The sequence below is a fragment of the Magallana gigas genome, chromosome 4 (assembly GCF_963853765.1).
Source record: "Magallana gigas chromosome 4, xbMagGiga1.1, whole genome shotgun sequence".
NCBI lineage: Eukaryota > Metazoa > Mollusca > Bivalvia > Ostreida > Ostreidae > Magallana > Magallana gigas.
The window spans coordinates 41,674,071-41,746,159 of NC_088856.1; the positions used below are offsets into that span (position 1 = coordinate 41,674,071).

Genomic DNA, 72,089 nt, shown 5'->3' on the forward strand with positions numbered 1-72,089 from the left:
TTTTATTTACCCCCTACAGAGCATTTCAACGTAACAATCCAGTTCTAACCAGATTAATGATCGGTTGAAATCATCACCAACTAAACACAAAGCAGAAACTGCACGAAATGAAAATGATCATGTACGACTCAAGTTTCCATTCATGTATTAGACAAGCTTGCTTTTTTTAACCTTGTGCCCGGATGTTTATTTACTTAAAAAATAAATTAATTTTTATGCTTTACGATGAGTGCATCAGTTTGTTCAAAAACAGATGTAAATATAATCAAAGTACTGAAGAACTGACGGGAGTTGATTTTACCGATTATTATTTATTTTAAGATCAACGATATATAATTTTTCATGGCAAGTTGTTTCCAATATGTATTTGAATTATGCATTTTTTTAAAAATATGAATTATTCTCCGACAAGAATTTCGCAAAAACCCCATATGAATGATGTTGTGTAAAATTCAAAGAATTAATTCCATCAAACTACGTATCAGTAATCGATATTTCAAAGTTGTATCATTGTTTGCGAGCTTTCCCGTTGATGTCAGCTATTCATTTGTTCTTGATACAGTACAGTTTTATGTGGTGTATCTGTGATAGATCACACTCAATAATTTCTGATAGATAACACTCCATAATTTTTGATCACACTTTATTCTTAAAATAAAATCAAGAAAAAATAACAAATTTGTATTTATTATTTACAAACTCATGTGCTACATGAAGTTTAACAGAACAGTTACTAAATGTTTAAAACGAGATGTAAACATTATTTCAATTGATCATTGTTTTCCCTGCTCACACAGCCACTCAAGGCCTAAAATTATAACACAATTATCAAAAATGGATTTTGGAACGGCGCCTCTTGTTACCATACTGTCGGACTGCGGATTCAAATTTTCCTTCCTGTTATTTTCAGACTCACTCATTTCAACCATAGTTGTTTCACATTTCATTTTCTTCACGTTGGGGGGATTCAAACCTTCGGATACACGCTCTTGTAGTGCCGAATTAGACCGCTTGTATTTTCTAACTGCTACTTCTGACCTGTGACCTGTTCGAGACATAATTTCCTGCTCATCGATTCCAGCTTGGTATAATTGGGTGGCACAGGTCCTCTTGCCTGAGTGGTTGGTGAAGTTTCCCTCCAGTTCCGCGTTACCTGCGATTTTCTTCATTAGTCCCTTGAGTTTGTTGACCCCCAGTACTTGTTCGCCATAGCGCACACAGACATTACCGGAAAGGGCTAAGGGCCGGCGGTAGAGAGGTCCCTCATTACTGAGAGCGTCAAGATAGGTACGATAGAAATCGGCAAGGCATCGTTCACCTGAAAATTAAATAAAAACGTTGAATGTTTCTATTCATAATTGTCTCTACACCAATAGAAAAAAATATATGACCAGAACCTTTGTAAAGTGAGATAATTATTGTAAAAACTACTAAAATAACGACAATTTGCCTTCTTGGCAGTAATGTTTCAAGTCTTTGTTGGATAGCTGCAGATGTTTTAGTCCTCCTTTGTATGTTTTACATGATCTTCCTGTACATCGAATAAATTTCCCTTGCTTATCTTGTCCAATTTCAAACTGGGAGCACTCTAAATTCCGGTGTTCGTCAAACGCCCTCAGACCGAATATCTTGCAGTTATAAAAGAAAACTGTAGAGCTTGAGAAGAGTGTAACCCGAATACTCCACTAGTCCAGATTATCTCCTCATCTTCCGGCAATATCGGATCAGCTTGTCGTACTTTGGTACCTAAGCCTTTTGATAATACATGTAACTCCTTTATGCGCGCATCTAAAACGTTTCCGGAAAACGGCAAACCGGTGGTCATGTTCATCTAGAACATTTATATTATGGATATTTTCCTCTCGCGTATGTCGTAGTAATTCGCATACAATGAAATATAGAGCACGCTCGACCGAGTCCGTAGCCTACATCAAAGTTAGATAAGGAACGATTCAGCCGAGGTCTGCCGAATGAAAATGTTGATAGATCACGGGTAACTCAGTGCAATGAGAATATACAAGAATCACGCGCTATTATTTTACGTGAAATTTGATAGATCATAGGTAACTCAGTACTCGAGAACAATGATACAAAACATATAGAGTAACTTGTTTAACTCGTGCATCTTCAGATATCAGACTCGGGGGACAAGCCCCCCTCGTCTGTTATCTGAAGATACACTCGTTAAAAAGTACTCTATATATTACATATAGTACGGGTCCAATCAATGTTGAACTATAGTCTCCTTCAACCAGACGCTCGGCTGTCTCCGTTAATCTACGATAAGCAAGAGATACTCTCTGCTTGTCGGAGATGTACAGATATATATTGAACTCTGGCGTATGAATACATACAATGTACGACTACAAAAAATATCTAAATTGTTCGTACCATTTAAAATGTCACTATTTACAAGGCATCTATAAATAAGTTTTCCTGAAAAAGAATGTTTTAGAATACATTACATCGAATTTATCGTTAATTTTCAAGGACTAAATGTTATCAGCGGTGTTAGTTTGTGCTTAGGTCCAAACACTGTTTCACTTTCGGTTTGCCTTAGTAACTGCATAGGAGAGTTGATTTAAAATCAACTCCCAAAAATTAAATGCCTCTAAATGAGTGAAGCCGCTAGGAAGGTAGCGATTGTTGAAGAAGAAAAAGTTGAATTGCAGCTTCTGTGCGTGTGCTTTTGCGACCATGAGACTGTTGCATAACTTTTATTTATAGAATCTTGCAACGTTTCATTTTCATTGTATGTTTTACCATGTTTGTATCGGGCCTCCTCCTTCTACAAATATTTCCTTTATTACGTCGCTAAAAACATAAATAATCACAATCTATTTATTTCTTATTTTATTCAATGTTTGTAAACAATATATATTTTTATATTAAGTACTAGTCTAAGAGAGAAATTATACTGATTTATTTTCTAATTTGACTTTTTATTAATGACAGGTAATCTATGGAGGCCAAACGGTGAGTCTTTTAGAATGATAATTTAGAATATTATTACTTTTCATTTTATTGAAATTGAACATCTCCTCACTTTTTCCTTAGAGATAAAGTATTTGAATCAGTATTGTAAATACGGTACTATGTTTGACATACCGGATGTATTTATTTTGATTGGGACTATGTAATACCACGCCGTATGTATTCAATTAAATTAACTTTTTGCACTTAAAACATTTTAAAGAGTCTTCTGCCCTTTAAGAAAATTAAATAAAATCATTTACTGAAATTATTTATTATAAATTATGCATTATTTTAGCATATTCGAAGAAAGGGAAAGCTTTTGCAACTGTTTACAAAGAGAAATTACTTGTTCTAAAAAGATATATCTAAAAACGCATTTTTCCCATAGACTTCAATGGTAACTTCAGTATATGATAAATTTGTTAATATTATTATTTTTTTCAATTTCTGTAATTAATTTTTATTATTTTATAAACCCTTTAAAATCACACTAAAAGTTTAGTGATTACACTTGCAATCTATTAGATATGAAATATGATAGTTATGGATGGACTACCTTAATCTCTACAATAATCCAACCTTCTAGTGATAAGCGCTGGCGATTATCATTCTGACGTCATGAAAAAGTTCACACAGAACTGACCGTTTTCGCTACTCTTTAGGTTAATATAAGGAAGTATAGTTTCAGATGTAAAAATACAAAATTAAACGTTCTTGCTATTCTTGCTATTCTGTAAGTTCATATACGAACACATATTAAAGTTGAAATATTGCGGAATGGATTCTTAACCATCATCTATAAAACTATTAAAGCGATCAGTAACTGACATGATCGGCCTTAACAACTGGCCGTCTCATGTTTCTCAAGACTTAAAACATTTTGTTACAATTGTAACCGGGTCTTGATGCAGGATGGCTTATGAATACCACGTCGATTTGAGGTTTCGATTCTTTTTTATTACAATTGTTTGGATATTATAGAACAATAAAAACATCAGGATATCACCCTAGAACAACACATACATGAACATATAAGCACACAGCAGAGACAATACAAACACAAATTTTGCAAAGACATTCACACATGTAACATATTTTTACTATTATATATATATATTTATATACATTGTAATTACATGTTTCAGCAAAAAGCAACGACTTGATAATTTATTTTAAACAATATTTCTGATTGGTTGAATATATTTACCGTTATTGATATAATTTAAACTATTCATAACAATGAAAGAACCATATAGTTACCAATTTATGGAACTGAGTGCAGGTCCTTCTTGACCAGTCTACTGCATTACATATCATGAATGGATGATCACCATATATGACCTGTATATCGTATATTTACTTAAAATTTGCATTCTGAACAATTTAATGAATAAAACGTATTCTTGTTGCTTTTGATAATAATCCATTACACAGTTACACACATAAAGTTTATTAAAAAAAATTCATTCTCAAACTCATACCATTTTAAACAGATTTAATCTTTTTTTACTTATATCCTTAACATATACTTTCGCAATTACCTATTACAGTGAAAAAGATAATTACTTACAAATCTAAGATTGAAACTTATCGTAAGCCTTGAAGTTGACAATTTCACACCCGTATTCAATCCTCATCAAGTCTTGTAGAATTAATTACAAAACCAGATCACAAAAGAAATGCTCCCGCCACCTTCAGCAGTGACCAATACTGACCAATCAATGCATAAAATAATATAAATGGAATCTTCCAAAACCATTTCTTAGCAGTATATATTGAGACTAAGCCATAATTTTAAAAGGGGTGATTAAGCTTATTCAACACATATTTTTTATAGTGCAGCGCAAAGAATAAGATATTGCATATTTAGTGAATGAATGAAATGTGAATCAAAATACCTTGATACTATATAAACTAAAAGTAAAAGACACACTACTACAAACTCTCACCAGTGAGAAACGTCTACTGGTATTTAAAAATAATTGACAATTTGTTTATTAAATTTGAATGCAATTGAGTACTGTATATACAAGGAAATATTCGCCCCCGTTTAATTATCGCCCTTTTCGCCCTCCTTGTCAGAGGGCGAATTTAAGACTGCAAATTCTACGTTGCAAATAATATCTGTGTGAACACAACTGCATCTGGACGAATGCAAGACGGGGCGAAATCGCTTGCATGTGTAAATGGGCGAAAATTACATAGAGCGAAACAACCGGTATTCAGTTAAATGAACTTTTCTTCTACACGACTTGTCACTTCTAACATCTGTCTCAAAATGTGTAAATCATCAGTTCGCCTGATATCAATTTGGTATAACTGATAATCGGCTAATCTCCTCGGCGGGCGTTTTACTCAAACATATTTTCTCACTGTATTTTCAGTATTCTTTTCCAACTCACCCGATCTAGCTAGGCTCAAAGCCATCTCCCTCCTCAATTTTGTATTGCGCGGTAATCGTTTCTGGCTGAGTTGCCTCTTTTTTACAGTTGTTTTTCTCGAACCCTCTATGGGAGTTCTTTTCTGTACCGGTAAAGCCAACGAAATTTCATTCGCTGACTAAGTTGACTCATTTTGATCTGCAGCCTCATTTTATTGATCTATTTATGGGTTTTTTCTTGTTATAATATATGTGTCGTTGATCTTGGCTTTAGAATGGGTCTCTTTTCCTCATAATCTGGGTCAATACATTGGATTACGGTGTACGGTTCCTTTCTTCCCTGTTGCATTTTGTCTTTGCACCACATAGACTGGTACATGTAGGTCTTTTTTATCATAGTGCCTTGTTTTGACCTTGAGCTATTTGTTACTTCTCTGGCCAGGTTGTAAGCTGTTTTAATTCTTGTCGCAAGTCTTCAATATACTTTGCAAAGGATTTCCTTTTTGTTGATTCCGAATGCAACGTGAATTGACAAGGTTCTTTCCAGTACTCTCGTGCCTTGTGCTGTTTCAGACCTGAACCATTCTTGGAAGAGTTCCAAACATATGAAGTAAAGTTCTATAGAATGTTACACACATATCATTACCCATGGGATGGTAAGGGGTGGTTCTCGATTTCTTTATCGCTGTAAAGTTACTTAGTTCTCTGGTGATATTGCCGTCAAAATTCGCACCCTGATCACTAAGTACCCGCCTTGAATACCATAATTGGTTATGACACTGTTGTAAAAGGCATCTGCTGTTGTTTTATCTGGTCACAGCAACAGCAAACCCAGAAAAATGATCTGTAATAATCAGTATTTGCTGGTAGCTTCCTTTTGATGGCTCAAATATCAGGAAGTTCATGCACACCACATCATGGGGGTATGCTGTCTGGATGAGCATAAGATGTGCTCGCTGGTTAGTTGGAACCTTCCTCAGCAGACATATATGGCAGTTCGTGGTCTATCTATCAAAGTAACAATTCATACCATTTCAGCAGAATATATCACGAACCAGGGATTGTGAATCTTCAGATAAAATCTCTACAAAAAAATCTCTTACTGAATAGATTAAAATATTACTTTCATACATTTGTCTGAAATGTAATACATGACATTAGTTTGTTAAGTCAATCTGCATGAGAGTTCTTAAATCCAGGTTTGTATTGATTTTCTAAATCAAAATTAGCAAATGAAACCAGCCACCTGTGGCATGCGGAATCTTATTTGGCTGATTGCCTTGGGTGCAGTTTTATATCAGTTGTTAGGTGATGTGAAGCAAGTCATCAGTTAAGCAATTTGAATCCACAAACTTAATCAGAGCGAAATTACCCGGTCTCAACCTTGAGTTATTAGCGCTCAAATAGCCTGTTTGTTACAATTCAAGGATTATATGTGTGAACATCAAATGGAAGACAAAAGGCATAAATGTATTGCAAAATAAACAATTAATAAATAAATAAACAAAATTTGAGGGCATCATACATGTACCGACCTCTATGAGTGTTATGGTGCAGAAATATTCTTAGTTAAACAAGTCAGATCATACGACTTTCGTCATATGTCTTGTAAATTTGTCGATTAAAATAAAAACAACAAACGTTTGATGCATGCATAGTACAGAGAATCAGAAGTGCATGCATATGCATGTTTGTTTAATAAGAGTATTATGCTGGTGTGCTGTTTTCTCAGATTTAAGGTCTAGAAAATGTTTAAGTTAACCTAGCATTTCCAAATCGCTCAAGATAACACATTCATAAAAGAAAAACTAGAGCAAAGAAAATCGGATGTGTTTAAGTACGACTTAACAATTATTTTTTTTTCGGTACGGGTTAATTTCACTTTGAACTTTACGCTATTTTTAAAACCAAGAGCACGACATTAAAATTTCTGGAATTTTCAGTTTTTAAACCCCGATATCTCTGTATTGCATCGTCGGATTTTCAAACAATTTTCAGCGTTAGATTCAGCTTAATAAGCATTACAAATATGGCATACGTTTTTTATTTGATCGAACAATTCAAATTTTTGAGGTAAATTGACAAATGTATAAGCACAAAAAATAAAGCCTCTGTCTGGAAACCTTTTTGAGTAACACCGCGGACAAAATGACTTTTCGAAAATTTTAAAAATGACGTAACGTTAAAAAACGGACGTGATGTTGCTGTGGAAACTTCAACATCTTTGAGGTAATGTAAATTTACATGATCCCTAAAAGTTTCATGGAAATCAGTTCAAAACTGTTTTGGGTAACGAAGCTAAAAGGGAGTCAAAAAAGAAAGAAAAACAGTCGGGATCAAGAATCTGCGTTTTCATTTAATAAACTTCGTCCGACTTTCATGCACGCTTGTGTACACCGTAAGTATTGCTGTTGTGCGCCTTTAGCTTTTGAAAATTAGTAAGGAAAGACATGTGAGGCAATATATTTTACATCGTTGTTTTACAATAATTTGTAGGATTTGTTAGGATGTTAGCTTTGTATATTGTTAACATAAGAATAGATATCATTCAAAACGTACACGGGTTGAAGCTGACATGAATACGTAAAAGTCATTTGGTCGCCATATTAGTTTTAATCGCCCCTAATATGCCACTTGGGGATATATACCGGTCGAGTAGGTTACCTTCGGTTTTTTTTCGATCAAAGCATTCAGGTTGCACGGACTTCTAAATTCATAAACTACACATTGTAGTAAAATTTGTGTAAGAACGAGCTATTAAAGAAACTCTAAATCAATGAAACATAAAATAGATATATTCTTTGAAAGAATGAAAGAATTTTCAATGTAACCGTATCATTTTGAGTGCATAACGTCTGCATATTTTAACTCCGGCGGCAATTCCTCCAACACAGTATTCGTAAATGATAGTGAAATCCAAGAAAGTAACAACGTAACGTCGTAACCATCGGTTTCTAAAAAAGCGATTTCGTATATTAAATCCATGCTGTCATTGCACGATCTGCCACAGTGTGTGGTTTGCGCATGTGCGATGTTATAACAGACACAGGAAAACGGTCAACAGCTATTGAAGATTTTTGAAATATGTTTACATGTATCAGTCTTGTTTTTTTCGTTCATTGGATATCCATAACTAGTGCAGTAGTTGTCGGTGAAGCATGAATATTGCTATTGGCCTTATATAGGGGTGTGTTACGACTACATAACAATAGAACTCGACAACTAATATGGCGGTATTCGGATATATAAGAGAAATAATCCGTATATATGAACTAGAGACGAGCTCGTTGCAAGCAACGATTAGGTTTTCCGTCGTAGCTGCGTCATACTTGTGACGTATTACAAAAAATTGATAGCTGACCATAGTACAATATTAGATGTGTAAACACTGAGAAACAAAGTATTATATATCTGTGACCGCGTAGATTGGTAATAGAGAATTCGTCTGGATCTGCATCGGTCGTGTGCAGTACGAACCGGGTGAGGGAATGTTGGCGTAAAGTGTATAAGGTATAATGTTGTGGCGCGCTGTGGGCCGTAAGCTAAAACGAAGGGTAGGTTTGCCGTATTCCCAAAGGTACACCAGACCAGTATACAGTTCCAGAGAAATAAACAGGCAATTGATGCAAGATTCCACATTATTGGACGAGACTCAACGATGGCAACATTATAACAATTTAACAGACAGACATGTTACAAACAATTCGGATATGGCCAGTAGTGGCCTCCGGACTCAAGACTCTGGGAGAGTCGGACGTGGCCGGGGCTGGCCGCCGTATTCCAGACTGCGCATTGACAATTGTACATAACTATTTATAAGAATCTTAACAATGAGTATAAATTGACAGGTAATGAAATTAAGTAAGCTGAGTGAAAGGTTCACAGATATAAAATAATTTAATAAACTCAGTGAGTCTTTCATGTCCAAGAAATGAAAATCTGATAATTGCACAATGATGTTTTAAGAGATTAACAGTCCTTGAGACATGACACTCTGTCTCTTTGAAATCACATATAAAGTCTGAAAAGTGTCGATCACTAAATAAAAAAGTAACTTTGTAAGATATAAACTGTGAGAAAAAATTACGAATTTTACAACTAAAATCAAAAAAAAAAATTATAATTGAACAGTGCATTTTGCACGATGATACTACATGTACATGTTTATAAGCAAATACAGATCTTAACACGTTGTCTCTAGTTTGATTCGTCGCATTTTATTCACAGAGTGGGACTGTGGTTATGCCCGGTACGAAGGTAAAAAGACCATTGGCAAACGTTTTACACGCATTTTTATCGAACGCAAGCGCCAATGAATCTCTAAGTATATATGCGGAGATCCTGGAAATTTTACAAGGGGTTTTGAAGAATAATTTTGTATTTCGATGAGGGGGAACATGCGCGGATCAGACAATTTTTCCGAAGTGGGGGTTGAAAGGTCAGACGGTTATTTGAGTTTATCAAGGGATGTCCGAGGCATATTTGGTAAGTTTATAATGTACACGTAATTGAAAGAAATTTCGCGGGGGGGGGGGGGGGGGGGTCTGGAACCCTTCCCCTTCTAGATCCGCGCACGGAGAAGACCGATGCCGGTAATTTTACTATAATTTTCACCATTTTTATTTAAATATTCATGTTCATAATTATCAGAAAACCAATATAACCTTTCAAAGCAGTTAAAACTTAAGATACGAACCATTTAGTCTCGGTGAGTATTGCGTCCGCGTACGAAAATAATGGCAATTTTCAAGAAATTCCGATGGACGATCTGTGTCCTAGGTCGTCCATCCGATTCTTTTTCTGACTAAAAGCTACAGACCTGCAGTTAGAGATTGTCAAACTCTTATTGATTATGTCAATTTGTTTGTCTCAAAGAATCATTTTTTAAATCAATAAGGTTTTACCTTAAAAAAAAGAAAGAAATCGGGCACAATTTTCAATGTTAGCATTTTACAATTTTATGGTCAAATAAAATATCAAGAAACAACTCTTCATTGCTTTATCCGAAATATTGCATGAAAAAATTTCCATTGCACTTTTTAAATTACAATAGGATATTCAAAATGAACTTGGATTAACCGCTAACAAACAGGCATAAAGAGAGACTGAGAACCAATTTCTTCTCTTTTTTTTTTACATCAAAAGAAATTCAAAAATAAATCAAAATATATTTTTTCTTTGTATGCGTTAATGAAAATGTAGATCAGCAAGGGGTTCTTTGTCGTGCAAACACCTACTTACATATATAATGTAACAGATTGTTAAACGGGTCTACAACGATGACAAATATCGAAAAGGCAATATTGTGGGTGAAGGATGAATGTGTAGTTTGTTTTTTAAGTTTATTTTTGATACATGTAATTATATTTATCTGGATCGGTTATGTTTGTTCGTTTGTTTTGTTTATTAAAGAGGGGAATAAAGAAATGAGTAATTTCCAAGCACGTAGCATCGTTTTTGAAAGTGGGGGGGGGGGGATGGGGCAAACTCATCCAACAAATCTTGACAAGCAAAAAAAGATTTTTTTTTTAAAAGAATTTTCCAAAATTTTTAAAATTTCACTCATAATATCATGATTTTCATACCATTTTTTTTACATGCTACAAAAAAAGGGGGGGCAACTCCATGATAATTCAATTTTTTATGTAAATTTTAAAAAAAATAGTTGCTGCGAGAAAAAGTGGGGAGAGGACATCTTTATGTCATATAACATGTGAAACTGATTTCATTCCACCCACAAGCTTGAAATAATGAAATAATTTTAATGAAAACAATATAAATAGACGTCATAAATCCCATATCAAACGACATATTACCACTTGATTCTGCGCGTCTTTTTAATGAATTTATAAACAGCGGCAAATTCTAAAATGTATTTTTAAAGTTAATGTTAGCTGCAAGTCTGTAGACCTTGTATGGAAAATTTCGGATGGTAGTCAATTTTTCCGGGATACAGACCGAGCGGTACATATGCAGTTAAGGTAACTAAGAATGATTCCAATAAAATACTTTGATGAGTAATGCAAGCTTTTAAGAAAGCAATACTTATATTTGTTTAAAATATAACACCCAAATACTTCGTCTTACATTCGCTATTTGTAGAACAAGCAGAACCAGTATCAGTCTGACCGGCCTCACCATATACATTGTTGGAATTTAATTGTCCTAGCATTGCATTGCTCTACATGTACACAATTTCTTATAAAAATTAAACACTTAAAGTGTTCATCTATATGGCTACACATAACGTACACGCGTGATTCAAAATAACCAACACGGAATACGGTAAAGAATTCAGTCATTGATTCTACATTTTATAGAACTTGTAAAAAAACACATTGCGGGTCTGATTGTTTTTTGATATGTCAATCTATCAATATACAGTTTGTTAATTATTTTCGATTGCTAAGACTACAGCGTATTTGATGAACATTGAACAACATTTTTTCCATGCCACTTTTTTCCATGGAAGATAGCGAATGTATACAAGTATAAAGCATTTACAAAATTTATTTAATTACCTCTTTAGAATTGTGTATGGAATAAATAATTTATACGTTGCTGCTGAAGGTTGTTTGGTATTTTCGTTTGTAGATGTTTTGCAAGTAAAAAACCTGAAACGCGGGGCAAGTCATAATTAATATCCCTGATAACCGTAACTTAAAACTAGCGGCTTTGGATTCAAATATTATCGTATACGAATATTAAGTTCACTTTTAAAAACCATCTCCACGATGATAATTATATTATATCCATCGCAAATCAGTATTTCTTTTTTTGCTTTAAAAGAATTGTTCTATCGGGAGCAATCCCGCGTTCGTTTAAATTACCAGCGTACATTTGTCATGTCAGTAATACACATCGTGCTTTATAAGACGGCCGTGTATACGTATTGTAGAAAAGTTGAGTTTAATTATCATGCATTGGAACCATTTTATTAACACATCTCCCAGTACTGAAACAATTCAAAATGTCTCTGTTACAGTAACACAGTGGGGCGACGCGTTAAACGTGTACGTCCAGCTCTACAAGCACATGCACTATCGTCTAGGCGACGGCCTGAATACAGCTAGCGACTCTCCTATCGATCGGTTACCTGAGTCTCGTAATGCATCTAAATGTAGACAGGGGCACAGTTATGAAACAAACAACAAAAATAAGGTCAAAGAGGTTCATCTATATGAAATGAAAATGTACATATGACTAAAAACATCTGGGAATTTTATGTGGAATTATTTTTGCGCACTACATGTATCAGTTAGTGCATTACAAGAAGCCCTTTCATAACCTCATAAACGTGCGCACCCCCACAAAAATGGACCGAACTGACAACAATTGTTTCTGCAAATACTGACTATAAATTACGAAAACATTAAATTGAATACTATAAAAGGATTCAAAATTAATTTCTTTACAACTTTGCTTCAATAATGCATTAGAAATGTTTATTCCTTTTTAAGTTATTGACAAGAAACTTTGGACGCCTCTAACTCCCTAATTATAAGGGCAAGCCCTTTTTTCGGCATACCGAATGAAAGGTCTGAGTAAGACCAAGAACTTTTAAAATACATGTTATAACAAATTTTTATCAGGTAGAAAACTAACACGGATAATACGCAAATTTTTTTGATTTTTTTTTCTTACCTTTGTTTCAACATCTATACCACCCCTTTTATTTGCATTTATATAATAAATAAAATATATCTCGCACAAATTCAATGTATTAGCTTCCAAACCAGCCCATCTTTGAGACTCTGCTAGTCATCGTTAAAGCTAAACCTCCTGGACAAAAGAAGTCGTTAAATTTTACTAAAAGGGGAATAACTCAAAACCGGATAGGGATTTTTCTCAACTCAAATAAGCAATGACAACATCACGCAGCATGTTAACAGTCCTGAAAATTTCAAAACAATCGGTGAACAAACGAGCGAGATATTAAGGATCAAAGTTGGCGTCTAGAAGAAAAAAAAATAATAAGAAATTTGAAAATTTTTCAGAATAATAGTTAGGTTTTCCGCTCCCAGCGGAAAACCTTAATTAAAGTCAGCCTTAAATATACGCCCAGTTTTTTTTATTTGATAATACGATCTCTTCTATGATCAAAGTATAAAATATAAAAAATGGTGTACTCCTTCTATATGAAACAGCATTTTGCTTTGAATGTCCCAAGGTCCTGTGATATTTCAGAAACAAATGCACGCTAGACCATGATGTAGTTGAAATTTTTCAGAATGAATGTAAAGAATTCGTGAAGTTCTGTAGAAAATGTCTATTTCACACACTAGTCTGTTTTATCAAAAATTAATACATGTTTCATATTATTGCAGAGTAAAAATGATCAACCAGGGGGCAGTAGATTAAAGTGGCTAAAAGTTTGGACCAAAGATCAAATACACAAGAAAGCCGTCGGTTCTGCATGTTATAATGAATTAGTGGAGAAAGGTTTGTAATGAACATTTCACGAAACTTTAAATATAAATTTAATAACTTTTGTGACGATTAGTTTTTATTTGTATTATTTATACGTTCATAAGCATACTCTGTTATTTTTATTTTTTTTGAAATTACAAATTACATCGAGTGCATAGAAATAAAATCAGAAAATATCAAGGTACAAGGTAAAATAATGTTTATCGTTTAAACTTTCAATCACAAAAATCACAACTTACATTTTACAAACTGATCATATATCTCCAAATATTAAGAATGGTTTTAGGGGGAAGCGAGAATTTGTATTTTGTAAAATTTAATTAACATATTAATGTCTCTCTCTCTCTCTCTCTCTCTCTCTCTCTCTCTCTCTCTGAAAATTCTTTGTTCTGTGATGTTACTTGATAATTGTCAAATGGTACTTAGTTGACTATTGTTCAAGGTAAAACAAATTAATGTTCATTAAATCTGATTGTTAATTTAAAAAAAAAGCATTTACGATATGACAAACAATTAAAAATGTGTACATACCTATTCTACTCTGACATACTGTTTGGATTAGAAAAAAAACAACATTAGTCATTGACAGCATTTCAAATTTCAAAACAGAAACAGTAATCTATAAACAGCACATGGAGGTCGCACCTAACATATCTTTATCATATTTTTTCATAGCATACAAACACTTAAGGTCAGTAAGGGTCTTGCTGTAACTTTCTATGGAAATATACCCTATATTAGTGTACATGTAACTGTTTGCAGAAATACGTCGCGTCGTTCAAGTCCATGAAAGGCAGGACAAAGTTATCAAGCCTACTGTAACTACCATATAGAGTAAGCTTGATAACTGTTTGGAATAAACCTAATGGCCATATATGCTTCTTTACAGCCAAGACAAAGTTCAACATCGGGAAGGATATTAAATTAGTGTTGATGGACGATGGGACTGAGGTAGATGAGGAGTACTTTGAGGAAGTCCCTTGCAACACAATATTAATGATCCTTAAAACAGGCGAGGTGTGGGGAAAAGGCAAGTAATTAATATATCTATGATTGCATTTTATTGCAGTATATTTATATAGTGTTGCATATTACAAATGATAAAAAATAACAAAGTAAAAATCACAGGTTAATAATTTATCATTATTATACTCTACTAAACACATCATAATTGTATACATTTGTATTTGTAAGCAAAGTTACCATATTATATTTGATTTGCTCTTGGTAATGGACATTAGAATTTTAAGACTTTAAAAATTACAATGTATATGTTTGCACTAAGGTTTTTTTTTTATTTCTGATACTTTTGATGGTTGCATGTATCATGTAAAAGCTTATATAATTACAGTTGATCAACATAAGTCGTTTATGTGTTAGACATTTTTGTAATTTGATTTGATTTGTATGATTGCATATATATATATATATATATATATATATATATATATATATATATATATATATATATATATATATATATATATATATATATATATAATCCAAAAAGAGTGAAAGGTGATATCACAAAGTATAAAAAATCAAAAAAGAAATAGAAAATGAACAGTTCCAACATTTCTATTCACTAGCGCTTTCTGGATTAACATCCTTCTTCAGGTGACGATTATAGATTTATATATATATATATATATATATATATATATATATATATATAAAGCACGGATAAATTCACTTTTGTTGGAGCTCCATCTTCCGCCCTTACCGAGGCTTGAACTCATAACCTCTGGAACCCATTCTCCTAGCAGTGAGCGGCCACCGCACTCCAAGACAAAAATCTTGCTTTCGATGATGAACGAAACCTAGCGCGCTGGCCGTTATATATATATATATATATATATATATATATATATATATATATATATATATATATATATATATATATATATATGGATACGATTTTCTTGAGAACTGCATTACACAATATTATATGACTATGAATTAATCCTGTTATATACGGGCCTTTATTATATAATGTTTGGCATAGGAAATTCTCGCAAAATTTTTGACATATTTATAAACAGGATCTATTCGATTGCAATGTCCAGATATTTTGTATACGACTCCATAAATCTGATTTTCATCATGGCAAGTGTTGCAATGTGGGCGATGAGCCTCTTGTGGCTCCTTGGACATTGCACGTTTTCCAATCAAATTCGCATTACAATGAGTAGTTTTTATTCACGTTTATTTTATCATTACTACATTCAAATAGAATTTTATTATCAACGTCAATAATAAGTCAGAAAACAAGATGTTGAGAGTTCAGGAAATCATGTGTTCATTATAATGTTGATTTTATCCTATCTAGAGACGATTAATTGACTTCTATTACTTTTAAGACAATTAATTGCTGTTTCTTTTTATAGCACAACCTTCTTAGTCTGCTTTTAGTTCAAATATATTTGGACATCCTCCTCCCTTAAAGGGTTATGTTTTATGGAAACAGCAGTATTTACATAAGAAATAACAAGTGTTGACTTTTTTTTTCTTTTGATTTATCAGTTTCAAAAACAGAAGTGTTTGGACTTCCTGATAAAACCAGGAAAACCAGGAAAAGAAAGGGCACAGAGACAGAGGTATATATATATATACAGAACACGAATAATAGAAATTGTCAATTTTTCGGGACAATCAGACCCTTCTTCAGGACCAAAAAAAAATTACATGAGTAAAAAACAAAGAAAACAAAATCTAAAGCTACTACTAAACTACTATAGAAACTTTATAAAAGAACAGCTACATTATAAACATCTTTGTTCACACTCTTAAAGAAGGTGTTGATACTGCCACCGATCGCTCTATAGTAATCAATCGACTACCAACTTCACGCCTGATTAAGTTAATTAGCTAATTAAAATGATGTCCGAATTAATAAATGAAAATTTGAACCATCAAATATGTTAACTGGGCCTCTTTCAGTTATTAGTTTCCTTTCCTATCTTTTATTTGTAAATCACTTTCTTATAATTTCTTAATTTAAATCTCTTTTTAATCAAAAATTTGAGTCAAAATGATAAGTGCCGTACGAGTTAACTACAGGGGTTCATATTTTCATATATATCTATTTATTCGGAATTTTGACATAATAGAGCTAATTATTTACACACTTACAATGTAATTGATAAATATAATAAATTAGAGTAATACCATATGACGGCTCAGAGTGTATGTTTTAAGCAGTTTTGTTAACTGACTTCAGTGTGCGCTTAAAAAAACCGAGTGCATTTTTTTTTCGCTCATGTATAAGGAGTAGTTCATTAGTTATAGCATACCACCTCATCCGATTCTCTTACAGTTTATCAGTAATACAGCTTTCAGTAAGCTGAAGGCTATGATCCCGGATGCTAACTTTTGTATAAGATTTTTCTGTAAATCTAAATTATAAAAATTAGAATTAAAAGTTATCTATTGATGTACGAAAAATCCAATTTAAATGAATTGTTCTCAATGATTTGTAATTAAATGAATTGTTCTCAATGATTTGTAATTATAAGTCAATATAAATGCAAAACCCTGACATTAAAAACAGAAACATTTTGCTTTCACTGAACGCAAATAAATATGAAACATTGAAGAAAGTAGTTGCTGATTATTTCTTCCCAGAGTAAAAAAAGGAAAGGAAGCGTTCTTTTTGTTCGAGTAACACTTCTAGAGATATCATGTAACTTGTATTATTTATTTATATTCAGATATGTTACTGGTTATAGGTAATGGATTCCAAAATCAAATTTTCGGAGAATGAATCAGATTTTGAGTTATCTGATGCTTCAGACCTCACCACTGATATACTTCCACAACCAGTGTCTACCGGTGATGCAAATGTTGGTTCCAGTGTAGTGGTAAGCACAAAAATGAATGATATACTGTGAATTTCTACTCATGTTAAATACATGGCACATTATTAATATTTCTGTATATTAAGAACACATTTACGTCAATATAATGAAGGAGTAAATATGAATTATGTAATCTGTTGATTCTTTAATCATTGACGTTTGGGAAATGATTCTAGATCTCCTATCTTAGTTAATTTCAAACTTGCTTAAAATATGTGTTCCTGCATAGGACTATACATGTAAATGATATAATAATTCGCCACTCAGTTGACCTATTACTATCTGTGTTTGTCTGTCGGCGTTCATACATTGTCGGTCGTAAACTTTGGTACAGCTTTATCTTCTTCTCTGGATCCACTGAACCAATTTCAACCAAGGGTAAAGCAGAGTTAAAAGTGTGAAATTTTGAGCCTTTATCCCTATGAGGTTTGAGAAATGGGACTTAAACAGTCAAAATAATGCAATCTTTTAATAAATCTTCATCTTTATTCCTGGATTAACAGCCAAGCTGCTGGCACGATTCTAATAAACATTGCGCTCCTTACCAAAATTGTCAAAAATCACCCCAGGCCTCTTCAAAAATTGTTAACTCATGGTATCTGGGTTAAGGTTTCTGGTGGTAGGGCGGGGCTTTTATGATTAAATAGTGAAAACACATTATTTCTTTGAAAACCATCTCCTTTGCTCCTGAATATTAAGCAGATGAACTATAAGTTCATAGTTATACACCTGGGTAATAATGCGATGAGTTACTTACATAGTTATTATGAGGAGGAATGTTTTTTTCTAAAATTATGAACTTCAAGGCCCTGGGTCAAGGGTGGTGGTTTTAAGGCAAGGGGTCTTACGATTATATATATTAGGGTGGTATAATTGTGACCCAGTATTTTTTTTTTTTTTTTGTTGGTACATAAGATTTGTTCAATTATGTCGCTGAATGTTATGCTGCAACTTTTTGATACTTTTATTAGGATTAAGAAAGTTTTTTTTAATCCTGGAAAATTAAGACTAAATTCAATAACTCTGTTAGTATAATAAACATGAACATACACTCTAAACGCCACATTGCAGTTGTTAAGGTGACCGATTAGGCACATTGACTGCTTGTTAATTCAAGTGTTTAATGTATATCAAATTCTGACGTTATATTTTAGAAAAGTTGATATATTATTTCACCTTTTCATTGACTTTTTGTACTCACTGACAATATATGATGTGAGAAGTGGCACTGTTTTTGTATATATTTTAACAAAATATCAATTGATCAAAAAGAATACAGATCAAAACGTAAGAACATTTTGAAATTTTTAGATATCTTATTCTTAAATAATTCCGCTGGCAACTGAATTTTGTAATTATGTACTAGTATATATTTTTAAACAATGGATGAAATCTACTTATTAATTTTCGCTCGCATTGATCAATTACCAAAAAATCATATTTTAACAAGGAATTGAAACGAAATTGTTGGATGCAAGTACCTTTCGATTTTTAAAACAGTGTTCTCATCCTTATTCTTAAAGTGATGTATTTTAGTCATGTTAATTGATTAATCCTAGCATCAATCATTGCATGTGTATTTAATCGCATGTCCACCTGGAGAGTTATTTTCTTAGAATATAAACATACCTACAGGTAGCAATGACCTGGTGTTCTTTACGTTTTCTTTGAAGTGTGTTACATCATGTTTCGCCATTGCCTAAGAACAAACATATTATTTTACTTTATTTTTATCATACAATCATTGACCAGAGCTCAGAACAAACAGTGAAATTTGTTATCTTATGACATCATCAATCAATCAAATCCTATTATGTCAAATAATTCTAAGTAACAAAGACCAAGCGATACAAGAATTATTACACCTTCGTTCTGGCGTGTTACAGCTGTTATTGATAAAAAGAGTAGGTGAACAAATCTCATAAAGTTCAATTATGAATACTTGAAATATAACAATCTAGTAGTTTAGAACGAGACAATATCCACATAAATAATATGTTATTTGAATAAATGAAGATCAATCGCATCGTTTAAACATACTTATAAGCCTCATGTCAAAATGACTTTCGATGCACCTTTTTCTCTTGGTACGTTTATTAATGCAATACACCGCCATGAAAATTAAATTGCTTTTATTTTATTTAACGTTATTGCATTCAGTGACATTTACTATATAAATAATTTTTTTTCTGATAATTCTATTTTTTTATTTGACAGCATACAGAGGTGGGTAAAGACCAATACCGGTATAACTTTCATAAAAAATGGGCTAATTCAAACGCATTACTAAATGAACTAACATTACAAAGCACATAAGAGATCCAGTTTTTGTTAATCATAATTTCTCGTTGAAACCATATGGTGTATTGATTTGAGTTGTATATCAAAATATTTCATTTACAGATTACATGCGAGATAAATATTAGATGCTTAAATATCTTTTATTTTTGTTAAACTTCTGCTTTAAAAAAACTGATACATGTATAAACACATCCTTTAACTTTGCATTACTATTGAACAGGCTAAAGAAAACTCTACATGCGGGTTTTCTTTCTGAGCTTTTTGCGACAACGTTTCATGATTGTCTGAAAACTAATTGATTCATTTTCTTAATTTCTAGCTCACCTGAGCTGACAGCTTAAATGGCTTTTCACATCATATTTTGGTTTTTTTCTGTATGCCTTGTTGACGGTGTCATTACGATATTAGGAGTGTTATAGCGTAAGTTGGTTAGTTTGGGAATATAGGAAAGTAGTGACCTAGATTATTCATGCGCTTTTTGACCTTTTGATCCAGGCTGATGCTATGCAATGTAAGAATGGATTGCGAAAAATTCTGCTTTTTTAAATAGTGTTTACCTCATACATTAGGTGTATATGTATACCACCCGTGTAATAAATCACGTAAGCCACTCATTGTGTTCCTTCTGACAACGCGATGAAAACAGAAGGATTTCGTTGTGTTTCTCTACAAGAACTTACCAAAAAACTCACAGGGCTGCTTTTTAAACAGAACTTACAGCTTACGACCAAATTAATGAATGCTAACTAAAAACAAACTAATCAATGTTTCATTCTCATCGCTGTAAAATATTATCATGAACATCATTGTAGTGTATAGATATGGTTCTGTCTGAGTTTTGGTCTTTAAATATCATTCCATGAGACTGAAAGTATTTGCGACTCTGTCATAAGTACGTTCATAAAACGCAGCCCTGGATATTACGTTCACCACCAGTTAGCATCAGCACTCAATATTTTCAACTTAGAATCATTAGTCTATGTTTTATAAAACATCAATAACTGTTTCTCTTCAAGTCAATTCAAACTAATGCATTCGAAACTGTGAGTATGTGAACACACTTAGCTACCCAAGTCTTCAGTATTTTCATTAAATTAATTTAGAACTGAATTCATTTTTTTTTTAAACTTTACATTTTACAAGCTAAATTAACTCTGAAATGACGTACTAAATATTGTATTGCGCAAAGTCACAATAACTGCACAACGTTGCATCATCAATTAGGCTAAAAGAAGATAAATTCGTGTCAAAAAAGTTCTATTCAAAGCTTTATGTTTTATCATAATTTAATCAATCATATGAAATAAATATAACTGGTCGATATGCCTCGTCAAAATATTTACACACCATTCAAATTCGTTGGATAAGGTAAATATAACCTCTCTCTCTCTCTCTCTCTCTCTCTCTCTCTCTCTCTCTCTTTCTCTCTCTCTCTCTGCTTAAATAAATAAAACAGAATGCGACAGCCCAAATTAATTAATTGTTTACTGTTAGCGCTTTCAGCCATGTCTGCTCTTCAGACAGTTATACAAATTAAAAATGTTGTTTGTAACGTTGTCAATGACGCCATTTTTTTTTTGCTTTTCCTCTCCGCGTCTGTCCAATGTTGTCCATTGGACAGACGCGGAGAGGAAAAGCAAGGGAAAGTTCTTGATGCACGTTGTCAATGACGCCATGTTTTTTTGCTTTTCCTCTCCGCGTCTGTCCAATGGACAACATTGGACAGACGCGGAGAGGAAAAGCAAGGAAATGTTATGGATGCATATATATATATATATATATATATATATATATATATATATATATATATATATATATATATATATATCACTGAATCAACAACACAAGGCATCTTTAAGTGTCTGGTCTAATAAAATGATACTAAGCCAGTTAACTGAATGTATAAAGCACTAAACATGCCTAGCGATATGAACGATTGATGGTGTTAGTGAAGGTTGCAGCTGATTATTCTGGAGTTATCAATCGACTGCCAACTTCATGCTTGATTGAGTGAATTTGTTATATAAAAAATTGACATCCGTGTTAATAAAAAACAAGAGGCCCAGGGGCCACATTGCTCACCTGAGCAACAATTTCCTTAATTCTGATCAAATTAGCATTACAGTATCAAAATATCTTGACAACTAAGTACAGTAGATCTTGCTAAAAAAAAAAATAGAAAATCTGCCAATTTTTATCCACCTCTTTTTTTTGGTAAATACCAAGCCCCTTTTGTTGTTGTACCTGTAAGAAGATTTTTCTCTATTCCAATTTACCCCCCCCCCCCTCCCCTCCATTTCGTGGCCCCCCTTTTCTCTAGGGAATCATGGTTTCATCAAACTTAAATCTGCATAACCTGTGCTTTCACACTAAGTACCGAGTTTTGGATCGAAAACTTTCCCAAAATATTTTTAAAGATTTTTCTCTATATATTCCTATGTAAAAATTCAAACCGCCATCACGGCCCAGCCCTATCACTAGGGACTGTGATTTTGCAAACTTGAATTTACACTATCCGAGGATGCCTCTACACAAGTTTAGGCTTGTCTGGCCAAATAGTCTTTAAAAAGAAGATATTAAAGATTTTCTCTATATATTCCTATGTAAAAATTCATCCCCCATTGTGGCCTCACCATACCCCATGACTATTATTTAAACAAACTTGAATCTTTACGATCTTGGGATGCTTCCACTTAAATTTGGGCTTTCCTGGCCTTATAGTTTTGAGAAGAAGATTTTTAAAGATTTTCTCTATATATAAAAATTTATCCCCCATTGTGGCCCCGCCCTACCCCCAGGGACCATGATTTGAACAAACTTGAATCTACATTATCTGAGGATGGTTACAATTTGAGCTTCCTTGGCCATAAAGTTTTGAAAAGAAATTTTTTTAAAGATTTTCTCTATATATTCCTGTATAAAAATTTATCCCCTAATTGTGGCCCCACCCTACCCCTGGGGACCATGATTTGAACAAACTTGAATCTACACTATCTGAGGATGCTTCCACTCAAATTTAAGCTTTTCTGGCCCGATAGTTTTTGAGAAGAAGATTTTTTAAAAAAAAATTCGATATATTCCTATGTAAAACTCTTGTGGCCCCACCCTACCCCCGGGGACCATAATTTGAACAAACTTGAATCTACACTACCTGAGGATACTTCCATTTTAATTTGAGCTTTTCTGGCCCGAAAGTTTTTTAGAAGAAGATTTTTAAAGATTTTGTCTATATATTTCTATGTAAAACTTGATCCCCTAATTGTGGCCCCACCCTAGCCCCGGAGACCATGATTTGAACAAACTTGAATCTACACTACCTGAGGAAGCTTTCACTTTTATTTGAGCTTTTCTGGCCTCATAATATTTTAGAAGAAGATTTTTAAAGATTTTCTCTATATATTCCTATGTAAAACTTGATCCCCCCATTGTGGCCCCACCCTACCCCTGGGGACCATAATTTGAACAAACTTGAATCTACACTACCTGAGGATGCCTCCACACAAGTTTGAGCTTCTCTGGCCAAATAATTTTTTAGAAGAAGATTTTTAAAGATTTTCTCTATATATTCCTATGTAAAACTTGATCCCCCCATTGTGGCCCCACCCTACCCCCGGGGACCATGATTTGAACAAACTTGAATCTACACTATCTGAGGAGGCTCCCATTTTAATTTGAGCTTTTCTGGCCTGATAGTTTTTTAGAAGAAGATTTTTAAGGATTTTGTCTATATATTTCTATGTAAAACTTGATCCCCCCATTGTGGCCCCTCCCTACCCCTGGGGACCATGATTTGAACAAACTTGAATCTACACTACCTGAGGATGCCTCCACACAAGTTTGAGCTTTTCAGGCCGAATAGTTTTTGAGAAGAAGATTTTTGAAAAATACCAACAAATTTTCAATAATTCTCAATTATCTCCCCTTTAAAGAGGGCGTGGCCCTTCATTTGAACAAACTTGAATCCCCTTCACCTAGTGGTGCTTTGTGCCAAATTTGGTTGAAATCTGCCCAGTGGTTCTTGAGAAGAAGTTGAAAATGTGAAAAGTTTACAACGCCAACGCCGACGACAACGACAACGCCGACAGACAACGGACAAATTGTGATCAGAAAAGCTCACTTGAGCCTTTGGCTCAGGTGAGCTAAAAACTTAAAAATCACGGCGCTTTTAATTTTGATCTTTATCTTTTTATTAATCTAAGGTTTTGTGTTTATAATGAGTTGTAGTTTGATTTAATTAAAAGAAAAAATGAAAATTAATCAAAAATTAAGAAATCGCGTCCAAAATATGTTCATTCCTTGTCCTCTCCGCGTATGTCCAGTTGTGATTATGGTCAATGGTTAATACTGTCATGTTTTCTCATTTGTGGGCACTCATATAAAAATGTTTCCCGACGGGCTCAATGATTTTTGGATTTTATGGTAGAGGGGTGGTTATTGATTCTTCTGCAGAGGTCACATTTTTCACCAATGCTGAGAACCAGCTTCGCAACTGATGAGATAGATGAAGTTGTCTGTACCACAAGACGCAAGACGTGTTGCCACATATCTCGTAGGTGCTTGCCGTCATTTTTAGATAAATGTAGCTGTTATAATGTAAATATTACCACCTTATTGAAATGTTTCACTGCAAAAAAACGTTGAAATTCTTATACATTAATACTAGTATTTGTTTTAGATCTCAATACCTACAATTTAAACACTGAGGACTTGAATAGTCAAGTTTGTTGACACGAACAATGTTGCAAATGGTCGATGCTTTGAAGTGACTCAAACGAGAAATACTAGTAGTTGTCAATGTTTTATGAAATTAAATATACTTATAATAAGTTAACAAATATTGATTATGTATTGTTGGCATCAATTTTTGTGTATAAAAACACAACAACAGCGTTTTGTTCTCATATCGTTGTCATGATTAACTCCTTCGTACGTAGCTACATGCTTAACGTGGATTGCAGTTTTATTAAATACACATCTTTGTCTTTCTCCTCATTTTTATAATTTGAATTTCGACAAAATCAATTTTAAAACATTTTTATTAGTAAAAACTGTGATGTGGAATATACAGGAGAAAATAAAATAACTAGGTCAGCGAAGCGTAGAATCGAAAGACTGGGTCAAAATTGGTTTTGCCAAGAAGTATTTAATATAGCATCACCCGTTTGATAAGCAGAAATTATCATAAAGGAAGTATATATACCACACGTATAAGTTGTGTGACAAAAATATGCAGAGTTTGCATACAAACTATAAACAAACATACAAAATATACCATTTCCATTCCGAAGCACTACTAGCTGAAATACTAATATTTCTTGAATAAAAATTCTTGCGATTGCATATTGCTAATATAATAATGTATATGTGTGCGAATACATGTAACAAAAATAAAATTACGACTTTTTTCAAAGAACGTGCACCTAGGTACGTGGTTTTTTAATATGTTTACGAGTTCCCCAGAATACGGGTTTTCTGTGTATGTCTTCTTTAGCATTACTCCAGGGTACAGGTTTTATAGGTTAAATATTCTCTGGCATTCTTTAACGACATAATTATATATGTAAAAGTTAAAATATAAAGTATATACAAATAAAATATACATATAAATGAAAGGTGACAATAACAAGTATAGTATTACATAATTTGAGTATACAAGAAAGGAGCCTGCAAAATATTTTACTTTGTGAAATTGCTGACTTCTGCAATGGCATTTTTCAACTGCAGTTAATTGTTATGCTTAAATCAATGCAAACTATCGAACCAAAAACTCGATATTTTCTCTTGTTTGTTCTTGTAAAATGAGTCCTAGGTTATTACTAATTTACATTTTTTTTAATGATAACTATGTATGAACTTACTCATAATATTAAGGAAGTATTTTGTTAAAAGTTAAAGGAAAATGTTTAGTCTTCCAAATATTCGTGTCTTAGTTTATTAGATTGAGACATCGATTTGGAAATCATTTTGGTTTGCAGACTGTGTCAGGCTTTGGCAATTTTCTGAGCATAAACAAAGGATATTGACTAACTTTCTCGTGTGTAAAGTCAAAAGATAGAACAATGTCTATAAACAATATCAATTCTTGTTTTTGAACAATACTCAAGGATACACTTTTCTAAATTACTTAGAATGATTGTAAATGTATGATTATTTACATAATTTTGTGAAATATTCTGTCGATGTGTTAGCAATTCATTTCTACACCATGCATATTAATCTATATAAAATAAACCTGGAATAACAAATTGTCGAATGCTTGAGACAAAGCTGTAACAAATGTAATTGACTATAATTCCATTTACATTCTTAGATGTGAACGTTTTAACAATTCTTTAAGTGTGATGATTACTTAGTTAGTAGTGTAATTTTTTATGAATAAGTTTAATTACAGACATATTTAGAAACAGGTGATATATCTTCGCCCTGCTCCCGGAGAGACAAAGTGAAGAATAAGGCTCATATTTCATTACCACCACCACCACCACCACCACCCCCTCCACCGGTTGTACCTATTTGAATAAAACAGATCAATGATCATATTGCAAGTAATTTATTTATATACTTTTATGTAATATTGTTGATCTGTCTAGGATTGATAGAAAAATATAAAACTTGGTTGTGTGTATGTACTGCCATTTATTTTTGCTAATAAGAAAAATTAGGCAATAAGGGGAGGTCTTCAAACAGTCATAATATCCATTACCAGACATTGAATGTAAGTTATAAAAGGTGAGCAAATGACCTCCCCCATATTAAACAAAGATGTATACATTATAACATGTACCAAATATACATGCAACAAAAATATTGTTGAACAAAAACAGCATTTCATACATCAACAGCAACAAACATGTGTAATACATTGCAAAAAAAATCCCCAACTACAATGGTGATGAAGGGGAAGGAGGCAGGGTTGACTGCGGTGTTTACAAACTTGTTGACAGCTGACAGTTAAAGTGACGTAGTCAAAACATCGCGCGACTAAATGCCGCACTCTGATTGGCTAATGTAGACAAAAAGGAAGATCAGCTAAATACTCAAAAGTACTCAAAAATTAGAATTACAATTATATTACGACTAGACTACTATTTTTGGTACCAGCATAAAAATAACATATCACAATTTACATAAATGCTATTATTTACAATAATGCTGTATTATGTAATATTGTTGATCTGTCTAGGATTGATAGAAAAATATAAAACTTGGTTGTGTGTATGTACTGCCATTTATTTTTGCTAATAAGAAAAATTAGGCAATAAGGGGAGGTCTTCAAACAGTCATAATATCCATTACCAGACATTGAATGTAAGTTATAAAAGGTGAGCAAATGACCTCCCCCATATCAAACAAAGATGTATACATTATAACATGTACCAAATATACATGCAACAAAAATATTGTTGAACAAAAACAGCCACCAAAAGCAAACAGCAGGTTTGCACAAAAAGACCCCACACAAAGTGGACTAGCCAGATCATGGTAGTCAACAAATGAAATATGGCAGTACATACAACACATATGGCAATGACTTACCCCTGCCTTATATGGAGATATAGATATTAATATATCATGAAGGCACAGATTAACCAAACCAGTTTGAATACCACTAGGAACATCTTATTTTTAATTACCTTGCAAGTATAAACACATCAGTTGACTTCTGCCCTGTGTTAAAATAACAGCCGCTATATAATATACATGTTAAAAGTTTGTTATACTATCAAACATGTTTTAAAGACAGATATACATGTAATCAAACATTTTCAGATGAACCAGTAGGCACATATGTTACTCAAATGACAAAATCAAACAACAGAGACAATGGTTAAAAAAAAAATATACAGCACATAAACACATCAGTTTACTTCTGACCTGTGTTATGTTATGTGTAACCACATCATGCACATAGTATAGATAAATGTTATACATGAATCACACTTTGAATAATGTCCAATATAAGACAAATGATAGGGAATTGTGATGAGAACTGAATTTTGACATACAACAAATCTATGCATTGAATTAAAAACACAAACAATGCATATCAGATACAATTATAATACACAGCAGTTAACTTCTGAACTGTGAAAATCTTACAAGAAAAATATATATACATAGCATTTGCTATACATATTCAAAATGTAAAGCTTGACAAACGTGTGTATCTGCAAATAGCATCAGATTTTCATCTTCCCATTTATTGAATGCGGTTTTCAGAATAACCCAAATGTGCTGCATGAGTGTCTGCCCCTATCCTGAAGCTGTGACCCTTGTATAGAGCAGGGTTCAAACCAACAAAATCAATAATACTAGTAAGATTTTTCACTGCAAATGTTGGACATGGCAATACATTTACCTCTTAATTCTTCAATAGGTTTTTGCCAATCTACAGCCAAAGACTCCCTAAAGTTTCTGAAAGATTCGTCATATGATCTCCAAGCAACATCCCCATGCAGTCTTTGCATTTCTCTAATAAAGCTCATGTATTTTAATAAATGGGGACTGCGGTGTTTACAAACTTGTTGACAGCTGACAGTTAAAGTGACGTAGTCAAAACATCGCGCGACTAAATGCCGCACTCTGATTGGCTAATGTAGACAAAAAGGAAGATCAGCTAAATACTCAAAAGTACTCAAAAATTAGAATTACAATTATATTACGACTAGACTACTATTTTTGGTACCAGCATAAAAATAACATATCACAATTTACATAAATGCTATTATTTACAATAATGCTGTAATATGTTCCTTACATGTTCATTTATCGTCTTTATAACTCAGCATGGTTAAGGCTTCCCGACACAGTTTAATGCTCAAAATATGCATGTTAATATGATCTCAAGTTATTCCTTATAAATCTTCGTTTGTTCATTAGGTTAACTTTTCTAACAAATAATCAACATCAACGGAGTCCATTTCATGGCTTTATACTTAGTCACATGATCAACAGGTCACGTGGCGCTATATTTAGAAATACAAAAATCGACACATTCATCGCCTCGGCGCAGGTGAAAGATGCTATCAAAACCGTGTTCTTAACACATTCAAAGTTTCGTTTTGATCGAATTTATTTAAATCTTGCTTGGAAAAAAAAGGCAAGAGCTATTTATAATATATTTTTGCCAAACAATGCAAACATGCAGTGTTAAATCAGGGTATCTTCCCAATATGTTGGTAAATTTTAAGAAAAAGGTCGAAGACGCGAGTTTACCTATGCAGGATATATGTTCCTTATCAAAATTGCTTTTCTTTTATCGTATTGTTAAGTTAAAACAACCCAAGCAGTCACCTGCGCCAGTCGCTTATTTCACACATCCCTAATTCTCTCCTTTTTTCCTCAGGTTTTAAACGCACAAAAGACCAAGTTTCAGGGGAAGTAACACATCAACAAGGGCAATAATGAGGACGCAGACTGATGAGATACCAATACACAAACTCTGTCAATCTATACTATACATCAATAAAATTATGTCCATTTTTTGTTTTATTGTGTTTGTTTTTCATATTTCAGGGAATAAATAAGGTATTCACCGTTTTTAGTGAATATTTATAGGAAAAGACTAATATTAAAAAATAAATCAAATACATGCAAATTCCAGTTAACGTTAATATTTTACTTCAGCTTTTACAGATTTCATTAAATTAACTTATGAAATATTATAACCAAGATCAGATGCAATAATTTTTGTTTACCAAAATCAAAGTATGACATTAATCTGTTGCAAGTTTTGATAAAAAAAAAAAATTAAAAATTGGTAAATATCAGTTATTACACAACTGTATATATTTTGTGCAGGACTCCTAATGGCTGATTTCAAGGACATTAAAAAGACACTTCAGTAATTTCACAAATATCCTTTTAAGTGTAGGTTTTCCAAGACATAAATGATAATGATTTTACAACTTATTTGAAAACTCCAATTCCTCTAAAAAAAAATTGAATTTCTTCAACTTTGCCAAAGTCATCCTCTCCAGATCAACAAGAGAATCGAATGTACTTGCATGGGGAAAAACATGCTCAAATCATTCCAAATTACAGTTCCTGCAATTCCTGTTCCTTTCGCCATAAAATGTACGACATTATGTTTAAATATCCAAGAATGCAATTGCCCGTGTCCGTTTTTCAAAAGAAAATAAAAAGTCTTCAAAAGTATGTAGCACAGTCCAAGTATTATAAAAGGAAAAAACAAACATGGAGAAAAAACAAATTTTGTGGAAAGCTTTTCATTACAAAACTGGGAACAATTATCCAACAGAGCCAGGCTGTGACATACCCTAGAAAACTGTATACCATGTCAGTATGAAATTGAAAGCTCGTCTTTACATATTTTTCATATGGGTTAGACAGACAATAGACATTACTAAAATGAACTCACATGACAGAAGCACTGGTGGCAGCCACGGACCAACCAAACACAGCAAAGGAGTCCATTAATGTGGCAAAAACAATAATAAACGCATTAAAACCAGTATTTAAAAAACGGGGCAAAATTTCACAAATGAAGTAGCTTAGAGTTTACAATTAACACTAAAATTGTCCTATGAAGAACAAGAGGCCCAGGGGCCACATCGCTCACCTGAGCAACAATAGACTTAATTCTGATCAAATTAGCATTACAGTATCAACCTATCTTGACAACTAAGTACAAAAGATCTTGCTAAAAAAAATTGAAAATCTGCCAATTTTTATCCACCTCTTTTTTTGGGTAAATACCAAGCCCTTTTTGTTGTTATACCTGTAAGAAGATTTTTCTCTATTCCTATATACCCCACCCCCCATTTCGTAGAAGAAGAGTTTGCTCTATATATTCCTATGTAAAACTTGATCCCCCTATTGTTGCCCCTCCCTACTCCCGGGGACCATGATTTGAACAAACTTGAATCTACACTACCTGAGGATGCTTCCATTTTAATTTTAACTTTTCTGGCCTAATAGTTTTTGAGAAGAAGATTTTAAAAGATTTTCTCAATATATTCCTATGTAAAACTTGATCCCCCCCCCCCCCATTGTGGCCCCACCCTACCCCCGGGGACCATCATTTGAACAAATTTGAATCTACACTACCTGAGGATGCTTCCATTTTTGTTTGAGCTTTTCTGGCCTAATAGTTTTTGAAAAGAAGATTTTTAAAGATTTTCTCAATATATTCCTATATAAAACTTAATCCCCCTCGTGTGGCCCCTCCCTACTCCCGGGGACCATGATTTGAACAAACTTGAATCTACTCTATCTGAGGATGCCTCCACACAAGTTTAAGCTGTTCAGGCCAAATAGTTTTGGAGAAAAAGATTTTTAAAAAATACCAACAAATTTTCAATAATTCTCAATTATCTCCCCTTTAAAGAGGGCGTGGCCCTTCATTTGAACAAACTTGAATCCCCTTCACCTAGTGGTGCTTTGTGCTAAATTTGGTTGAAATCTGCCCAGTGGTTCTTGAGAAGAAGATGAAAATGTGAAAAGTTAACGACGACTACGACGACAACAGACAACGGACAAACTGTGATCAGAAAAGCTCACTTGAACCTTTGGCTCAGGTGAGCTAAAAACGAAAAACAAGTTCAGAAAAACAAAAAAAAATCAGGGAAAGATAAAAATGACACAGAAGGAGGGCGATATAGATCTTCAATATTTTCTTCCTTCTGGTAAATCATTCAACCAACATGATAGAGATAAGTTTGTAGCAGGTTTCTGTCATATGAAGACTGTGAAGATACGGTCAAAATAAGAGTTTTGAAGGAGAAAGAAAAGAGGTTAAGCCCAAACTTCATCATGGTCCTTTTCATTCATATAAAATGTACCATGATCAACTCAAGAATAAATTATCAAAATTTCCCAAATCCAGGCCAATAAAACTGGACCAGACTCGCCAAAAAAATTAATTTGAGCATCCGTGGAAAGACCTCGCAAATGCAGGTCAAGTTATAAAACAGTATGCAACATCAAACAAAATCATAAGAAAAAGATTACTTGCGGAGAATAAGAAGACATGAGAAAAAAATAAATTATAAAATCTCAGTCCCAACTCAGCGATCTGCTAAAATTTTCGAATCAATTGTAAAAAAAAAAACATTCAGAGTAAAAAATGACATGGGAGAGGTAAAAGCCCCGAAACCTTACAAAACAAACTTTATTAACAATGATGTGGAATTCGAAGAGAAAATTACACAAATACAGGGCAGAACATATCCCTTTCCAAAATCATTTCAAGTGAAACAGCCAGACTCCAGAAAGCAGGGTTTGTCAGGTATACACATTTTTGTGTCCATGGAGAGCTTAAATGACTTTTGTAACAGAATACATAAAGCATCAAGTCATATAACTGCTTCAAATGATCTGAGAGAGAGACTTCAAAAGCTGCAGAAAATATGGAAACTGAAGATGTGGCACGATCACTCTGACATCTTAAACTACCCATACATTAGCTTCATGACATGTTTCTTGTATAACCCAATAAACTTCTTGACAGATTAAAAATTCAGGGAACAGCGTCCAGAACAAAAAAAACCCAGTTAATATGCAGTCTACAGTAGAAAGGCCACAGCTGTATATCTTTGGGATATCAGGTAATTTTTTGATGTATAAATCACTGCATAGACCTCCACAAAAACATTCACTTAATTGAAGTCAATAAATACTATGTACACTGTACATTTGAGAGAAAAACCATCACGTTTTTAAGGAATAAACTGTACCTGGTATCTACACTAAAAAGAGGAGTCACTTCTCCTTCATATAATCAATAAACGTTTATAAACACATGCATATACATTTGTACAATGTTATAAAAATGTTGTAACTAAAAACATCAAAGAAACATGAAACAAATCGTTGTTTTTCTTGCCATTAAAACTGTTAAATCTATTATAAAAAATGTTTTACAAAACAAACATTTTAAGGCAAAAAATAAATTCATGACAATATCTAGTATTAGCTATTCTTGCACCCAATCAATGCTGCATGTATCATTTATGTCATAATGAGAAAAAGAGAAACAGAGATAGACAGAGAATGCACCTGGGATATAGACAAAATAACCACCAGGCAAACATAACCTTGCTTAAAATATATATACTGTAGAAGCAAAAATATTTGTTGACGATTCAATTTCGTTCTTTTTGTTGGTAGTGTAATCAATGAAATTAATACCATGACGATTTTTCAACCCAAACATTAATAAATTCATTTTTGAGATTACAATGTAACGAAATGGCAAAAAAATGTATTTGGTTAAAAACTTAATTTTAACCGAACAAAAATATGTGTTCTACAGTATACAATTACAGTTTTTGATCTGTTTGAGGCAAAAAAACCATAAAAATTGTAAGCTAAACGTATGATAAATATTTTGCAGGAAGTAGCGACAAGGAACAGTTGACTAAAAGATCTACAGAATGCTAAGCAGGTAAAGAACAACAACCCGATCCTCAGAGTGTTTACTGGTGACAAGTTTAATTGTGAATGTGGTGTTCCAACAAGTGAACATAACAACTTCATCACCTGCTACACCACTGAACCTCTAATGTTGGAAGAAAGAAGAAAGCATGTTGTAGCTGGAGAGGCATGGCGAAACATGAGTACGGGAGTTGTCAATACATTCCAGGATTTAAAGAAGGGTGGCATTTTGCTGGAACTTGAAACCAAAGGTATATGGCCAAGTGATGAAAGAAAATGCACTGTTCAAGAAAAACTAAATAAAGTGCTTCATGGAATAGCTCGACCACCAGCATTGTGCTGTCTTGATCCAAAGAAAACAACCTCTCGACTTAACATTGACATCTATGAAGTTCTAGCATGTGAGTCCCTGCATAACCTTACAAATGTCATCCAGAATCTGATTGAAGAGCTACCCCATCATACTGAAGACAACAATAAACAGGAGTTCCTTCCTTTCAGCGACACAACTACTGTAAATTCCTTATTTTACGCGAGTACTTAATTCCGCGAGTCTGCTGTTTTGTATCAAATCGCGAGAATATAAAATCGCGATCAGCAATTTTTTGTTATAATTTCCTATAGTTCAAAACTGTCTGAAAAATAAAAGCGAGATTTTAAAAACCGCGAGAGTTGCTACTCGCGATTTTACGCAGAAATTAATTCTTCGCGTTTAATTAGGAATCTACAGTATAGGCAACAAAAATCAGCTTAAAGGGTACGACGCTAGGCTTTATGCTGTGAAGCTTGCAAAATTCACACTTCAAAAATTTGAAGAGGACAAGGTTCAAGAAACCATTCCAAATCTTGCAAATTCTCTTGTTGAAATTGTCACTATCTGCTACTCTGATTGTGTCACTCGTTCTCAGAAACAACTTCTTCGATTATACAACCAATGCTTTTTATTTTGCATTCTTTGCAAAACAGTAATATGGAATCCACAAAAATAGACAGCACGAAAATTTATGGAAACCATTCCCACAGTTTTACTGTCCATGTCCCGAAACTGCCAGACTTTTCAGCTTAAAGTCTATAGTGCCAGAGCAGGAAGGGTGCACGTTTGGAACTCTGAGGATATTGTCTGAAAATACTACAAACAGGCAACCAAAATATGTTGTGGACAACGCCATGATTAGAATTCAATTTCAAGCCTTTCATAGCGACCATACACAAACAATTGCCAAACAAAATTCAACAATTAGCAAGCAGGCTAAACTACTTCCTCCTCAAAAGCGGACGTTGTTGAATTCAACATTGCTGAAAAAATGTCCTTTGTTGGTTCAAAGTCACTTGGAACGCATTCCAGATTCCTTCTTCCTGATAGAAATTTCTGGTGGTCGGTGGATGCTCAGGGCTTGACTTTCAAAGATGGTCCAGGCGAGGACAATAACAGAGCAGAGGGACCGCAGCTGCACCACTTCCGCTCAATTTCATTGAAAGAAGAGATAACATGGAATCAGCAGAAGTGGCAGGAATATCTTGTTCTTTATGCATCATGAATACTGCAGCTTCCTTGCCATAGGCTGCAAACCTACAATAATGGGAGAGTCAACTATATTTATCCAGTACAAGAAGGTGTTTAACCCTAACATAAATCATTATCAAAAGGAAAATAATGACATATTTGTTAAAGTGACATTAAATCAGATCCTTCACTTTATTCTGAGAACTAAATGAAAAAATTGTCTTTAATTTCGTTTTGACGTATTTTCAAACAAACTTTTGTATACTTTAACTTACCTTTTTGCAGCAGCTGCAGATAGTGGCAACAAAGACCACCAGACACAAGAAGAGAAAAAAGTGGCAGAAAATGGATACAACCAGCCAATTCCTGGTAAGCATCTTAAACATTCTGATTTCTACACTATAAACAAAAATATTAACAATTAATGTCTATGATATCTGCAATTATTTCACAAAATACAATCTACAGTATAACAACGTCTTACCTAGATCTAGGTGTAGGAAATCAACAGCAGCTGGTGTCACGCCAAGCATCACAGGGTTGCGGTCCCCAGGATGTTGGGCGTGAACTGCTGGATAATGGTTGGTGTCTAAAACATAATTTTGAAATATAATCATGTTTACATATGCATAAATGTTTCCCTTTATGAACATACAGATAACAAAGACATTTATTTCTGTGTCAACTTTTTTAAAAGAGAAAAAGAAAAATTAAATAATATTTACCATCTTACCTTTTAGCAAATGGACAGTGTAACGTGCACCGAACTAGTAATCTAAGATTAGCCCAAAAACTTTCCCCAATTTTAAATATAGCGTTACTTACAAAAGACACCAGTCAAAACGATTAACGTTTACACATTTAATTGATTACATATATATCATATCACACAAACGATTAACATATACAGAAAAAAAAATAATCTTAACAAAGTTTCACAGTTACTCAGCTGATTGAATGGCGACAGGACGGTGCAGTTTTACGGGACGGTACGCGCACACGGACGAATCACAGTTTACAGGAAGATCACAGTTAACAGACGGAGCACAGTTCACAGAAAGTTAAAGACGGTCAAACAGTCACAGTTATGTGTAGATACTGCACGGCAAGGCTGAATTACCGAGGAGTCCTCAATGTCTTTCCCCTCCGATCCCTGGCGTCTCTCTCCCCTCGCAGACGACATTACACATCCTGTCGCGCGCTATGACGTCACACATAAACATAAAACAGCTGATTATCATAACAACAGTACACAAGTTTGCTGACTAAAATAGATGAACATGATGTAGGAAATCAACACCAGATAGAGTCAAGCCATACATCAGAAGGTCACGGTCCTCATAATTTTGGGCGTGAACTACTGAATGATGGTTGGTATCTAAAACATAACTTTTAAATATAATCATATCTGCATATGCAAATCTTTTCTGTCAACTTTTTTTTACAGTGAAAAAGAAAAAAATAGCAAATAATATTTACTTCACAAAATACATAACACCATCTTACCTTTCAGCAAATGGACAGTACACAGGTTTGACGACTAAAATAGATGAACATGATGTAGGAAATCAACACCAGGTAGAGTCATGACATGCATCAGAAGGTTGCTGTCTCCAGGATGTTGGGCATTAACCACTGGATGATGGTTGGTATCTAAAACATATTTCTTCAATAAATTTCATTTCTTTTATATTATAATAAAAGTAGAGGCTATTATATTTTGCTAATCAGTGTAGGCTCACTACATGAAACTTCAATATCAAAACAATCAACACTGCATGAGGACGTACGTGATTGCAATATTCATTTCAACTGAAATAGAAGCAAAAGAAAGCATGCTCGCATACCCCACGCTCTCCCATTACTTGACCTTGTGAGGAATATTGATGAAGTTTGCGTAAGCTTTTGCAAATGAGAAATATTTTTTTTAGCAGCAGAAGAAATTACCAAAGCTAACTACATCTGCCCTGGTGATATTTATGTTGCTGAGAAATAGTGACAGTTAAATATTGACAGTTAAAAAAACTAACATCATTTAACCTCTGACAGTTTACTCATGTTACCTCTTACCAATGACAAAGAAGACATGATGAAATATTGGACTTCACAGGATTTTATCATGGGACCAGCCAACTTCATATTTAAGTAGATTTTCAACATTGCTGTTCATTTCTTTACTATTTCATTCCCTTGGTAAAATAGATTATTTTATTCTGCTTTTTTTTTTTACATAATTAATACTAGATACAGGGTATTTGCATATGCAATACAGCTAACTTTATAATACCCTTTATCAGCCTCAAGGCTGATACAGATCTTGAGGCTGATATGGATTCAGCTGGGCCAATACAGATCCGCATCACACCACTCTCGTTACTATCTTGATTTTTTTCACTTAAGAATTAGGTAGAAATTTAAGACAATGATGTATACATCACAAAACTGCTGACATATTTCACGCAATATAACATCTTCATTAAACTTACGCATTGAACATGTCTTCAATATGTTAAATTACTACAAGTATGTACAGTTGTAATAAATATAATACATACCATTTTCCATATAACACCCTGTATCAGAGTGAGACACCAATATCAGCCAGAGGGCCGAATGCTCCAGGGCTGATATTGGTCGAGGGCTGATACAGGGTGTAATATGGAAAAGAGGTATGTATTATCCCTTCTATATGCAGTTCTTGTTTGTTAAATAGAAAACATGTAAACTCTGTGCCTCTGATAATACTTCAACTTGTTAACTATGAACATCGTACTATCTTAAAGCAAATAGAATTGACGACATATGCTCAGATCACCATGCACAGGAAGAAGAAGTAGGTGCATCCGTGGACACGCCCATTTTGTGTCGCTCATATCATATGAAATTATTGGGCTGGGTTATCACAGTAAAGGACACTGAAAAATATAATATAATATTTTAAATGATGGAGCCAGACATTATAACCAGGATATGCACATGCGTGTACCAACTTTTCGGTAAACGTTTGGGAGGAAATTTGAAAGCTGTTTGGAGGAACTTGGAACTGATATTTGCGCAATTTAAAAAAGTATAGGAAAATTCTATTTTTACTTTAAAAATGTTCATTAAAAGTGATAAGAATGTTGTGTATATTAGATTTACACCAAAATGTTATATAAATATCTGTATTTGAGAGAACAACAAAGAGCAATGTTACAGAAAAACAACAGACACTTAGCATCGGAGTAGGGGAGGGGTGTGTTGAGTGGAGACGAGACTACCCCCTTCAGCACACTTTTCTTAAATTTACACATAAAAGGTGAATTAACAAGAGTTGCCTCCCCAATCCCCCAATGTTTTTGGGACCAGGTAAGAACTGAAATGAAAGGGAGACAATAAACTATAAAATTGAAGTTAAGTGTTCATATAACCCCCTACCTTCACGGATTATGATTTTTAAATGTTGTAATAGCATAGTGTTTGTATCACCAGGGTTAGTGTTTGTATCACCAGGGTCTGTATACCCATAACCCTGGTCAATATTACGATGTGTGCCCATCACTTGGGTCTGCATACAAATTACCTGGGTCAGTATACATGTACGTATCATCAAGGTCAGTGTACGTATCACCAGGGTCAGTGTTCGTATCACCAGGGTCTGTGTGTCCATCACCAAGTCAGTAGACATATCACCAAGATCAGTATACATATTATTAGGGTCTATGTGCCCATGACCTGGGTCTCAAAAACCTATATTGTGATAGGTATTGAGACCCAGGTGATTGGTATACTGACTCTGGTTAAGCGTATACATGTACACTTGTATTTGGATACACTAACCTTGGTTATAGGTAAACTGACCATAGTGATGGGTATATTGATTCTGTATATGGTTATACAGACGCTAGTGATGTGCACTCTGACCCTATTGATAAATACTAGTAAACAGACCCGGTGATAGGCATATAGACCCTGGTGAAACGTACACCGACCCTGGTGTGGGCATAGAGACCCTGGTAATGGTTACGTGAATTTCTGGCTATGGGTAAATAGACCCTAGTAATGAGCACAACGAAACATTGACCCTCGTGATAAGAATTGAGACCCTGGTGTCCTGGTGATTGGTATACTGAATCTGGTTATGCGTATACAGACCCTGGTGATACGTACACCGACTCTGGTAATACGTACTCTGACCCTGGTGATGGGTATACAGACCTTGGTGATGGGCACACAGACCTTGGTGAGGGGTTATGGAAAGAGCTACATGGGGTCGGTGTCCAGACCAGCGATACCCCTCCCAATAACCCCTGTCCTCCTTACCTTGGATTTTTTTACATAGAATCTAAGCGTAGGTGTTTATAGAACATGGTGAATGGTATATTGTATGAGATACAGTAATATTGGTGTATATATAAACCCAATTTTCTCTTACTGGTATATGTAAGGAAACTGTGATATTTTTTCAGACAGTTGGCATCGTAAAAAGTGAAAAGAGGGGGGTGGGGTGGGAGAATCGCCGAACAATTATTGACATGCAAAAAAATATTCAAAAATTCGATAATTTGTTGACCGTGGGGTTAGCCTTAGAAAGGCTAAGTTTACCTCAAACTTAAATTCCACTGTTTATTTCCTCCCAGTCACTTTCAATTGTTTACATGCTCCGAAAATGCTGGGAAAGGGAAGGGGCAACTGAGTGGGGACAGGCCCCCTCCCTGCCACCAACACACACCCACCCGTTTGAAGCTACGTGTCTATTGTTTTCCTGTAACATTGCCTTTATTATCCTCGCAAATATTTAAATCTATTTTAAGTGTAAACCAAAGGTACATAATATTCCTATTATTTTAATGACTATATGATATAAAAGTCGCGGTTTTTTGTTTGTTTGTTTGTTTGTTGTTTTTTGTTGTTGTGTTTTTCGCACCTATCATCAGTTCGAAGTTCCTCCAAGAAGCTATCGAATTTCCTCCCAAACGTTTACCAATCCCGATGGAAAGTTGGTTCACGCATGCGGAAATCTTGGTTATAATGCCTGGCTTTGTCATATAAAATATCAGATTTATATTTTTCAAGTGTCCTTTACTGTGATAACATAATAAATCAATTTTGAAACCTATAACTCAATAGTTTCATAAAAAATGAGCGACACAAAATGCGCGTGTCTTACAGCATAACCGAGAAACGGTATTTGCTGCAATAATGCATATCATGTGCAATGCATTAAAAAAATTAGTGGTTTTAAAATGTTGGTTTGAAGTGTAGAAATTAGAATATAAATATAAGCAAAAAGACATCATTTTTTGAATATCATTAGTTGATAATTTCGGTCGGAACGTGCATATCAAATCTATCATAAAGCTTTTTAAGCTTTATTGGATTTGAACACGTACCGACCAAAATAAATATGAATAATGCCCATGCAAGCGTTTAATGATATCGTATTCATCGGTAAAAGGCGACTACAATAGCAAATTTTAAAGATAGGCACTTTGAAGAGACGTAACTCCATTATTTTTGCATCGATTTCGGTGCGGTTTTGCATTAAATTCTGGTAAATAAATTCTATGACATAAGTTCGACATTGGCTTGGCTGCAAGTACCATTTAATAAATCAGCATGCTTATTAATAAATATTATTGACTAAACCATTTTTTTTAATTGCTACATCTGTTACAATGGTTACAGCAACAGCTATGGCAATATGTTCCTCCGCTTTTGTTTTTACGCCAGTTAACTTCATTTAACATTTCGCCGTTTAACGCCGATCAATTGATCGACGCAGTTCGTCGTACGCCGATATGGAACAAATGAAGTCCGCTTCGTTTAATCTGTTCCCCAAAACATGGAATTTGTTACCACAAATTAAATGAAATAATGTTATAACCGATTCTAAGAAACCGAAATTACGAATTAAAACTTTGAAATAACGAATTCAAGAATTCGTTATTTCAAATTTTATTTGATAAAACAGATTTCAATATTTGAAATAACGAATTCGGCGAGTTTGTTATAACAGATTAAATTCGCTATAAAGAATTCCTAAAATTTGTTATAACAAATTTAAATCGTTATAACGGATTCAAAAATTCGTTATAACGATTTAAATTCGTTTTAACAAATTCAAGAATTCGTTATATCAAATTCAAAAATAATTTTTGTTAGGTCCTAAATGGGCTTCCGTAATTTATAGCTAATGATATTGTACCATAACTTTCAAAAGTAAATGTCATGCATACATTTATACAGTTTACAAATATAATCAAACAAAAACAGTCTGTTTACAAATATTATATTTGTACAGTCAGTTTGATACTTATGTAACGTACCGAGCTACTTGTACTGCCAGGGGAAGGGTTCGTGCCTGGTCTTTTCCAGGGTTTTGGGTGAACACTAACAAAGTCTTATAATATAATGATTTTCTATTGATTGTCAAAAATGATTGGTATAGCCTAACCTTACTTAGGTTAATAATCAACAAGTAATTTCAGGGAATCTAGAATATTTACAAACACAACAAGGGTATAATAAACAAATATATAATTGACACTGTGTGTGATGTACTGGTGCTGCCTTGTTCAGGTCGGACAGTACACACCCACAGTGACAATCCACTGAGGTCAACCACTCAGCTAAAATGACTGACCGTCCTCAGATTACCGCATATACTGCAGGCTGCCTTATTCAGGACGGACAGTATATGTGGTAGCCCTTCAACCACTGTGCACACTGTAGGCTGCCTTATTCAGGACGGACAGTGGGCACAACGGCCTGGACGACAGTCTGATCAGCCACTATAGAGAACAATGGCTAGCCTCTCTGAGGAAAGCCTACTGTGACACACTGGCAAGCCAAAATGACTGCAACCTACAGTACCAAGAGGACAACCTCTCTATGGCCTATCAAAAACACTTCACACCGTTACGAACGGGCAAGCTCTGTATTGACACAATACCTTTTATTAAACTTCACTAACTTCTCTCTTCTGCTGATCATCTACTAAGCAGCCGACAGCTGATTCACTGTCGTATTCATACCTTGTATCACGTGACATAAACAAAGGAACTAAAAGAAAAACCGGTCCTGGCCGAACCTATAATATCCGGAATTATTACACTTACACGTGTGTACTAACAGTTAAAACCATATCATCAAGACCTTGGACTTTCAGTTGGACGTAACTATTCAGTTTTGGGTCAAAACAAGTTTAAAATGACGTTGGATTAAAGTGATATATACAAATTCCATAGCCTTGGCTCAACAGCCAGACAAATCTCGATTTCAATGAGCAATGGCTGAGTGAGCTACAATGAAATAAACAGGCCTATGTCTCACTGTTGTTTTAAACCAACTACCCAAAGCCCAAGCTACTAGTATTGTTTAAATGGTTCTAACTGTTACACAATCTATAAACAGACAACCAGTGCAGATTATTAAAATGTAGAAATACAAAATTGAATATATTGTGGATTGGAAAACCCCATCCATTTCAAGTGTATGCATCCAAACAGTTTGTTTAATTGCAATACTGGATTTTCTTTAGTTTACCACTTCTACTCTCAGCCACAAAGAGGTTGTCATTGACGTCCACACACAAATCCCATGGATTCTTTAAATCGCAGTTGTCAATGAAGCGGAGGAAATGACCGTCCTGATCCAGGATGTGGATACGGTCGTTGTCATAGTCTGATGTCAGAATCCGACTCTGGTTGTCTGTTGCAATGCCGCGTGGTTTAATTGTGGTTCTGGAAGGAGGGCCAGTAAAAGTAAATCTGAGTATTCCGGCCGAATTGACCAATACTACTGCATTGGCTGTATAATCAGCAACACATATATCTTGATTTCTGTTCTCGTTTATGTATTTAATATCATAAGATGAATAGAGAGGTTGTCCATTGCAATTATACTGAATAGTTTGTTTCTCTGTGGAACCAGAGTAACGCACAACTTTTGTTGGTTTTTGATCATCGCTGTCCATGACAACCAGGAGGTCGCCAAATGAAGTACTACAGATATTGCGAGGTTTCCACCCCTTTAATCTAATCATGTTTTGTATTTCTGTGTTCTTCACTATGTTGATGGATCCATCATAATAATCATCATAAACTAGGCCCCACTTTGTGTAACTGCTATATCCCGCGGAAAGTTCCTTGGCCTAGTTTTGACTGACTTGACTAGTTCTCACTGCAAGTTGTAAAGCCTCATGATATTGTCAAAACAACTTGTCCAGACATGTTCACCACTAAGACATGACACACTTCGTACTTGGTTTTGTTTTTCATAATCAGTGTATATATCCTTGATCATTCGTGGTTTATCAATCAATGGTTTGTATGAGGCAGAGGTGTCGGCACCTTGAGCATTACGTATGTATTCGTGTGCTTCAGTCTTGATAGACAACCAAATTTAAACTGTTCATATATCTGTTCTTTGTTGATCTTCTGGGGGGGTAAAACTTGGTAAAGAAACTTTGAGATTTGGGGGCAGTTTTCTAAATTCTGTATTTCTGGATTTGTAGGCAGTGACGAGGTTGATATCATTAGAGTTCAGTAATTTTTCTAGGTCAGTAGTACATTGTACGATTTCAGATAATGATGCGTTTAATTTCATTTCCTTGTTTATTTAGGACAGTCAATTGTTTAGAATCAATATCTTCAAAATTGGACTTAACATTCTTTATAATAATGTCTACTTCCCTGTGCAAGTTTTCTCCATGTTTATCTATGGCAGATGTGAGTTTCTGCGAATTTTTATTTAGATCAGCTTTCTGAACTGATATGTGAGACACAATCTCCTGATATTTAGAATTAATGGATATTTTAAGTTTTTGTAAATCTTTTTGAATGGCATCTTTTTTGTTTTCAAAGTATTTCAAAATCTCAGTAAACTCGTGACCTTTGTGTTCAGAGGAAGCACATGTTGCACAGATAGAAATATCACATTCTTCACAATAAAGTTTACATACTTTTGTGGAATGTTTCTGACATTTCGTAATTAATCCACGCTTATCAAATGAAACAACTTTGTATTCTGAGGATTCATCTAAGAGATGGTCCCTTACACAGGCTTTACATAGATGTATGTAACAAATGCCACAGTACGAAGGCGGACCGGGGTATCGCAACATTGACACCTTAACACGCCCTGTGCACTACGACGAGGGTCCATAGTCAGACAACTTTTTTACCGCAGGAAATCCTGAAAAGAAATGTACACTTTTATAAATTCACCATTTCATTATTCCTTACATTCGTTAATTACACATTACTACTTGTGCTACCAAGTCAAGATTCCTTTTCTTACTTACATGTACATGCATAATCAGAGGTTACAGTAAATGTATATTAAGTGTACATATGTGTGTGGAAGAATGAGCGGGTTATCAGATTAATATCTCACTAGTTCACCAGTCGGAGGTATTACAATAATAGATTAGTTTGTTTAATTCTGTATGATTGATATAAAATCAATTCATGCTTAAAGTAGATCCAGTGTTCTGTGATGTCACACTTTTTTGTAAAACTTTGAATTCTTTTAAATTTGTGCAAGATAGTTTTATTTATTTTATGTGAATATAATCACATGGATGTAATTAGAATTATTGGTAGGTTCAAGATATTTTTGCACTTAATTTTAAACTAAATTTCCAAATTTTTATATATTTTATCTATGCAAAGGGGAAATAACTGTATTTCTGACTTTTCTCTCAGTTGTATGTCTAAATGCTATAGTTTTTCTTATTCCAACGATTAATTTTAAAATATTTTTGTAATTTTAGTTTTCTGATAAAGTTGACATTAAAATTAAACAAGAAAAACAAATTTCTGCCTACAAGATTTTACTTTTAAAAAATAAAAATACATTTTTCTAATGCTAAAATATGCTTTAGTTTATGTTTATCTGGCATCTCAAAAAGTGTGATGACATGTATATTTTCTCTAACAGTTGATGACATTTAAGTCTATTAAGTCGAAATCAGTTCGGTTTTTCAACTTTCCTCAGAGAATTTTACGAGTATGGAGCTACCTTAATATATAGTTTTTACAGACAGCTTAATTAATCAATTTGAATACTTACTGTTATTTATGTACAAATATAACAAACATCTCAATCAACTGACCTACATTATCGGTGTAAACCTTTGTCAAATATGGCTACCCCAGACTTTGTATTTACTTCCTCGTCTGTTTACCTGTACAAGATCACGTGATTATTAACACGGCAGGTGATTTAGGGGCGGATCTAGGAATGACTCTCTTTCCCGGTCCTTCACTGCGCTTTTATTTTAATGTTTCTTTAGTTTATTTAATAAGCAATAACAAAAACATAACTAAAAGAGTCAATATTCATAATAATAATTTATATAATTATACTTCAATTTATACTAAAAAAAATAAAACAGACCAATAATTATCTCAGGTTGTTTTGTGAGTCCATGAAGAAGATAGGTATACGGTTTATATTGACATTTACTAACTCAATACTGATTAGTATTTCTAATAGTTTTTAGCACATAAAATTGGGTATTTTCCCTATTTGTTTCACATTAACTTCTTACTGAACACTGATTAAGAAATAGACTGAGTTACTTTTCTTTAACCTTAGTCCAAAGGGTCCTCAAAACCACGTAACTTTTACATTTTCTAACAGAATAGCTATATTTTTACTCATTTCTAAGTTTTACACAGATAAAATATAACTTTTAATTATTACCAGTACTACTATTTCATTCATATTTGGATACTTTACCCAAAGATGTGATTTACACTTAAAGGTTTCCATGCGTTTGCATGAGACACAGCACAGTCCAGATAACTAAATATATATGTAGATTTACAGCTTTCAATTAGAATATAAGATATATAAATGTAAGGGATACTGCATCTTACTACAGTTCATTTGGTAAACTAGAAACAAGATAAATATTACATCTGATATTTCCCTTTCAGAATACTTATCTTCATTTTGCCAGACGCACAAACAAACAGATTGTAGTTGGATGGGGGTGTATAGTCCTTCTATCCGAACGATTTATTTTGCAATGGAACGAGGAATGCCGAAAGGCTAAATAAATGATGAGCAATGAATCAACGCAAGTGAAACATTTCACTGAGACTCCTACGTTTATCAATTGTTACTCGTTATAAATTTTCGGTTTACTTTTTCTTTGAAAAGAAATTGGCAGAAATAATAGTGAGTTAAAGTATTTAATGTTTTAGTAGTAAAATTGTATAACTTTTTAATATTTAGTAAAATCTTAGTACAGTTTTAAATGTTGCATTTTTTTGTGGTCGATGGTATTACATGTGCTTCATAATTAATGATTTGGCAGAAGTTGATCCCTCAACTATCTTTATGTGTCTAGCATATGTTATTATATTAATTTAACTTGTTGTATATATGTTATCTATATGATAAAGTTCATTGTCACTTTCTTAAATGATCATTCTTTATTTAACTAGTTGGTTTGGTTTAATCATTTTAAAAACAAACACAGCAGAATCATGTGGAGGAAAAACAACTTACACAAAAAATTCTTATAGTCGTAGTATAATAATGTTGGCTTAAACTTTATATAATCTCTTCTAATTTTGTACTGTTTTATGTTTTTGCCAATCATATCGATTGATAAGAAATAGAAAGTTCGAGTACTACATGTTAATTGTATACATTAAAGACAAATACATTAACCATTGTACATGTTTAAGTATATAAGTATAAATATATAAACTTATTAGCAGTTAAAGGTATGGCACAAAAGCCAAATAACTTGAATAACATTAATCTTGCTTTTTTAAAATTTGATGAAATTCAATTTACTGATGTAAACAATGTTAATGTGGATGTTGTTAAAGAAGGTCTGAATGGTCATGAAATGTATGTATCTAATCCAAAGATTAGGGGCTCTGCATAAAGATATAGCAAAATATTTTCAATATTTTAAAGGTAAAATACATGGATTGTTTCTATACTAAATAATTGATAACTTAAACTATTATATCTAAAAATTGAAGGTTATTCCAATGGTTAATTCGTTGACCGCCTTATCTCCTTAAGTATAAGTACATACATGTACATGGAAGTAAATGATTTATTCAATTTGACCTACGTACAAAAACACGTAAATCAGGAAGTAAATGCTAGGGCATTAGAATAGTTCTTGCCGATTGAACAGACCTGCAAGTTTTGTAATATTTGTAACATTTAACGATACGCAGAATATATGCATGTAAGTTAGTAATCCTTTTACATGAAATGAAGGTCCATTTCAAAGAATATGAGTTTAGATATTGCTAAATATTGTAATATTATTGCTTAGATAAACACGTTTAGTAAATAATATGAAGAAAGTTAATGTATGTTTAGTACTGTATTGGATAAAAACGAATGAAGAAAAATGGTTACCGACGTTAAAAAAACATTATTATTCTATAAATCGCTGGTACTTCGAATTTTAAACACAAGTATAGATCCCAGAAAAAATTACACAACATCTGCATCAATGTCAGTTAGTATGAAAAAATACTACATTCTAATATTTTATAACACCGCTTTTATACACTGTGAAAGTAAAGGGATGGTTGAACTTCAGAATAAAACTAAAATATTGTATTTTGATGGATATATCATGTACTTGTAAAATCTGCGAATTACTCAACACAAAGATTCTGTGTGAAAAACAACAAGCAGAAAGTATCTGGATTGGTTAAATTAAATTGGTGAGATATATACATGTAAAATCACCTGTGCTGAAACGCAGACTTTATGCTGTCTTATTTTTATAAAGATTTGATATGGCGATTTGTTTGAAAATATGGAAGTTCTAATTTTATAAAACTATATTTACACACTGCCTTAAAAAATTGAAGGTTGAACAAATCATTGTGTATTTATGGACATGTCAGATAACAAGCAGAGATTATCTTGATATTATAAATTTCTAAAAATCTTTTACGGATTGGTGAGACGTATAAAAGCAAACGTGCGGAACTGGAGACTTTAATTCGTCGCATTTTCATAAAGAGAAAATATAAATGTTTAGTGTCCATTTCAGTTCGTCCTTTTAGACATCTTTCTATTTCTTGCAGTGTTTTAATAATCCATTATAAATTGATTTATGAAAATAAATGTAAAGTACATGCAACTTTCTTTAAGACTTATTCATTGTACAATGTTAAAACAGTAGCGGCAACGGTCCTTGCTAAATTATGATGATATTTATAATATCGCTTTTAAAATTAATTCACTATCAGGTGGTCTGAATAAGATTTCCTATCTTCAACAATTATATGAATTTTCAAGTATTATCTTCTCTGTTCATGAATATCAATGTGTTGTAAAAGAAACACATACGCATACACCGAGAATTGATTTTTGTAAAAATATGTCAATAACACTTGTTTCAAACATAACCATTTTTGAAAAAAAATTCTCTTACTTTTTTACCACAAGATTTTAAACAAAAATATTCTTTTTTGCTTTCAATAAGCAGTTTCGTGCTTTTCGAGCAGTAAATTGAATAATGCAGTGTTAGGTGTGTGCGTCTCCAGACCCTTTCAACTTTTATTTTCAAGCGCTTTGCAGGACGTGGGTCGAGGGGGATACCACTTTGTGTGTGGTCATATCGTAATTTCCTTTCTTATGGTGGTATTGAGCACCTCACTGTTGGGACGTATTATCTATCGAAAACAAAATTAAACCAATAAAATCAAGTATAAAATTTATTAATAATTTCTTTCCCAAAATTTCCCAAAACAACGTGGCGCAGTGGGTTGAGGGTTAACTATGGATCATTAAGTTATGAGATCGAATCTCCCATGGGATTTTAAAATGTTACACTTTCTACAAATATTTTAACTTCCTTTTTTTGTTAAAGGATGTAACAGTTGAAAATTCTAAACCGGTTAAAGTATTTTAATTATAATGCACTTTAATCCACATTAATATCGACTGATGTTCTATACCACCTTAACAGAGGCGCGTATGTGTCGACAACATCCCGCACAATAGAATTATAGTTTTCCACGTGGTCTTCAAGCGGTATTTCATCTGATTTCAAGAAACTCATTGAGGACGTATCTAATATTCTCTGTAGTAACTTTACGAACTTATCGGAAACTCAATTGTTTTATAGGTTCCTCTGCTTTTGAGACATCCAAACAAAATAGATGTCATTGAGATCTCCGGACACATTCCCTCTAAGATTGCATGATAAAAGATCCTTTACCACCGGCTAAGACAACATAATGGGGTTAGACTATCTGGTGATAAGCAAATCAATTCCCCTTATACTTAATATTTGAGGAATTTTAGTTACAAAACGTTAATAAAATAAAACAGAATAAATCTTTTAGATATTTAACTACATGTAACTTCTCAGCTAGTAAATGTATTTTTATTTGTATTCAACACACAAAAAAAACAAACAAAAATAAGAAACAAAGCGAATACCATTTATTGCTCTAAATATTGTATCATATCTTTTTCAATAGTAGATGTCATGCATAAATTAACACAGTCTCTAAATATTGTAAAATATAGACAGTCTGTTTACAAATATTATCTTAATTTATATAGTCAGTTTGATACACACACGTATGAGTAAACAGCTAACTTTTACACAAAATATAAACAGACAACCTGTTGTAACATTAGACATCAGTGCAGATTATTAAGATGTAGAAATACAATGTTGAATATATTATGGATTGGGAAACCCAATTTTCACAACGAGTACTCTAAACGTATTATATTTGGCGTGCACGATATTTGGCGAAAATTAGTTTTTGAACAAGTTGGCGTGGATTTGAATTAGCGTATTCTTGAATGTGACTATTCTATTACATGTACGCATGGCATTTAGCGATGTACTTGATTTAGCAGAAGCCGCATTCCGCCAAAAGCGCTAAATAGAATATACAGCCAAATGTAGTACGTTTACTGTATTTTAACAAACACATTTTTTAGTTGCAATACTTGATTTTCTTTAGTTTACGTCGTTTACTCTCAGCCACGAAGAGGTCGTCTCTGGCGTCCACACATAAACCCGATGGACGGTGTAAATCACAGTTTTCAATGTAGCAGAGGAACTGTCCGTCCTGGTCTATGATTTGGATTCGATTTTTGTCCCAGTCTGCTGCCAGGATCCTACTTTGGCTGTCTGTTGTAATGCCGTACGGTCTAAACGACGTCTTGGTACTAGAAGGAGGACCAGTGAAGGTAAACCGGAGTTTCCCGGCCTGATTAACCACCACTACGGCACCGGCAGTATAGTCAGCGACACATATATCAAGGTTCTTGTTCTCGTTGATGTATTTAATGTCACAAGATGAATAGAGGGGTTGTCCCTTATCATTAAATTCGATCGTTTGTTTCTCTGTGAAGCCAGAGTAACGCACCACTTTTGCTTTTCCATCATCACTGTACATGACAACAAGGAGGTCATCAGATGAGGTACAGCATACATTGAGAGGTCTCCACCCCTGTAGTTTAATCAGTGTCTGTATATCTGTATTCTTCACCATGTTGATAGATCTATCTTCATAATCAGTATAAACTAGGTCTCCATTTTGTGTAACTGCTATATCCTGTAGATAGTTCCCTGACTTGGTTTTAACTGAATTCACTAGTTCTCCCTGCAGGTTGTAGAGTCTCAAGATTTTGTCAAAACCACTTGTCCAGACATGTTCACCACTAAGACATGACACACTGCGTAGTTTATTTTGTTTTCGATAATCGGTGTCTATATCCATAACAATTCGTGGTTCATCAATTAATGGTTTGTATGAGGCAGAGGCGTCAGCACCTGGGGCATCCATTGTGTATTCGTGTGTTTCAATTTTCATAGAAAGCGAAGAAAGAGAACCAAAATATTGATATAGCTGTTCTTTGTTGATCTTCGGAGGGGTAAAACTTGGTAAAGAAACTTTGTGTTTAGGAGGCAGTCTTCTAAATTCTGTATTCCTTGATTTGTAGGCAGTGACAAGGTTGATATCGCTAGAGTTCAGTAGTTTCTCTAGATCAGTAGTACATTGTGCGATTTCAGAAATGGTGCGATTAATTTCATCTTCTTGTTTATTTAGAACAGCCAATTGTTTGGAATCCATTTCGTCAAGATTGGACTTAACTTTCTTTATAATAAAGTCTACTTCTCTGTGCATGTCTTCTCCATGTTTATTTATAGCTGATGTCAATTTCTGCGAATTGTTACTTAGATCAGTTTTCTGAACCAATATGTGAGATGCAATCTCCTGATATTTAGGATTAATGAACTTTTGTAGTTCTTCTAAATCTTTTTGAATGGCATCTTTTTTGTTTTGAAAGTATTTCAAAATCTCAGTAAACGCGTGACATTTATGTTCAGAGGAAGCACATGTTGCACAGATAGAAATATCACATTCTTCACAATAAAGTTCACATACTTTTGTGGAATGTTTCTGACATTTCGTAGTTAATCCTCGCTTATCAAATGGAACCACTTTGTGTTCTGAGGATTCATCTAATAGATGGTCCCCTACACAGGCTTTACAAAGATGTATGTGACAAATGCCACAGTACAAAGGGGGGACCGAGGTATCGCAACATTGACACCTTAACACGTCCTGTGCACTACGCCGGGGGTCCATCGTCAGACAACTTTTTTACAGCAGGAAATCCTGAAAAGAAATGCATACTTTTCTAAATTCACCTTTTCATTATCCCTAACATTCGTTCATTACACATTACTACTTGTGCTACCAAGTCAAGATTCCTCTTTTCTCTTACATGTACATGCATAATCAGAGGTTACAATATAGGTATATAAAAGTGGGTGTAAGAGTGAGAAGGTTATCAGATTAATGACTCACCAATCGGAGGTATTAAAATTATAGTTTGCTAAATTCTGTATTATTGATATAAAATCAACCCATGCTTAATAGAAAGTTTTTACAGACAGCTTAATTAATCAATTTTAATCTTAAATGTTATTTATGTACAAATAAAACAAACATCTCAATCTACTGACCTACATTATCGGTGTAAACCTTTGTCCAACATGGCTACCCCAGACTTTGTAACTACTTCCTCGTCTGTTTACCTGTATTAGATCACGTGATCAGTACACGGCAGGTGATTTAGGGGCGGATCTAGGAATGACTCTCTTTCCCGGTCCTTCGCTGCGCTTTAATTTTAATGTTTTAATTTATTTAATAAGCAATAACAAAAACATAACTATAAGAGTCAATATTCATTTGAATAATTTATATAATATTATACTTCAATTTATACAATAAAAATAATACCGACCAAAAATTATCTCCGGTGATTTTTTTTAGTCTATGGAGAAGACAGGAATACGGTTTATATTTGCATTAACTAACTCAATATTTATTAATATTTGTAATATTTTTATGTTACATAGAAGGAGTTTTTAGATGATTTTCTTGTATTTTCCCTATTTGTTTCACATTAACTTCTTACTGAACACTGATTTAGAAATAGACTGAGTTACCCTTCTTTAACCTTCGTCTAAAGGGCATCAAAACAACCTAATTTATACATTTTCCAACAAAATAGCTAGATTTCTACTCATTTCTAAGTATTACACAGCTACAATATCATAACTTTTAAGAAATACCAGTTAGTTTATTCCTGTTTGGATACTCTACCCAACGATGTGGTTTACACTTAAAGGTTTCCATGCTCTTGCATAAGAATCAGCACAGTCCAGATAACTAAATCTATAACTATGTAGATTTACAGCTTTCAATTAGAATATAAGATATATAAATGTAAGGAATACTGCAACTTACTACAGTTTATTTGGTAAACTAGAAATAAAATAAATGTTACATCCGATATTTCCCTTATAGAATACTTTCGGTAGAATATACATATACATGAATTTTGGTTTATCTATTAAAAGGACAAATACACGATATGAGATTGATTGTTTTTATGCCAGAAACGGTATACTTGTTCATTTTGAATGATTGACAAATATTTGAATTTTAGAATTGTGTTGCTTTATTTAGAGATAAGATATAACTCTGGAATTTGAGCATTTAATGTTCACTCATGATCATCGTACCTGGGCAGAACAAGTCAGGAATGTCCATCATATATACCCCTTTAAGATGATGTTAAGCAGATTCTTTGATTGGGGCTGCTTTTGATAAGGAATAAGGAATCATTCTTTTAGTATTATGAGGTGATAATTTCGGTCGGGGCGTGATCAAATCCAATGAAGCCCGAAGTGCTTTATGATAGATTTGATCACACCTCGACCGAAATTATCATCTCATAATATTCAAAGAATGATTCCTTATTACTTATATTTATATAATTTTAAGCCATCGTACGATTATATATGTAAATATTAATAAGCAAACCCCGCTGGTGCCTCGATTTGGCGTCATTTGTATTATGAGTTATATAGTAAAAAATCGATACGTAGTGTTATCACAAGCAAAGACACTGGAAAATGTAAATTTATTGTTATAACTTTGACTTTACGATCACGCTTTAATAAAACTGTTTCTGAAAGAAAAACTGAATTTGGTGATTACTAAGTTTGTGCTGGCCCTCAAATGGATCCAGAAGACGGAAGAGTTACAACAGCGGAAAAACTTTACAATGTATTTCCAAGGATAATTTCAGTTGCAAGTCTTTAGCTCCAGGTCTGGAAAAATTTGAATGGTGATTAATCTTTTTTTTTCAAGACAGAGAGTACATCTATGCAGCTAAGGTAACTAATACATGTAAGCTTTTATATAGGAAAGCTATAATTACTTGTTAAAAAAACACCTTTATAATTTGTCTTACATTCGCTAATGTAGAATAAGAAGAACCAGTATCAGTCCCGCCCATACAATTTAAATTGTTCGACTTTAATAGCGCCAGTATTGCGATAGTATTGCTTTGCATGTAAAAAAAAATTAATTTGTTACTTTGTTTTTCTACGCATGTACAGTTTTTTGTTTTAAATTCTTTATTCAGTTTACTTTGTTATGCACCAAATTTACACGGTAATATATAAGCTTTCAAAACACTTATATAACAAATCTTAGTTTCTATAAACATATTTAGACTATTTACATCTAGCATATATTTTTTTTAATATTATATATTTTAATATAGAAATCTACAACATCTGATTGCCCCGGGTAAGGACAAGCAGTTGAATATTAACTAAAAAACAGATAATAACAATTGAATAAATTTCAAAAGTTTACCTCTATATATTTTTGTTTTTGAAAAATTCATTTTTTTTTTTTTTAAAGTCCATTTCTTTGAGAGAGACCTTTTGAAAAATTCAAAAGTGTGTAAAATGATTGAAAATTTTCCTTCATTTTACATGTCAATTTTTATTTATAAATACAATATGATACATATGATATAATTGTATTTAAAAATACAGATTTTGAATTTTTTTTCTAAATAGAATACTTTAATGATGTGTTTCCAGCATACATCGAAATTCAAAATATAATTCAATCTTTGCCATAATCTTTGTACAGATAGACAATCAAATAAAACCTGCTTAATGTCTACTTCATTTTCACACGAACATAATTCACATTTTGCATTAGACCTTGATTTACATTTGTTTTGAAAGGAATTACAATTCAAAATATTATTTAACAACATATAATTAAATTCACTAAGTCTTTTGTCATACATGTTTTTAACCTTTCTTTCATAAATATCTTTCCAATTGTCTCTGCTAATATTAAATAATTTGTTTAATGTAGATTGGTAGCAAGGTGGTTTAATTTTTTTTATGAAGCAACTTTACATAGTAGAATTTATATCTCTTATCGAATATATCAAATGTTCTCTTATGAAAATTATAAAAATTTCTTTTCAGTATTGTTGTATAAAAACAACACCTCATATCAAAATCCTCACTTTTTTTTTTAATTATTTTCTTTAAAATATGCGTTTCATGGAACAAATTATTTTTTTTCTTTAGATCATTTGAAACTTTCTGTAGTGTTTTGAATTCACCATTTTTGTTAAATAAATCTTTAACAAACAAAATTTTCTAAAATTCTTGATTAAGGAGAGATAAAATCGACCCTATGTAAATCAGTTTTGAGAAAGCTACAGAATTTACTATACAATTTGTTCCAAAAATAGTAAGTTTTCTTCTTTTGTTCCATGATTCAAAACCATTTTCCTTATCATCGTAATTTTTTTCCAGTTTAAATCAAAACATCGTTCTTTATCATGTCCAATAAAAATTCTTAGACATCTTACAGCATCGTTTGTGACATTATTAGAATGTTTATCTTTAAGTTTTCCATAAATTGTGTTTTGTTTAAGTTAACTTTAGATCCCGCATGATCATAAACAGACGTTACTGTTTCAATGGCTTTGTCTAAGGAAAGCATGTCTCTAAGTGCTAAGGTAACATCATCTGCTTGTTGTGGATTTTTTATTGCTGTACTCATTTCAACAATTTTTATACCCTTTATATCATTATTAGTTTTAAGTTTTATAGCTAAAATTTCTGCAGTAAATTTTTTACCCATTAAATAAAATTATCTCCAAAATCAAATTTTTTAAGTACTTTAAATAAAAAGTTCCATTCTACCGAATCAAATGCTTTTTCGAAATCTAAAAACAATAATAATCTGTCTTTATCATACACCATACAATACTCGTAAATATCTAAAATAGTTCTGGCATTTGCGCCAATAAAACGACCGTTGATGTATGTAGTCTGTTCGTTACCGATTAAATTATTAATAACTTTTTGTAGCCTTCTTGCTATTATAAACGCAATAATTTTGTAGTCAGTGTTTGTCAAACTAAGAGGTCTGTAATAATTTAATAGATTTTTAGTATCTCCTTTTTTGAAAAGAACAGTATTTAATGCTAAACGTTGTGAGAATGACAGTTCTCGTATTTCAAATATTTGCATTAGCACATCATAAAATAAAGGACTAATAAGTTTCCTAAAACATTTGTACAACTCAGTTGGTAATCCATCTAACCCAGGAAATTTGTTATTTTTCAGCTTCTTTGCATTCTATAGATCCAGAATCTAGTATATCTTTTTCATTCTTCTTTAATTTTAGACAGTTAAAATCTTCTAAATAATCACATATTTTTCGTCTTCATTTTTTTTAGTTTGATACAGATTTTCATAAAATTGTGACATTTCTTTTAAAATATCAAAATTAGATGTAACGGTTTCATTTCCTCAACTTAACTCGTAAATAGTATTATTTGTTTGATGTTTCTTTTCTAGTCCTAGAAAGAAATTGGTTTTTTTTTACCTTTACTAATCCATGTTGTTGTAGATCTAACTTTTAGCTCCTTTAGCTATTAAATTATATAATGCATCAAAATCTGATTTATGTCTATTTCTGAACTAGGTAAGATTTCAATATAATCTATTTCTTTTTCTGTTGATTTAATCTTAAATCTTATGTTGTTTTTAGACTGTTTGGCATATATTAAAGAGAAATCCCGAACCTTTACTTTGAATAGTTACCACTTAGAAAAAGCGTCTAGAGTATCATCTAACTGATTAAAGATATAATTAATACCTTCTGTATAATTTTCTTTTTCTAAGTGGGAGATATTGAATTTCCAGTAGCCTGAGCCTCGTTCTAATGTATTGAAATTGGCACATATTTTAAATTATCAATGGTCACTCATTCTTGTGATATTATTATTATCATACCGAATTAAAAAAAAAAAGTCTTGGTAAGACCACCAATTTTTGAAATACATATAATAATAAATTGTTTGTCCCCTACCGGTTTTCACCGGAGGGGACTATAGCTTTCCTCTGCGTCCGTCTGTTCGTCCGTCTGTCTTTCCGTCTGTCCGTCCATCTGTCTGTCCCACTTCAGTTTTCCATGTTTTTTTTTCTTTATGCGTTAGAGGAATAATATGATTTTTGCTGAACAGCTTCAAAATGTTAAACTACGGATCGAGTTTACACTTTTGTAGCGTCTGGTTGACATATTTTCGAGAAAATTGTTTTTTTTTATATTACAATTTTTTAATGATCGGGTTGAATAAACGAAGAAAATATGTAGTCAGTAATAATATCATGCATTACTTGAACCATTCCTTGTATTGTTTCTAACAAACAAATAAGTTCTGTATAATAGTGTCAAGCATTTTGTTGTAAATTTAATCGACAGGGTTTTTTTTTTTTTGTATTTTTACAATCGGGTTCGTTATCGGGTTGGTCTGTTGATTCGGGGTACAGAATACGATAAGAAATGATATTCTGCATAACAATGCATTGTTTTCACAACTTTCTGCAAACCGGTAGGGGACGTATATTGCTTTTGCAATACTCTCAGAATGCCTGTTTTTGATGGAAAACTAGAAAGTAAAACAAGTGATTTTTTGGCAATATTTTTAAGCTTATATTTCAACATCTATACCAATCCTTTGATTTACATTAAAATAACAACTGGATAGTATCTTGCACCTTTTCAATGCATCTACTTTTAAACCAACCAATATCAGAGGCTCTGTCAGTCATCGTTAAAGCTAAAGCAATCTTACATAAAGGATTGTTAACTTTTCTTAACGGAGAATAATTTAAAACCGAATTGGGATTTGCATCAAGTAAAATATGATACGACAACATCGTGCAGCATGTTATCAGACCTGACCAAAAAAATGGTGAACAAATGATAGAGATATTAAAGATTATAGTTGGTAGGGGGAAATAGAGAATATATCTGAACTATTAAGGTCATTTGTTCGGAACGGAAGACCTTAATTCAAAATTAAAACCCCAAATTGTGTCTAGGTCAATAAAAATTCCTATAGAACACTTAACCGAATTACCGACCTGTTTAAAATGTTATTTTCATATGCTATAAATACATGAATGTTTTTCGAAGGGGGAAATCCAGTCGATGGTAATATTAACCGGACCGGTAATTATTACCACCGATTGGATTTCCCCTTTAAAAAACATTTATGTATTTTCTTCTAAACACAACACAATTGCAAGCATACCATAATGGGGATGTTCTTTTCTAAATTAATGAAATGGGTAAATGAAGATCCTGAACATGAAGTTAGAGAGGTAAGAAAAACTACATTATCTTTATTTAATATCGTTTGATTTCATAGTGCATTTTAACCTTCATTCATATAAATGCGTTGGAATGTTTGGAATGATTAATTATTAATTACTAATTAGAAGAAGTTTTGAAAGTTTAAATCTACATAATAGAAACACGGTAAGAATTGAATAGTTAGAACATTTGTATATTTGCTACTTAAAGGTATACTCTAGTTAAACGGTTACTCGGCCATTTACTTGGCACGCCTATACTTTTAAATTAAGGCATTTTTCTTGCAAATAAACTACAAAATGCCTGCACCAGAGTACTTGCTTACACCTTTGGTATTTGAACACATGTGAGATGAAGTCCGTAAGGTATATTTTAATTCTAACTGATAAATTAGTATTGTGCAATAAGTCTTAAACCTACTTTCATTTTCGATAAACAAGCCCGAAATAGCAAAAATGAGAGTAAGGTGGTGGACACGCTTTGATAGATCCAAGTCAGGGATAGTTTCGTGCATATACAAAATTGATGTTACATTTTTGTATTTCACCAGACCTCCAAAGAAACAAAAACAACCCAAAAATGTTATCACATTTTACGTGGTTGTCATGACCTTTTATTGTTATAGTGCAATATGCAACTGTGAAATGTATCCACCGATTACAAATGTTTTTAGCGGCATAAAAATATGATAGAAATATGATTGAAAACAACAATACTTCCCTAAAACGGCATTCTATTCAAGATAATGCCATGTCCTATATTACCAAACAAATGGACACCGATCGGCTTTGCTACTCATATCCATAATGAGTAACTTCTGGCCATTACGTTGAAAATATAAAATGAGAAAGCAGAAACCAATGTAAAAAAAAATTAAAAGCTATTTCAACTTAAAGGGGAGGGGTGTGCAATGCTTCTGTATTAATAAAAAAGGGGCAGGCGATGCTCACCAAAAAACGTGATGTCCTAGAATGTTCCGAAATCAATGAATAGGGAACAAGAGAGAGGCTAATTAAAGTTTTGCCTGATTACTTATAGTTACTTCATTTTTTTGAAATGTTTTTAACATTGGTTCATTGTGCTGAATAATCTGGTATGTCGTTGGTACTGGTCGGAAAAACCTCAAAAACCACCTACATTTGACTCCTTATCAAACAGTATTTGTTGTTTCCACGTCATTCAAACTTCTTCCCTGACAGTGAAAAGACCTATAAAAAGATTCAACAATAAGACAATAAAATTCCTTCATTACTACACAGTTTGTTTTGCCATAATTTTGAAGAAAACATATTAAATTCATCAACTAGTAATGTAAAATCAGCATTTAAGATATGAAGAGCATACAAATTACAATTGTATAAATAAACGTGCAAACCGTGGTTTTTAAATTTCATCGCAATGCACTAGAAAAACGGAAATTATTCTTAAAATTGGGTTAACTTGTAACTCTGTGAAAATATGTCCTGCACAGTAAATGTAAGCAAATTGTACCTGTGCAGTGAAACACCTGTTCATTCATTTGCTGTTATTTCCCCTGTCTGATTTCATATAGTTCTCGATAACTGAATATACAAATGATTTTTGAGAATTGATTTTAATTAACTCTCCTTTGCAGTTTCTTTGGCAAACCGAAACTGAAATAGTGTTTGGACCTACGCACAAATCTATCATCACCACTGACAAGACTTACTTCTTTAAAACAATCGATAAATTCGATGTAATATATGCTGAAGCATTTTTTAAAAGGAAACTTATTTATGATTACCTTCAAAATAGTCAGAATTTGAATAGTACGATCAAGTAAGATATTTTTTGCAGTCCTATGTATTCCTTCGCCAGAGCGTTCAACTTTATCGGCTGTCTCCATAAATCTCCGACAGCAGAGGGTCAGTCTATATTTAGAGGTCGCGTCATCAAGCTATCACGTGACCTGGTGTTGATAGAGAGTGTCTCTTTCTCATCGGAGATCAACAGAGACATCAGGGTATGTGGTTGAATGAGACTACATGTAGAGTTCATTATTGCTAAGATTCATACAATTTTTGAAATATTTCGATTACTGATACATAGTTTAATGGAATCAATTATATTCTTTAATATTACACAACATGATTTAGAAGGGTTTTTTTCGAAATTCTTGTCGGAAAAGTCCGAAAATGCTAAATATAAAAATGTGCGTAATTCAAATACAGATTATAAACTACTTGCCAAACAATATTTTAAATCGTTGATTTTGAAATTAATAATCGATAAAATCAACTTCCGTCAGTACTTCAGTACTTTAATTTTCTTCTGGAATTGAAAGAAAGACCAACCAGAATAACTTTCTACATTGTCATTAAAAATCGATTTTAAAATTATAAATATGTATTTTAGGGAATCATGTACAAATCCAGGTATGTGTAATGCAAACATTCTACAAATTTTAATTTTCTCACGATTTAAAAAAGAAAAGTTACATAGATATGTGAAAAAATGAAATTGTTGCCTTGATTAACACACAATAATATCCAAATTTTAAGAAACTCTTAATGATATCCCCATTAGACTTTCACCAGGGTAATGGTAACGTCATTAAAAAGAACATTTTCCAAAGTTTTTTCTTAAACCTGATTAGTAGAATCATCAATTTTTCAGTAGTTTTTTTTTTTTAAGTAGGAAAATATGTCAGCAGCCTTCGCCCATAATAAAATGCATTATAATTTTATATGTACCTTCATATAAAATATATCCGTTTATTTGTGGGCGACTGCTATGGGGACATTTCCCTCCTCAAAAACTATAAGAAAAAATGTTATTTTTTCTGTTGTGACTACTTGAAGGGAATAAGACAAATGTATAAAGTCATTATTTTCGTTGTGAAACATAAAATGAATAAACTGTTACTTTATACTCACATGTTTAAAAAAAATAAGACATTTACCACACCGTTTGTTTAAGAGGTCATCTCAAAGTTTGTTAATTTTTAACATCGGACCCTATGGAATTTTGTGTGAAATGTATCAATTTTGCACATTTTTTTTTTTTTTACATCTTTTTAAAACTTCTGCCCTTGGGATTTCTTTTTCCTTTTTTACATATTAAAGTTATTCCTTTAAGGCATCAAATGTTTAAATAAAAAAAAAACACTTTAACCTTTACCCTTTGTCCCAGATTTGTCAGATAATGGCTATTTTTTTTTTTATTTGACAAAGGCGAAAATGGTGATCTTTATTTAAACAATAAAACGCTTTCTTTGGAGATTCATTCGGGATATGAAGGCAGCGACATTGCAGGAAAAATACATAACCCGCGTTAGCGAGTTATTTTAATTTTTCCTGCAATGGTCGCTACCTTCATTACCCACATAAATCATCAAAGAAAGCATTTTATCCTTTATATTAACATCTTTCTTTAACTTATTAATAAATTGATTATGAAAAGTTAGTAAAATGCACTAAATTACTGTTAATGTAGATAAGTACGTTAGCTAAAAAAAACAGCCAGATCGTCTCTTCTGAGACTTTGAGTCTCTCATCATCATGATTATTTTGTGCAGTGTAGATTCAGACCAATCGATAAACAGGGCGGGTCAATTTCAGTTTGGCTGTTTCTATAGAGCTATGAATTGACTATATTTTTCCGTAAGAAAAAGAGGACATTATACATGGTAGATGTAATATAGTATTATTAAAACATTCAGACATATTTAAGGACGTTGTTTACTCATGGCTTGAGTTCTCAAATTTAGATTGTTATAAAGTTCAATGTCATGAGTAAAATTTGTTCTAAACACTAAAATTATTTATGAAATAAATTATTATTGACAAACCATTCGATATTTTTACTACATTATGGAATTAGGCTCAAACAAAGTTGGACTTTTAGCAAAACAGAGGAAATTTGGACTAAAATTTTCAGATTTTGTTTTTCAATTAAATATTTTTGGTAGTACTGTAATATTCAAAGTTAAGATTTTATTTGTTAGTCAACATAATTTTGCATGTTTTATGTTGTTTTTTCTAACTTTTTCGTTAAGATATTCGAATGGCACCCACTACAAAAATATTGAAAAACGCTTAAAGACAATAAAAGGCACCATAACTCGAAATTTTGATCATTGACCTCATATAACTTTTATGCCGAAAAAGTAAGGTCAATATACCTAGTTTAATGCTATACATGTTTTAGTATTATCATCATTCAATTTTTTGTAAAATTGAATCAAAAAAGGGAAGAAATTTGAAAATTCATAGAGGAAATTCGGACAGGAATATTTATAAAAACTTGGAATGAAAATCTTAATGCTTTTTGTCTGTTTTGTCTCACTGCCATTCATAAACTGTATTTCATTTTTGAAAGAGTAGAGCAATTTGATTTCTTTTCACAATTAAGAAAATTTCAGTCATAGTGTAAAATTTTTAGGGACTTTTCTTTAATTTTCAAAAAATATTCAATGGCCATTATCTCAAAAGTATGTCCTTGACCTAATTTTTTTTTAAAGTGAAGAATAGCACTACAATGATAGGTCTTTAACACACAATAGATGGTTTTTCATTATCATCAGTGGAATTTTTTTTTCATTCTGAGTAAACGTATACCTTAAATAATAAATAAATATATACCATCACATATTAAGGGTCAATAATATAAAATGCATGGCTACTGTCTTGAAACATATGAATTAAGCTATATTTTGGCTGGTTAAGAACGTGGGAGAGGGCTAGGCTTGCTGAACCGTCTTCACGTTTTCGACCCGAACCTAAATATAGTTATCAGTGGGACGGACAACTTCGGAATGGACATTTTTCCGGCGTTGCGCACCCCTTTACATTCACACTATCGACCAAAGTTAAGTACCAAATGGTGGGGTTTTTTTATTCTTAATAAATTTATGGGGGAAAAAATTGAAACAGTTTTAGATAGTTTTTTAGATATTTGAACTTAAACGTTCAAACCCCATGGGATTTTAGCTTGGAAAAAATACCCCACAGAAAACCCCATGCAAACCCCGTGGGGTTTCGCAATAAACCCCAATGGGCAGAAAACCCCATGAAAATAATATGTGTGGTTTAAAAACCCACTTTTTTCTTAAATAACAGTTTAGGGTTTTTAATCCCATAAAATAGATGTCATGGGATTTATTATCCCACATATTTATGGGGTATTTTATCCCATTTATTCATAATATAAAATTACAGTGTACTATAAATTTTACCAATCTATTAAAATACCAGTACTCACAGCGCAGACAGTATGTTAACTAAACCATAAGTTACTCGAGACTGATTTATTCATGTTTGCATTAGTTTAATGACTCTAGATTTTCTCTTGCATTGAATTATAATCCACAGATGCTGGTATTGTCTTCCAAAAATGCCTTTTTTTTCAAATGACAAGTGTCAGCATCAGAGGTATGCTATGCCATCCTTTAATGTGCCTAAAAATATGTCATGAAAACTATGTAAAATATTATGTTTAAAGGTTATAACTAATTCAAAATAAATTTTGCCCTGCTTATTGTAAAACTCTTTAAAATCTGACAGGTTGTAAATATTCATCAATACTGAACGACATAAAAAAACAAGATATAATATTATTGTATATACCAACGTTATATGATCCACTAATTACGGCATAAATTTACGGTTTATGCAATCATAAAGATTACATATAATGTTTAAACTTCTGTTAAATATCATAACATATTAAAACAGTCTTAAATCTATGGTCTCAGTAATTCAAGAAAATTCGGTCCAAGAATAATTTATTACCTATCTTTTCACTTAGAAATTAAAGAATATATAAACGTATACATTCAAAATGAAACTGATTTGCAGTCAATGGAATTACCTTTGAAAATGGACAGAAGAAACACAAACTTGGCAACACTAGCTAGCCCTACCAAGTACCAAGGCAAGTGATGGAGTTGAAAACCGGATGTCGAAATAGTTACCGACAAATCGGGACACAGATATTTCGATTAGAGCAGTCGATCTTTCGTGAACTTAAAAGTATAATGCCGTTTAAAGAACTCGAAAATCCTACGAGTAATTTAACATCCTGAACACCGTATTATTATATAAATTATTCATCTAACTATAAATATGATGAATTTATAATCATTAGGGGGTGGGGGGGGGGGGTACAACAATATTAAATGCAGTAATAATAAATATACAGCAGTGTGGAAAATGTAATATATCACAAGTAATAGCTTTCCAAAAAGCTTGCCTGACTAAACAAAATTATTCAGTAGAAGCATGCATGTATCAATTAGGCTATCATATTAGAAATGAATTTTAATTTTCGCTGCTGATCATAAATTTATAAACGGAATTTGCAAATTAAGGACGAAATGTCAGTCTTTTCCTAGATCTAGAACATGTAAATATATATCAATTGAAATTCATTTATTTTATTAATTCATTTTTTAGGAATGTACATATATCATATAAGTTTGGGTAAGCTTGAAAGCTGGAAAGTAAATAGTCTGGTTTTTTTTAATTGTACATGTATTTGTTATATCAATTAAGATGCAAAATCAACTGAAAGGCATTTTTAAAAATTTCCAACCATATGAAATATGAAAGGGTATACAAACACATTTTGATTTTGAATGTGTGTGGGCAGCTTAATCAAAATCATCTTGACAAGCAATTAAAAAAGGGTGAATTCTCAAATTCATGAAAAAAACCCCTAACTGTAACTTCTATTCAATTGGAATTCCTTATTTGCAGTTTCATTTATTGCATGCTCCTACAAAAGTGGAGGGGGGGGCAAATCCATGATATTTCCATTTATCCTTTAAAGTTCAGAAAAGTGCCAGCTGCCAAAAATGTGGGGAGGGGGAAGCAGCCTCCCTCACCCCAACTCCCGATGCTACGTGCCTTTGATGTAAACACATGGTGTGCTCTGGGGTATTCGCATGATCCCGATTAACGGACTCTCCAACAAAAACTATGAATGAGACATTATGGCGCGAAATCCTGCTATTACCGAGAGCCATTGGTAGGGGGGTTAGATGAATTTTTGACATTTGTTTTGTAACATCTATATTCATGTATATTATACTTTGGTTCGGATGTTTTGGAAGAAATCTATCGAATTTAGAAACACATTTGATTAGTAATTGTTAAATGTAGTAATGTACATTTAGTAAGACATGCGAATTATGATCCCTTTTCAAGATTAATGAAATTGCCCAACTGAACGAAAATCGGGTCACACCCCGCTTTGGCGATTTAGTTCCTCCAGTAAATATTCCAGCTGTATAAATATATATTTGTTTTAATCCAAACTGATGACTCTCTTGTAATATTGATAATCCAACACCAATTGGTACTTACATTGTACCGTAATAGACAATATGTTACAACTTGTTGCGATGACCCCCCTCCCAAATATGGTGGAATGCTGATCAATTCTTAAATCAGGATTACACATGTATACTGCATGGTGAACGTCCCTTTTACTTGAAAACTCTTGCTCGCTGTTGTTATTACATGCCATATAACATTTTTCATCAATTGTGAATGTAAATGCTGACATCTTAAACATGCATCGATTAATCTTTTTTGTGAAATATCATGATATTCTTTGTCCCATTGTCTGCACTGTTTTGGAGATTGCAACTTTTAAACCTTAGATATGCCTGACGGGGGTACTTAAAGAAAAATCGCGTTGATTTTTTTCTTTTCCTTAGAGTGTTTTAGTGTAAGAGTATAAATTTTGTGAGAATGTCCAGGAGCTATTTTGGACAATAAAAAATAGATACCATGGCTATAGAACATCAGAGCGTTGTGACAGAATCGGTGCCTTTAAATATACTGTAGCAGCCTTTCCCAATATTGATTTTTTTTTTAATTAATTCATAACATGTATACCGATAAGTACCTCTTATCTATTTCTTCCCCACTCTTCCCCATGTACGAGGGTTGTCCCAAAATAGCGTAGACAAGTGGCGTTATTCAGTTAATCGAAGACAAAGGAAGATGAAATTTGTGCCACAAAGGGTTTAAGAAATTAGCATTCAAATAATGTTTTAAAAGCAAAAATTGTTTGAGATTAAATTAGTGAAATGAAAGCATGTTAGGTCAGAAATTCAACATGCGGCGCAATGTCAAAAACAAAAAGTTAAAATCAACATGATGAAATGAAAATTGCGAGGAAAAGTACATTTCGAATGAAAAAATGCAAATAAAACATACATAGATATTTGATAATTATTCTATTATTCACTCAGAAAATGTTTTGACTATAACAAAACTTTTGAATATTTTATAGCGCGTTTTGTGACAAGTTGAAAAGTTAACTCGTAATGAAATTATGATGTCAGCGTTTAAGGCGGCGGAGCAGTAACTGATACAATTTTGTAAAGACCATGAAATAAATCCTAAGCGGCTTTGGAAGTAAATGAAATAAACAAAATCGATGAGAAATGCGTTTTGTGAATAAGTAGTTAAACAACATTGAAAATATTTGAACAAGTATGATGACAATTAGTGGAAAAAAGAAACTCCGAACGATATCAATGGACGTCAAAATGTTGAACGACACATTTCGGCAAGACGGACGTTAAACAACAAGTAATACAGGGCAAGTTTGGAGCCGACAGATCGTTTGTACTTAGAAAATATTAAAAAAAACAAAACCAAAAACTAGAAATTTATGTTGAATGTGCACTCAGGGTATGACTTATCTCAATCATGCAAAAGCTGGAATTTTGTTTAAAATCACAGTTCCCATTGCAATTAATTTGGCAAGTATATATAATGGCTAACCTTTTTACAAAATAAGCCAGTGCTTGAAATACATAGTCATAGAGAACAAATCATGCAATCTTTGGAATGATTTTAAAGCTTAATCATGAGAATACTTGGAGTGATTTTACACCGGAGTAATAACTGAGTCTAAGGCCGACGAAAAGGCATCATAATCTAAGTAAAAAAATGAGGCACATTGCACAGTTGTATAGTTAAATATATTCTCACGATTTCATGAACTGAACAAGACCAAGCCCTGTGTATGTACATGTGCTTTCTATTCACTATCCAAATTTCAACACACGTGTATACACATCATCGGAACGCTGTGTATATACTAAACATATCAATGCTGCTTGCATATGTACTTGATTTCATGTTGTCAAATTTGTATCGAGCCGAGAAGTAGCAACTGTTACTGGAGTGTTATCATTTTTATTTTCGTGGCATTTTACAGAAAGAAAATTTGGAAAAAAAATCATTGCCGGTAGTGAGATCCGAACCCACGACCCTTGGGTCCGTAGGCAAATGCGCTACCATATGCGCCAAGGCGCCCATTGTTTTCCCTAGATGTAATTAGACATTTGAACGATATCAAAAAGGGTCATTAACTGACTATGGGAAAATAATAAATAAATGTTTTTGTTTTTGTTTAACTATGATATTTTAAAATCTCATTACCTATTTTTACATTCATCAGATATGATTTAGTATTCAATAATCGTTTCTCGTTTAATTACCCTGTGCATCGGAAGGTATTCATACCCAGGCGGCAAATTTTATCGATAACAGCTGGGGGTGGGGGGGGGGGGGTCGAGATTAAAAACCTAATTTGACTCGAAATAAAGATATATTCTACGACGTATCCAATGATTTTTACATTTAATGTTATATTATTGTCACATGTTCCCTGCACTGTTGCACATTCAGAACGTCTAAAAATGAATGTTCGTGAATCCCGAGCTGACACAAATTCGCTTGCGGGAACGTTTAAAACAGCTGTAGTATCCCGATGAATTTGCAGGATCAGGTTAAATCCTGTTTTATGTCATGGTAAAACGTAAAAACTCCAAAACTCGTTTTAGTTATAATTTTAGATAATAAAGTAGCAGAGAATCAAGAATTTGTGATAATACCTCGTCATAATGAACCGTAGCTAACCTTATAGCTAGAACTTAAACCAGGAATGATTGAACAATTTTTCTTACCGAAAAAAACTTTTTTTGAAACTTGAAATATACAGATGGTTATTGAAATTAGAATGCAGAAATCATTTATTACTGATAATTTTATTTAGTTGTTGAAGATATATAAAGATATTTTTACAGTAACTTTCAGTACAATGCACACTGTTTGATATGCTTATTCATTGTTACACTACAGTAATATTCTCTGATAATTGATTATGGCTTGCATCTTGTTATTTAAATGATAAAATCTAGAGAACGTATTTTATTTACTTCTATGTAATTAATGCCCTCGTAATTATCATCACACGCAAGAAACGGGTATATACATGTAATTATATATCCCCACTCTTGCATATAGGCTAACAAGAGAGTTCAAACTTCACCGCTCAACTGAACAAAGATCGCTATTATCATCGCCGCTCCATAAGCTGGTCAACGGTGATACATCTTTGCAGAAAAAATCCGACGAAGGTCATTTGATAGGTGATTAACATAACATTTTATTATCCATTCAATTTTTGCTCTTATGAAAGTACCTATAACAAGAGGGTGACTAAATTAATGGAGTTCAACTAAATAATACTGGGATTAATTTCAAGCGCATACATGTACCCAATACAAAATTATTTTAAAATTAAAATCTACTTCCCAACCCCATTGCCTTTAATCCCAACCCCCCGATCTGGTAGCGATATACTTCCTGATCAGGGCCGTTTAAGCGTTCACATGATCAAAATGCACGGTTTTAGAACTGGTCCAAGTTGCATATATTTTATTATTATACTTTCATGTTAGATACTGAAATCTGATTGGTTTATACGCAGTTGATAATTCGTTTTATTACCTAATCAAAGGGATTTTGTTGTTTTATTACAAATTAAATATTTGCGTCTATTTTGAAGTGCCGGTCAATAGACTGCGATCTATTAGACCGCCGGTCAATAGACTTCGATCTATTGGACCGCCGGCCAATAGACTGCGATCTATTGGACCGGTAACGTATTTCAGAACGCGGGTATGTTAATGTTACATCCTTTCTCATGGAATGTATATTCCTTTACACAGACGCTGTTTTTAGTACTTGGTGAAACCAAATTCAATGCTATATCAAAATGGAGTATCAAATAATCAACAGTTTTAAAGCCTCATATAAGGTAAAAGACTACATGGATTTAAAATCTAAGGGGTTGAAGACTCCCCCTTCTCTGTGTAAACTAATATTAAATTGAGATGTTGTAATGCATGCAACAGATTTTGTGCACGTAAAAGATGAAAAAAAAAATCTTAGTATATTGCATAATGGCACGAAAACCATCTGCAATATGCAAATTATCAACCCCGAAAAGTAAAAAAGGAATTAGGTAATAAAACAATTATTTAATGCTTGAACAGTCAATAGACCAGAATTTTTTTCCCTTGGTGCAGGGAACAGCTCAGTATGATCTATTGCCCTCGGCCGTTGGCCTCGGGCAATAGATCATACTGAGCTGTTCCCTGCACCTCGGGAAAAATATTCTGGTCTATTGACTGCTCAAGCATTAAATAATTGTATACTATTACCCTCAGCGTAAGCAGCACACTTAGCAACGGGTAACACAACAAATTGTTACATTCGCGTAAACTATGAGCATACGGTTCGCCAAAGATATATAAAAGAAGTTAAGTTTTTTTTTTTAAATTAAGACATTCAGTATATTAAGATAAATAGTGCCTGTTTAGGAGGGTAAGAGTTGAAATGACACCCCTCGAAAACCATTGTCAACCGCCGCTTCGCGTCAGTTGACAATAGTTTTTTCGGGGTGACATTTTCAACTCTTACCCTCCTAAACAGGCACTATTTATATAATATCGATTATAAAATACGTGTGTGTGGGAGGGAGAGGGAAGGGGTGCTAGCGCTTAGTCTACCTTTAGCTTTATTTTCTCCCTTAATTTCTTCTTCTTCTTTTTTTTGTAACATACTCCCCCAAAAAGTGAGAGGGGGGGGGGGTTCTATGATAATTCAATTTTAATAAAAATCTTTGCTGCGAGAAATAGCCCCCACCCCCACCCCCCCCCCCCCCCCAAAAAAAAAAGGTTGATTATTATTTGCAGCCCCTGTCCATTACTTTGTTCCTGCTTACATTTGCACAGCTCGATCGGACATGTACCTTTGCTCTGTTGATTGTAGCATTAGGAGAACAATAGGGTGGTTAATTGGTATACACAGAACCTGTCCCGTTACAGTTCAGTTCAGTTCATTTGTTCGCTCAAAACCAAAGACACGTAAGAATTCTTAGTTAATTGCAAGGTCTGTGAAAGAACAATAGGTGTTAATGAGGTATAGACAGTGTGTCTCCTTGGTTCATCTCAGGTCAGCCCACTCTCAATTGCTAATCAAAAGCTTAAAACAAAAGTTAACAGATCAGTTTTAACAAAACTGGGAATTAATCTGCAATAATTCTTCAAAAGGTGTTATATATAAGTTGTTTACTAATTTCGACTTTAGATGCCAACCGTATGTTAATTATTGTAATTTAAGTAATTATATGAAACAAGCATTAGCTAGATTTCGAACTTCAAACCATTTACCTATTGAAACTGGTAGATGCAATGACATAGAAAGAAGTAACAGGTTATGTAATTTATGTAACAGAGACATTGGAGATGAATTTCACCATATTTTGTGTTGCAATGTGTTGAAAAACGAAAGCGAAAAGTATATACCAAATTTTTATCTTTTTTGACCAAATGCTGTTAAATTTAACGAGCTTTTTTCTTCAAACAATGTGAGCTTATTAAGCAAATTATGTAAATTTATAAGTATTGTTAACGAGAAGGCTAAACCTCCTGGTTATTAATCTACATAAAATTTGTACTTTAATACTTCATATATATTTTGTAGAGAACCATTATAATTGGTTTTTTTTTCTCTACTCACGCATAAAGTATATATTGTGTATATGTTTGTAATATTCTCTATGTTGTGAATTACAACCAAAGAGATAAAATAAACTGTTAAACTCACCTTAGTTACAAAACACTCAGGGCTACATTCTAATTAAATTATTCATTCAAACACAAAATTTGAAGACAAATGTAATATTATTAAAACACACATGCTGCATTTTTCTTAATTTGGGAAAGTTTTAAGGATTTTTTATTAACATGTATACTCTTATTTTGACACAATATACGTACAAACACCAAATTTTGCAATTTCAGAGAGAGAGAGAGAGAGAGAGAGAGAGAGAGAGAGAGAGAGAGAGAGAGAGAGAGAGAGAGAGAGAGAAAGAGAGAGAGAGAAAAGTCTATTAAGATGAAAAAGCCAAGCTTCTTGTCTCTTATAGTAATCTTCTAATCTGCAATTCAAGGTAGCTATATATTTTAGAGTTAATATATGTCTTTTAATATTTTAATAACATGAATTGTTAGTGTTTCATTAAGACACCTGACGGCTGAACCAATCACCTTGTACCGGGTAATAACAGTTTCTGTAAATTGCTTTTAAGATTAATTATGACCACTTTTAATTCAAAAAACATTTTTATTACAATCAGTTATGTCAAGAATTCTGTACATTTAAACGATGTAAACACATTGACTAATCCCCTTTAAATAAAATGTTTCATGTTATATTTTACCCCTTGTCTAAAGTCAACACAATAGTCGTAGCTGCAAGATGAATTAAAAGTTTACCGGTACTTTGGATCCTAATGAACTTAATATAAGTCATTAGGGACCTACATATTGCATACCAATTTCAATAGGAGACAGCTAATCACTAAGAACTATTTTATGACTTTCTGCAACACGATATAAGCCTGAAAGTAGAGCATTTCTCCATTTCACCAAATAATTGACAGGTACAAGTAATCTGAAACAGTCCCTTGCTTATGACCTTTCACTTAAACTAACATTCTATAAAAAAGAGTTTTGTATTCTAATAAGAAAGAATATGCAGTTCTAAAAAAAAAGTAAACCCCATAATGCCACTTCCATTGAGGTTTAAGAAAAAAAAACAACCATTTAAGTGATCCCACTATCTCCACTTCACTTAATCATCTTTCTATAAGTATAAACACAGATTCATGGGGTTTAAATTTCATTCAGTAAAACATTTTTACTAAATAATCATTTAGAAATCAATTGCTCTTCAGTCTCCTCTAATAAGAAACCTTAATTATTCAATACTACAAGTATCTTCATGATATTGTCATGATAAAAGCATAACATCACATAGAAATACCCTTACATTTATACCCTCCCCTTATCTTTTGATTTTCATGAAGTGCAGCTAGATGTTAAA

General features: G+C 33.0%; 1 protein-coding gene and 3 long non-coding RNA genes across 4 annotated transcripts; 2 read left to right on the top strand and 2 right to left on the bottom strand.

Annotated features, from left to right (window-relative positions):
* The first annotated feature begins 2,955 nt into the window (after nucleotides 1-2,955).
* LOC136274842 (uncharacterized) lies at nucleotides 2,956-14,810 on the top strand. The gene is made up of 3 exons (XR_010713267.1): nucleotides 2,956-2,976; nucleotides 13,684-13,798; nucleotides 14,676-14,810. It is a non-coding gene; the product is annotated as an uncharacterized lncRNA (long non-coding RNA).
* Nucleotides 14,811-16,307: 1,497 nt separating this feature from the next.
* LOC136274810 (uncharacterized) lies at nucleotides 16,308-26,480 on the top strand. The gene is made up of 3 exons (XR_010713226.1): nucleotides 16,308-16,383; nucleotides 17,515-17,646; nucleotides 26,336-26,480. It is a non-coding gene; the product is annotated as an uncharacterized lncRNA (long non-coding RNA).
* A 14,621-nt stretch (nucleotides 26,481-41,101) lies between these two features.
* On the bottom strand, nucleotides 41,102-45,018 carry LOC117686628 (uncharacterized). Its single transcript, XR_010713227.1, has 2 exons — nucleotides 44,946-45,018; nucleotides 41,102-44,023 (listed from the first exon to the last, which is right to left on the bottom strand). It is a non-coding gene; the product is annotated as an uncharacterized lncRNA (long non-coding RNA).
* A 4,770-nt stretch (nucleotides 45,019-49,788) lies between these two features.
* LOC105341155 (tripartite motif-containing protein 2-like) lies at nucleotides 49,789-51,917 on the bottom strand. Its single transcript, XM_034461985.2, has 2 exons — nucleotides 51,831-51,917; nucleotides 49,789-51,480 (listed from the first exon to the last, which is right to left on the bottom strand). The coding sequence occupies exon 2, from the start codon at nucleotides 51,448-51,450 to the stop codon at nucleotides 49,789-49,791; it is 1,662 nt and encodes a 553-aa protein (XP_034317876.2). The 5' UTR covers nucleotides 51,451-51,480; nucleotides 51,831-51,917.
* Between the last annotated feature and the right edge of the window lie 20,172 nt (nucleotides 51,918-72,089).

Bases quoted from the DNA above. Each gene is read 5' to 3' on its own strand.
- LOC105341155 (XM_034461985.2), bottom strand. From the start codon at position 51,450: ATGGACCCCCGGCGTAGTGCACAGGACGTGTTAAGGTGTCAATGTTGC.